Source organism: Populus alba, chromosome 19 (assembly GCF_005239225.2).
Source record: "Populus alba chromosome 19, ASM523922v2, whole genome shotgun sequence".
NCBI classification, from domain to species: domain Eukaryota; kingdom Viridiplantae; phylum Streptophyta; class Magnoliopsida; order Malpighiales; family Salicaceae; genus Populus; species Populus alba.
In genome coordinates this window covers 16,451,725-16,523,813 of record NC_133302.1, presented here as the reverse complement: position 1 = coordinate 16,523,813, position 72,089 = coordinate 16,451,725, and the positions used below count along the sequence as shown (strand labels likewise).

The following is a 72,089-nucleotide window of genomic DNA, read 5'->3' as shown; positions in this document are numbered from 1 at the left end:
TTTCATGGACCAGCTGTGACCGCCGGCAGGGTTGTCTTTGTTAATTTGCTAGAAAGACGCCGTAGGAATAAGTTGAAACTTTTGATTTATCCTATTTCTTCGCAACATAGATTTCCTCGAAGCTAAGGTCTTAGATTCAATGCCCCAGATGTTACCACTAATCAATTTTCTTATCCAAACAAATAAATAAACCCACACTCATGCATTGCTGATATTTTTTATTGTTTTTGGGTTTTTGTACTCAATGCACAAAATAAAAGCATGGATAGATTATATATCTCTAGTGAATTGTTTGGGTTAATGGTGCAGAGCTACTACAATGTGTATGGAGGGGCAACTGCTCAGTATCCCATGTATGGAACTGGGCATGGTGGGCTGATGAATGGTTCAGCTGCAGCCTTTTACCCGTATCTACAATTTGGAGAAGGAAGTGGAGGAGCCGCCACCAGCTACCCTACGTCCGGGCAGAGCTATGGTGTCCAGTACCCATACAACCTGTTTCAGTATTCAGCCATTAATTCAACCACCGGAGGATATCCACAGCATTATGGTGCACCTATGTCTCTTGCTCCCACCGCGGCCTTGCCATCAGGTTTGCCATCTTTACGGCTTCTTCTCTTATTTATGGCCTTCACTGCATCTGCAAAATTTAGACTTTGTAAAACGAGAACAAAACTTAATTAGGTCACCAATATATAGTATTATTTCCTCTTCTGCTTAGCTAAAGAAGACAAGTGATCACATTTTCCGATGTAAAATTTTAAATTATGCAACCCAACATCCCCTTGTATTACAAATAATTTTTTAAACAAAACCTATATAGATTAACGCGATTAAGTTCTTACAGCAAGGAATGGTCCAAACAATTATTTTTTAAACAATACTTAATTAATTATGCCTTTTTTACTGGAACGAGTACTGATATCTTTGACAGTGTGTTTTGCTGTGCCACAGGCGTGACCTTGGCTCTTCAAGCTCCTCCAATTCCTCATCGCTAGAGGGGGTGTCCCAGTTTAGCCACTTCTATCCTGTGAGCTTCCTCAGCTGTTTCATTCGAGGCCTCAAATTCCTTCGACCTAACCATGGTTCTCTTTCTTTCTCTTCCTAACACAAGCCCATGTCTGGATCTTGGGCTTCTTGCACACACAAAACCCCCCATAGGGGTTGAAATCTTCTCCAAGAATCGGAGAGTCATGCATCTGTTTTCATTGCATCTTTTTGAAAGAAGGGTTCCTCCTTGAAGAGAACCAATACATGTGTATGTAATCACCGACTCAAGCTATTGGATTAGCTTGGTTGGAAAAAAGTTTCTCAATCAGTAGCCCCGGAAAGGCTAAGTAAAACAACCATTTTGTAAATTTTAGCCTAGGCAAGGCTAATCAACTTAAAAATGGTTTGCCAAAAATGTACATTCAACAAGAAAGACAGCAAACCCTTCATTTTCAAGAACAGTTTTTAAATGGATAATCCCTCCAACATGGCTAATCACCTCGAGTTGAAGAGGCAGTTTTTAGCGAAATCATGGGCATGGTTGCCCACAGTTTTTTGTGCATTAACATCTAGCTAGCTAGTCTTAGGATTTTAGAACTAGGACAGTGCAGTCATGTTTAGATAAATGCTTTTACCAACTTTACTTTTAATTAATCTTAAATGTGTTTTAACAAAAGATCTTTCCTTCGGTGAGGGAAGAAAATCTTATCAGCTCTTGTTTTTCCTTTCTTGTAAATTCAATGGGGCTAAACTTTGGGAGTTTTAGCCCATTTTAGTAAGCAATAGGAGGGGTAGTGTTTGTTTACTTTGCATTTAGTTATCTTATTACAACATCATGCTAAGAACTCCATAAATGGATTTGGAGCTCGAAGCACCCTGCATGTAACCCAGGGAGATATTTTGGTTCCCTTGGGTTCTTTTCCTCTAACCCACCAACCATGGTTAGGACTTAGGCCAGCTTCACCGATCTCTGCCGTCCCTCCCTCCCTCCCTCCCTCCCTCTCTCCCTCTCTCCCTCTCTCCAAGGAACTTTTACCTGGAGATGGACAAGAATACTTTTTATATTATGTATAAGCCTATGGTTTGGATTGTAATTAGAATGCTACTTAGGATAACATTCATTCTTCAACAATGGTGGTTGAGAATGGATATATTACTTACTTCTATGCTTTAATTTGGGACTGATATGCTTCTTCGTTAATGCTTTGCCCATGCATTAATTTTTTCAAGTTCACAATTCTGCCATGGTAAATTTTCAATATTGGCTTTGAAAATTATTATGATTTCACGGATGAAAATCTACATTAGTTTTTTTTTTTTTTAATGATTTAACCAAACTTTTGGCAACTGCTTCATCGATCACTTGGCTTCTTACAAGTGGAAAACTTGTGCAAGCAAATCTTTTCTGTTCTTTCTTGTTCAGAATAAGTAAATCTTTTCACTTTGGCATAAAATTAAAGAAGTATACGACCAATTTACAGCCAAATTTGTTGATTGTAGAAAGTGAGGGACATAACTTGGGACTAAGAAAAGCTGTATACAGCAACTCATGTTTTTTTTTTTTTATATGAAAAACGATGAGCTTTTATTAGAGAAGAGAAGCAAGACAGAACAGATCATCAAGAGAATGGAAAACTAAAGAAAAAGGATTAAATAAAATAAACTGTACGAGGAACATAGAATTAGAAGCAGGCAATGAAATCCTCCCACCTATCCAAGCTTTGCTTTGCCAAGCAACTACATTTCCTTGTCTTATGGTGTAAATGAAGCTGACTTTCCTCAAATCTTTAACTTTCATGGCAACAGAGTTGAAAAGAATTTGCATCCTCCCGAACCATAGCTTTGTTGAGCCATCACACATCCAAGAAACTGCATAGACTGAATCAAACTCCACCACCCGCTCAAATGTCTGTCCTATCTGCTGAGATGATAATGAACCTACATCCCACTTGTTCTTTGAATGCGATATTGCCCAACACAGTAAAATCTATTTCAATAGTGGGGATTTTGTTGTATTGGGAAAAATAAATTGTCCGCAGGGGGGCGTTATATGTTAAGGGGGCAGGGGAGTAGACTAAACAGGAGATAAATAGAGAAGCATGTGATGGGAAGTTTAAATTCTCAATAATAATTCAACTATCCTTGTTATGGGTGTAGGATTTACAACCCTTATCACTAGGTAGGCCAGTGACAAAGAATGAGCCAACTCAAAAACCTAATGAGCCAAGAAGTGTTCTAGGTTTAAAGCTCGAATATAAATTATACTTCATACTTAAACCTAAAAAGAGGATGGTTGAACAATAAAAAACCTAATGAGCCAATTAATCCATAATGTATTAATTAGTTTGTAGATTAAGATAAGGGTGAAGGGACACAATACATGAAGACACAAGTCCAAACAAAACCACTAACTATTGCATACATACCTCAACCCTAAACTATTGCACCAACTTTTTATATAATTGTTATCAAGCATTAAATATTCTTGTATTCTCAGGTCATAATTGGATTTATTTTCACTTAATAATGAACCACTAACTATTTAGAGTTGTTACTCTAAATGATTTTTAATAAAACAAGTATTATAGCATTTTACTCACTCCACCTTTATCTTCATTCAAGTTGATGCAGTTCATGGCTATATAATTTCCTAGTGCATATTCTTCTTCTTAAGCTTTTGATTTTTTTTTTTAATTCTACAAACACAAACACACTACACTCATTTTAAGACTTTATTCCTCCTATATTTATGCTAACTAAAGCATTAAAAGGTCTCAAGCCCAATATATAACTTGTTTTGTAGGCGTTTATGAAGTCCAAATTTAGTAGTATATCTTCAACCTTTAGCCCATTCATCAATATTAAAAAGATCTTAATCTTATAAGGTTTACCTTAAACCTTATTAGTGGTATTGTTTGTGAGGAATTCTTGAATAAAAGATATTTCCATTTATTTTTTATGTTTTTCCATGGCTAACAAGCCAGAAATTCCAGTACATGGGCACCATAAGTGCTCCATCATCATCACCAAATGTTTAGTAATTAGCTCAATAAGTGAAATACTTAACAAACTCTTTTACCTATATAAGAGTAACTATAGGCATACCTCTTCCACAACAAGTAGCTCTTCCGTTAGCACCACTTACACCCTTAAATTATGAAAACAACTCTAATTTAAAGGGGAAGTATACTAAAATGAGTAAAAAAGGGTGCCACCTTTATCAAAGCCCTTATAAAAGCCGATATCACCATCAAATTATTCAACTCAATCCTTATTTCTTTGAATTCAATTATGAAAACGGTAAAGTTAATTCCATTGTGTCCTTAATATTTTGGTCTTAATCACTAACATATATGAAAAATTCAATAGGAAAAGATATCCATAGATATTGGAAAACCATAGATTTGTAATAAATCAATCAAAATAAGATATTGTTAAATTGAAAATAAAACAATCAAGATAAGCCAAATTACAAAATTTAATGAGTACAAACTGAGACATGAGTTTGATAAGAATTAAGGACTAAACTAAATTTAAAATAAAAAACAATAAAGAAAATGCTATGCATGCAACACATGGGTTGAGATGAGGCAAAATTACTAGTTACATATATGTGTCTACCTTCGAAGTTAGTTTAGTGATAGTCTAATGGTGTTGGAAGCAAAACAATCTTATAATGGTACGACATGTGTATGTTTGGGATGAGGAATGACCACTACCTCGACAATCTTTTCTTCTCTCATCTTTATTTTTATACCTTGGTATATATGTTTTTGTTTTTTATGATTTTTTGAATTTTCCTTTTCCTCTCCCGACGTGTGTGCCATGTGTCAAGGGTAGGTTTTTTATATATTGGGTATCAATGTTGTTGATTTTTATATTTTTATTTATCTTTTTTTCTTTTAAAGGAATAAAAATTGGATGATGAAAGTCATGACTAAAGATCAATGATTGATGATTTTTATAGTACTATTATGTTTGTTAATCTGCTAAGGAACTAACTTAGAGCGCACATTTATACATGTTTGTACCTATAAATATCTAAGAGAATTTATTTATAGATTTTGTTCTTAGGTTAACTTGTATAAGGAATATAATTTGTCTTTATTATTGTTGACAAGTTTTTGACTTATTTCATTTCTTGTAAAAAATCTTTAAATGAAGCTAATACTGCCAAACTATTTTTCAAAGAAGTTGTTACTTTCTTTTATTCCATTTAAAAAGATCTTAGATAGACAATAAATTCCTTAGTCATTATTGGAAGATTTTATAGGGAGAATATGACTCCTCTAAATTTAGTAAGAAGATGTATCAACATGTAGATAGATAAATTAAATTAGAGGTGAGTAAAAAAACTAAAAAATTAATTAAATCAAGAAAATCAGAAAAAAAATAACCGAAAAAAACGAGCCGTGAAAAAAAACCGATTGGTTCGGTTTTATAAACCTGAAACTGAAAAAACCAAATCAAACAAAAAAAAAAAAAAAAAAACAAGTCAAACCGGAAAAAATCGAGGCAAAACTGGAAAAACCGAGCCAAACCGGTTTGAACTGGATTTTTGTTCTAAAAAACCAAACCGAACCGAAACCCATCAAGTTTGAACTGTTTTTTTTTTTTAAATTTTGGTTTGGTTGCTTTTTTTTATATATATAAAAACCGAACCGAACTGAAAATAATCATATTTAAATTAAATCCCTAAATAAGAGTAGATAATTTGATTGGAAGTATATGTCTAGACAAGACCAATCCATAAAATCGATGTAATTTTGATGTAAGAAATGAAATATCTGAAATGAAAAATCAAAAATTAGAATGGCAGAATCGAAACAACATTTTAATTTCAATATTATGTTTGAAATGGTGACAAAGAATCAAAATAAAATTTTTATACCTTGGTATATATGTTTTTGTTTTTTTTTATGATTTTTTGAATTTTCTTTTTCCTCTCTCAACATGTGTGACATGTGTCAAGGGTAGGTTTTATATATATTGGGTACCAATGTAGGTGATTTTTGTCTTTTTATTTATCTTTTTTTTTCTTTTAAAGGAATAAAAATTGGATGATGAAAGTTATGACTAAAAATCGATGATTGATGATTTTTATAGTACTATTATGTTTGTTAAACTGCTAAGGAACTAGCTTAGAGTACCTAGAAATATCTAAAATGATTTATTTATGGATTTTGTTCTTAGGTTAACTTGTATAAAAAAATAAAATTTATCTTTATTGTTGTTGACGAGTTTTTTAAGATGACACATTTCATTTCTTGTAAAAAGTCTTCAAATGAAGCTAATATTGCTAAACTATTTTTCAAAGAAGTTGTTACTTGTTTTTATTCCATTTAAAACGACCTTAGATAGACAATAAATTCCTTAGTCATTATTGGAAGATTTTTTAGGGAGAATATGAGTCCTCTAAATTTAGTAAGAAGATGTATCAATATGTAGATAGATAGATAAATTAAATTAGAGATGAGTAAAAAAAATCAAAAAACCGATTAAACCGAGAAAATAAAAAACAAATAACAAAAAATACAAGCCGTGAAAAAAATCAATTAGAATTTTGAAAAAAACCAACCAGTTTGGTTTTATAAGCCTGGAACCGAAAAAACTGAACAAAACCAAAAAAAATTGAAAAAAATCAAGTCAAACCGGAAAAAATCAAGCCAAAACAAAAAAAACCGAACCAAACCGGTTTGAACTGAGTTTTTGTTCTAAAAAACCAAACCGAACCAAAACCTATCGGTTTGAACCGTTTTTTTTTTTGTTTTTAATTTTTTTTTGGTTTGGTTGTTTTTTTTTTATATAAAAATCAAACCGAACTGAATTGAAAATAATTACCTCTAAATTAAATCCATAAATAAGAGTAGATAATTTGATTAGAAGTATATGTCTAGACAAGACCAATCCATAAAATCGATGTCATTTTGATGTAAGAAATGAAATATCTGAAATGAGAATAGAAAAATCAAAATTAGAATAGCAGAATTGAAATAATATTTTAATTTCAATACCATGTTTGAAATGGTGACAAAGAATCCAAATAACATTTTAATTTCAATACTATGTTTGAAATGGTGACAAAGAACAATTTTAATTTTAATTCTTCAATGTTTTATTTTTAAAATAAAAAGGAATAATGACGAACAAAATAATTTTATTAACTGTGACACAGTTGTAAAAATAATAAAAGTGATAATGTTGGTGTGGTGATAATTGAGAAAAAGGAGTGATGATAATATAGTTTGGAAATCCGGTCTGATTTGCGGTGATTTGGAACTTGGCCGATCCAGGGTTGGAACCAGGCTGAGTTGAAGAAAAAATAGAGAAAAGAAAAACACGGTATGACCCGGCTGACCTGGTGAGTTGTCCCAACAACCCGGCAAGACCTGATAAAAGAACTGGTTGCAACCCGTTGACTTTTGTGTTTTTATTAAAATAATTATTTTTTGATTAAAAAAAATTGACCTTGACGATCCGGTCAAAACCCGATGACTCGATCAAAATCCAATGACACGATCAAAACTTATAATTTAGGTTTTGAACCGGGTAGCTTATCGAACCGAATTTAAGAACTATGGAAGGTAGGGTAGTAATAAAATATACTAGTAACTATATTGTTGACCGACCGAAGTCTTCTCTAGTTTATTTTATTTACGTTGCTAAGTCCATGGTTTTTTTATTTCGGTTGGTCAAGGTCTTCTCCAGTAACTTTTCTTTGACTGAAACGTACTCAAATCCCTTGAATTATCGGTCAAAGAGAATACTCTTATTATTAATTGTTTTCGTGATTTTCGCTTCGCTTTGTAATTAATTTATTCGCAGCAAATATTCGGTTAGTTCTTAGTTTTCATTCTTTCTTTTCTCTATCCTCAAACAGTTTATTTTCACGAAAAGGAAAAGGTCATTAATTTTAGGCTATTTTATACATTACTTTTCTGTAAATTTTTTTTTAAAAAATTAATATGGATATCTACATCAACTTACATATACCTTGATTAATTTCACAAGTTCTAAAATTTTTTTCCTACTAATATTAGTGTTAGTGGAAAAAAACTGAAATATAATAAATTTAGTATTTTAATAGTCAAAATAAAGCTCTAATATAAAACTATGCAGTTTATTAGTGATTTAAGCATGTAGATTTATGCCAAATAGTGTAAAAACAGGATTGACCTATATTTTTAGGATTCGTTTTCAAAAATAGCCTACTCTCTCACTAATTTCAAAATCTAAACAGATCTAATAAAGCAAAAGGCAAAGAATTCTCCAGTCTTGTTGCGCCAAGAAGATAAATCTCAAGCAACGAAAGCTCGACGAGATGAAGACTGAAGTTCATTGTGGCACGTGCCAGTGTCACAAGCGTGCATGATTCTTAGGACATGGAAATATTAAGCAAGAATGGCTGGAAACAAATTGTTGGAGGGAACAAAGTCAAGAAATTAATTCACCAGCAAAATTCATATTGACAAATAGCTACAGTATGGGTCCCCATGTTTTTGCCGAAACCTTTTCTTGGTCTTTAAAGAATGAGAAAGTCCCCATGTATACGCCTGCTAGACCTTTTCTTGGTCTTCAAACAATGAGGAAGTCCGAGGAGGATTAAGTTCTGTCCAAGAAAGTGGGAAGTTTTGCGTGAACAAAATATCTGAATCCCCCGTTGTATTTATACACAAGACTAGACTAACTAAGCCTTATCCATACTCTTTGTTTTCTCCCATTTAATCTTATGCATAGATTGACTATACTTTACCTGGAATCAACTTTCTCAAATGGCTTCCTCCTTTTCTGCTTCAGCTAGCATCCCTGCAAGAAAATATGATGTCTTTATCAGTTTCAGAGGGGAGGACACTCGTGATAATTTTACCAGCCACCTATATGCTGCTTTGTGTAGAAAAAAGGTCCTGACCTTCGTAGACAACAACCTCAGGAGAGGAGAAGAGATTTGTTCATCACTCTTGAAAGCAATTGAAGAATCCAAGCTTTCTGTGATTGTTTTCTCTGAAAACTATGCATCCTCCAAATGGTGCTTGGACGAGCTTGTAAAGATCCTGGAATGCAAGGAAATGAATGGACAGACGGTTATACCGGTGTTCTACCATGTCAATCCATCTCATGTAAGAAATCAAACTGGAACCGTTGGGGATTCAATCGGTGAACTTGAACTAGTAACAGAAAAGATGGAAAAGGTGAAGAGATGGAGAGCTGCCTTGAAGGAAGTGGCTACTCTAACTGGGTGGGATTCGCAGAACATTAGGTGAGCTTTTTCAAGATTTAGTCGTCAGAGTTTGACAAAGTCAACTTACACTATGTTTATTTTGAAATCCAACTTAGACATGGTCCTAGTTGAATTTGCTGAACTAAGCCATGTTTTACTATGATCAGTAACCAAGAAAACAAAATATATTTAAGTGATTTGTTCTAAAAAAAATATCAATAAGCTAGACCATTACTTCAGATTGTTCAAACATTCGTTCAGACCGAAAAGGTTCACGAAGCAAAATTCTAAAGTAAATAACATGTATTTCTTTAATGATGTGCGATGTCTTGTCCATACAAATATCAGAAAAAAGTTATTAAACAGACTTCGTGGACCCTTCAAGATCTTTATTTAAAATCATTTATTCTTATGTAGTAAATCAAATATATTATATGCTTAATATCTTTAAGAAATTTAGCAGCGTTATTAAATCCAGCTTCTGAAAATTAGATATGATATTTTTGTCAAAGAATCATCTCAACCCAATAGCTTAAGCTTTTAGGTGAGGTTCTAGAATATGATTTATATTATTCTCTAACATACCCCCTCAAGTGAAAGTTTTTTTAGGCTTAAAACTTACACAAATCCACATTATCTTGTGCTTAATTGTTATCAAATAAATGAGATGGTGATATTCGAACTCATGACCACTGGATCATGAAGGCTCTAATATTATGTCAAAAAACAATCTCAATCCAATAGCTTAAGCTTTTAGGTGAGATCCTAGGATATAATTTATATTATTGTCTAACAACTTTGTGTTATTTTCTGTAATTTCTCAAGAACTTACAAGATGTATTCTTTACGTTTGCTAGATCAGAGTCTGAACTTATTGAGGCGATTGCTGGAGATATCTTGAACAAGTTGTATAAAATGTCTCCTGGTCACTCTATGAATCTGGTTGGAATTGAGGAACACATCAAGAGAACTGAATCTTTGTTGTGCATGGAGTCACAGGAGGTTCGGATCATAGGAATATGGGGAATGGGTGGTATAGGCAAGACCACCATTGCAAGAGCTGTATTCGATCGAATCTGTAATCAATTCGAAGGATTCCACTTTCTTGCAAATGTCAGGGAAAATCTAAGAAGGTATACTGCAGTTGATTTACGAAACAAACTTCTTTCTAAAATATTAGATGAAGATAATCTACTTGAGCAGCCTCCAAGTTTGGCAGTTGCTTTTACAAAGGATTGTCTCCGCCGCAAAAAGGTTCTTATCGTCCTGGATGATGTGGATAACTCGAGGCAATTGCAGGAGTTGTCACTTGGGGTGCATGATTTGTTTGGTCCAGGAAGCAAAATCCTTGTAACAAGCAGGGATAAGCAAGTGCTTATAAAAAATGAAGTCGATGCCATATACAAGGTGCAAGGACTGAACAACCATGACGCCCTTCGACTCCTGAGTTTGAATGCCTTCAAGAAGAACTGTCCCAGGAGGGATCACATAGAGTTGTTAGAGAGGATGGTAGATTATGCAAAAGGTAATCCGTTGGCTCTGATAGTCTTGGGTTCCTCTCTTTATGATAGAAGCAAAGAGAAATGGTACAGTGCATTGAATAAGTTGGGGAAAGTTCCAAACCCTGAAATTCAAAGGGTGTTGAGGATTAGTTACGATGGATTAGATGAGGAACAGCAGCAAATATTTCTTGATATTGCATTCTTTTTCAATGGCGCAGAATGGAACCATGCTGTGAAAGTTTTAGACAGTTGTTATTCCTCTCTGCAGTTTGACTTAAGCATTCTCATTGACAAGTCTCTAATCACCATTTCTCAGAACACACTAGAGATGCATGATATACTACAAGAAATGGCTTACAGCATCGTTCGTGAAGAATCTAAGAATCCTGGAAAACGCAGCAGGTTGTGTGATCATGAAGATATCTATCACGTACTGAAGAAAAAGAAGGTAAATTCTATATAGTTTGTGAATATATTTTTTCTCTCTCGCAGCAGGTCGTTATGTATTTTGAACACAGTTGATTTTCCAAGTAGATCAAAATATATCTATCACATGCTCTAAATTATGTATTGCAAACTTATTCTCTGCCCTTCGTTATCAGGGAACTGAAGCAGTTGAAGGCATGTGTTTGGATATATCTAAAATGCCGGAGATGCACTTGGAATCCGACACATTTGCAAGGATGAATAGTCTCAGGTTTCTTAAATTCTACCATCCCTTTTACTTCATGGATTCCAAAGACAAAGTGCACCTTCCTCTGAGTGGCCTCAAATATCTATCTGATGAACTGAGATATCTCCACTGGCATAGATTCCCTGCAAAATCTTTGCCACAAAATTTTTGTGCCGAAAACATTGTTGACCTTACACTACATTCTAGCAGGGTTGAGAAACTTTGGACGGGGGTACAGGTACGATTTGTTTTTTTTTTTTTTTGCTATGGATATATGAGAATTATGAACTTCAAGACTCTTAATCTCTATTTAAGCCTTTGTTCTTTTGTTTGTCCTGCTTTGCTTTTGACAGGATCTTCTGAATTTAAGATGGATTGACCTCAGTAGGTCGACACATTTGTTAGAAATTCCAGATCTGTCGAGGGCCAAAAATTTGAAGTATATAGATCTTAGTTTCTGTGAGAGTTTGCTTGAGGTGCACTCATCCATTCAACATCTTGAAAAGCTGGAAATCCTCATTCTCAGTGGTTGTAAGAATCTAGGGATTGTTCCAAAAACGATTGAATCGAAGTTTCTGAGAATTCTTGATCTATCACATTGCAAAAATGTCAGAAAATGCCCTGAAATTTCAGGATATTTGGAAGAATTGATGTTACAAGGGACTGCAATAGAAGAACTTCCCCAATCGATTAGCAAAGTGAAAGAGATAAGAATTCTTGATCTATCAGGCTGCTCAAATATCACCAAGTTTCCCCAGATATCAGGAAATATAAAGCAGTTAAGGTTGCTTTGGACAGTTATAGAAGAGGTTCCCTCATCGATCGAGTTTCTTGCAACTCTCTGTGTATTGGAGATGAATTTCTGTGAACAGCTCTCTAGTCTCCCAACCTGCATCTGTAAATTGAAGTGCCTTGAACGACTTGAGCTAAGCTACTGCCCAAAACTTGAGAGCTTCCCAGAAATCTTGGAGCCAATGGAATCTTTGAAATGTCTTGATTTGAGTGGAACGGCTATTAAAGAGCTGCCCTCATCCATTAAATTTTTAAGCTGCCTTTACATGCTGCAACTCAATAGATGCGATAACCTTGTCAGCCTTCCAAGGTTCATCGAAAAACTTCCATTGCTGAAATATCTTAAATTGAATTATTGCAAAAGTATTCTTTCTCTACCAGAGCTTCCACTGTCACTAGAATTCTTGGAGGCAGTTGGTTGTGAATCACTGGAAACCTTATCAATCGGCAAAGAAAGCAATTTCTGGTACTTGAATTTTGCAAATTGCTTCAGATTGGATCAGAAGCCACTCTTGGCAGATACACAATTGAAAATTCAGGTCACTTCCTCTTCCTCTTCCTCATCGTGTTTCTCTCTCTCTCTCTTTACACACACACACACACACACACACATAAAAGGTGACTTCTGATTTCTGTGTTGCAGTCTGGAAAGATGAGACGCGAAGTCACGATTATTTTACCAGGGAGTGAAATTCCAGGATGGTTCTGTGATCAAAGTATGGGATCTTCGGTAGCCATAAAGTTGCCCACAAATTGTCATCAACACAATGGTTTTGCCTTCGGGATGGTCTTTGTATTCCCAGATCCTCCAACAGAATTGCAATGCAACAGGATATTTATATGTGAATGCCATGCTAGAGGTGAAAATGATGAACATCATGATGTCCTTTTCAATTTGAGTACTTGTGCTTATGAACTCCGATCAGTTGAGTCAGATCAGATGTTACTCTTGTACAATCCCTGCGAGTTCGTAAAACGAGATTGCATCAGCCAATATTCTGGAAAAGAAATTTCATTTGAATTTTACCTGGATGAGCCCTCAAGGATTCAGAATCGTTGCAAGGTGAAAAGGTGTGGAGTTTACCTCATGGATGAGTGATTTCCACCCAGCAGTGAGGTTTTTGTGTTTTCGTAATAAAGAATTCAAGATTTTTGCAAATCAATCAGAGTATAATATTATGGGAGCTTGCGATGATTGCTGCCTCCTGCTATAATGCTGGCATCGAAACAGAGGAAGTGAAGAACTGATAAGCTGGAAGAGGAACCACGCCATATCTGGTTTAACACCATGAATGATCGAAATTCCAGCAGGACAGACCAAGTAGAGTTTTTTTTGTGAGATGATTGTGTAAGATAATGTTTAGTTTCCTCAAATGAACATGGAACTAAAATTCCTACTTTGTTAAACTTAACGTTGTATAATAGCTTAAAGACAAAATAAGTATACCTGTAAATTATGTATGATTTATTTTGGAAATAAAATGTATACTAAAACTTAGTTTAAACAAAATATTTAGTATAATTACTTGTTGAAATATTTAAAATGTATATAAATAAATGCATATCACATTGGGATTATATCTCTTGTTCTTAAGACTTTTGTTCATCATTTGGTATAAATATATCATCAACACCTTTTGATTGGTTGTACAGTGAATGTGAAAAAATAAAAAACTTTCAAAATGTCTACACTAAATACCAAAATTTAAGCTAAAAAATAGAAGAAAACGTAATTAATTCTTGTCATTTATTACCTTAATTATGCCATAATTATGCCATGAAATAAAATAAAATCTAATATATTTTTTCCTTAAAAAACACACATTTTCTGTTCAGGCAAATAAAAGTTATTATTCAAACAATTTATTCATAGATTACCTAAAAATTAATATTTTATGTCAAAAACTTATTTTATATTAAATGTATACCCAAGCTCAAGCTCGAGTTGATAATGTGTGTGCATGACTTACAACCAAAGCTTACTTGACTTAAGGTCTCTCCCTTCTAAAAGCTAGCTTTTATACCTTGCTATTTATATCTAAAATATATTTATCTAACGTAAAGGATAATGATTGTTCACCACAAAAAATAGGAAGAAAGTTGAAATTGATCATTAATCAACATAATTAATCGTAAAACAAAACTCATGTTTGACTAGAGAATTGACCAAACAATCAAAAGTCATGATTGATAAAAAAAAAAAAGTGATTGATTAACAAATTTTGAATGCACACTGAAATAAAAAGATATAGTCTTATTAGGAACGAAATCCTCAACATAATAACTAATTAGAAGTCAAGAATTAGCCTAGGATTCATACATGTATCAATAGAAGATAAATTTATCTTATATTAGAATTGAATAAATTTCTTTATCTTATATCAATATCTATATAGGATTAGAATTGTATATGTAAGTAAGATTCAAACTCTATAATAGTATAAATAGAGTCAAATACTATATAAATGATGGTTAACCCCATCAATTCAAATTCATGCAATCTACATTATTTTCCCCTCAAAGGGGTTTTTTTTTTCTTTTACTACTGTATTTGTTGCTTTATTTATTTTCTATACTTAAATTTCTTACAAACCCCGTCTCTTTTGAAACTCATGTATTTTTTTATACAATGGTTCTTTTACAACAAATTACCTTTGTTAAGGGTCTGAGATCAAGAATCCTTATTTTTTTTAGAGGAAGTTGTCATCTCGTCACAGGTTTAGTTCTAAATAAAATTAACCGGCAACATAACAATTCGACACACCTAGTGGGATAAAAATTCAAAATTTATTCCATAAGCAATTAAAATATACCTCCAAGAAAAAATATAAGTGGATTTATCCTTGCTGAATTGGATGAACAATAAATACAAACAATAAAGGAATGCCATTTTCTTGGTTGTGAAGAGCTTGAAAGTCCACCATCCTTAGATTCTAGTGCCCAACCGATGGTAAGCACTTTTAAAGATGGGTCTTTATCATTTAAACTTATCTCTAGTGGCCCTTTGCAATCCTTTACTTTCTTATTGGTTGTAATGAGATCATCATTACTAACCATAGATAAACAAATTGATAAATCAATGCCCTACCCTATACATAGTTATACACAATCCATTATATGGGTCAGGTGGTGTCATAATGATATGAAAAATTTCAGCCAACCAATTATGGTTGCTCTTGAAGGATCATCTTATTAACAATATATAAATATCTCTAATGCTAACATAAGGGCTCTCTAAATGGAGATGAAGAACATGGTTAACATGACCTATCAAGATAACAAAAATGGTCAATTGAACCATGCAAGTTATATATGATTAATTGAATCAAATATAGAATAAAATTTATAAGAATAGGCTTAGTAACACCTACATGTACATATCTCAAGGATAGATCCTAGAGAATTCTATAATAATGAGTTTTCTAATAGGGATGTTCGGAATGAGCATGCCTATTACGAAGGTATTTCTCAGCATATCAAACACAAGAATAAACATAGCCTAACTTGAAGGTGATAGCTCCTAACATGCTAACCACTCGTTACGTAGACAAACAACCATAGGCCAACTACTTAGCCGTATGTAATTTTTATCCCACACCACAATTTGTTACTAAGCAATTTTATGTCCTGTAAGTTGTGTTATAATAAGGGAACCTCAACTCCTTTGCACAACAATTTCTTGCAGTTGATTAGTAATAAAGAAGAGGGATAAACATAGTTGAACTAACCCGACACTTAAGAGAGACGACGATAGAAGTAGGATGGATAAAAAGACCTATTTATAATCAATCCATACCCTAAATGGGTTTATAGATTGCACATGATCCCTATAAGAATAAAGATTGTTGATTTCAAGTAATTGTTTTAAAGAGGATAACCAATTAACAAGGAAACATATTATAAAATTCATAGATCAATGTGTCAATAGTGCAACCAACCCTTTCGTAAAGCTAAGATGTTTGGTTCTTTATTGACTAAAATAGTTTTTCATTGATTCTCCATACTACTATCAAACTCAATCAATAGTTACAAAAGATAGAAACTCATTTCCATGAGTGCTTCTAAAAGAAACAACTAAATAACATATTGGTTGATCTAGCCAAAATAGTCCAAACCCTAAAAAGGCTATAGAAAGTTATGCTTTATGATTTAGAAAATTAAAAACTAAGTGCATTGTAACTATAATTGATAATAAAAGCATAAAATTACTACTATAAAGAATATAATAGAACATAAGAAAAAGTGTTCGTAGGAACTAATTATTTAGACATATACACCTTTATAGATAATGATGCTCGTTATGAGATGTCTACAAAACAAGCAAAAATAAAGCCAATAAGATGGACATTTATTGTTGGCTATTCATATAATATTGTGAGTTCTCACTCACTAACTGATTTAAACTCTAATAAGGAGTTTGAGGCTGTTCAATAATAACTCATATATTTCCTTTAAATCAAGGATAAAAGACTATTTGAGATCGTAACATTAAACAAGTCTAAAAAAGTTATTAAACCTAACATCAAATAAGTAAACACTACCAAAATAGATAAAGATTATGAGTACTCTTGAGTACTCTTTTGATACTAAAAGAGTTAAAGAGATATTCAACATGTATGAGGGGAATTAAGCTATTTGGAAATCATATAACCCTTACTGTTAATAAAAATAAGGAGAAACAATATTATAAATAGCATGACTATTGGAAGCACATCACTAATGAGTGTGTGGTCTTCCAGAACCAAATTTTAAAAACTCTAGAGTTTGAACGCATCCATTTTCTAGACAATAAGATAAGGGTGGTTAATGATCCATTCCTCAAATCACTATAGTAGCGGCTACCCCTAATCTTGATGGGCTTCATGGAAATGGAGAACTCTAAAAGACAAAGGTTGATCAACAATATAACTTCAACTTTGACATATTAATCTAATTGTTTTAGATCAATATATGATTGTTAAAACTACTAATTCAATAATTTAATACATTCGTTTATTGCTTAAAAAATAAAAAATCTAAAACAAACTACAATTTCCAAGTTTGAAATATTTCCATCTTTATAACCATAATGAATAAAGAAGAAGTTCAAATGCTCCTTATGTTACTCATCATTTCAGCCTGATTTGAGTGTAAATGTTTTGTAAATGTTTTGATTAGTTTTGGAAAAAATAATTAAATGAAATTGTAATTATAAAAGTTACATTACATATATGATACCAAGTCATACTATAGTGGAAGATCTTATAAAGAGGAAGAGCAATCATATCTTAAGATATAACCTTTCATAGTTCATAATTTAAAACTCAAGCTAAGCAAGAAGTCAAGTCGAGATTTTAAAAGGTTAATTCGTTAGGTTTAGTTTAATGACACAGTCAAATAGATTTTTCATGGCTTTGACATTTTGTTTTTTAGAAAAAGTTATTTGTTTTCTTAGTTTTTGTTTTCCTACCTAGTTTGGTAAATTCAATACCATGCTTAGTAATCTTTTTTTTTTTTCCTAATTTGTTTATGAATTTTATTGATTTTCCTTCATATTTAATTACAAACATCTTAAAAGAAGCACATTACCTGAACAAAAAATATTTAGTAATAAAATTTTAAATTAGAGATTTTGTATGATCTATTTTTAGTATAATTTTATATTTTTATGCTTGCTATCTTTCTTGTGTTGTTCTTGTGTGTGTTAGTTGGTATTAAAGCTCGTGTTAGTTGTTAATAAGAATGGTGTTTATAATGGAAAGACTAAGCATGTAAATAATTATAAATTCTTGATTAGAAATTTATGAGATCGAAGCAACAAGAATTTGAACTTGAAGGCAATTTCTTTTTAACTTAGAGAGACTGATGCATGAGGATTTTTATGAAAAAAATATTTGTTTTATTAATTATTTTTTATCTTTTTTCCTATCTATTTTAAGAGATTAAATATTATGCTTAAAAATTTTATTTTCCTAACTTGTTTAGGACATTTATTGTATTTATATTATTTTTCAAGTTTTCTAATTTGTTTAGGGTAGTTTTTGAGTTTATTTAAAGAGTTGTAAATCTCTTAGACACAAACTACTTGAATAAAAAATAATAAGTAATAAAATTTTTAATCAGGATTGTTGTGTCATTTTTTTTTAGTATAATTCTATGTTCTTGTGCTTTCTATTTTTTATTATTTCTATCTATGTTATAATTTTTCCTTTGGATTGATATCAATCCTTGAAAAAAAATGTTTCTTCATTTTGTGGCTTTTGTTTTATGATATATTCATTTTGGAGTAGATTTTAGTTATTTGAATCATAATTATCAAGTTTGGCTTGGCCTAACATATCAATCCAATAATCCGTTGATCTAGAGCCTAGCCTAGTATTAATTATTTTGTAATAAAAATGAATCTTAATCCAGTTAAATTTATATGATTTGATAGGTCAACTTATATATTAGTAGATCTAATTAAATTTAGATGAGACCTGACTTAGTCGATTCTATAATTTTATTTTTTCAATTTACATTGTTTCCACTTTTTAAAATTTTTGTTCAAAACAATCTAACTTCAGTTATATATATATAAAACTTATCAAAACAGTATTATTTTAGGATTGATATGACCAAACGACGACCCTAGCTTTAAACCAAATGCGACAACTATGCTTCGAAACTAACCATATTTTAGCCCAAACAAAAATCCATTAAAGAAACCTGAAATGTCGAAGGAGTGCATTTTCTGATTCTTTTATTTATACTCCACTTAATCTTAGTGATCATTTATATTGGGACACCTGTTAGTATTGTACTAATTTGTTTTTTTTTTTTTTTGTTCGGAATGAGACCCTTTTCTTTTCCAAATACATCTTTCAAATTGCAAGGAAAAAACCCCCAAGTGAGGTTTTTTTTGTGGTCAATGGAAGTTTCGAAGGTGATGATGCCCTAAAACGCGGTTCAAAGCAAGCCCCATTTCCATTCTTTCTTCGTCCATAGACTCTAATCTGCTGAATCACAAGGAAGTGTATTTTTTTTTTTTTTTTTTTCACATGGCTTCGACTTCTTCTTCAACAACCACTCCTCAAGAAAAATACGACGTGTTCCTTAGTTTCAGAGGAGAGGACACTCGTGTTTGTTTTGTCAGCCACCTCTATGCTGCTTTGAAGCGGAAACAAATCTCAACCTTCATCGATTACAAACTTAACAGAGGGGAAGAAATTTCTCCATCCCTTTTGAAAGCAATCGAAGATTCCAAGCTTTCTGTCGTTGTTTTCTCTGAAAACTATGCGTCTTCCAAATGGTGCTTGGAGGAACTTGCAAAAATTCTTGAATGCAAGAAAGTTAAAGGGCAGATGGTTATACCCGTCTTCTATCGGGTTGATCCATCTCATGTTAGGAATCAAACTGGAAGTTTTGCCGATGCATTTTCTAGGCATGACCAGTTATTGAAGGAGAAGATGGAAAAAGTGCTCAACTGGAGAGCGGCCATGAGGGAGGCAGCCAATCTATCTGGGTGGGATTCACATAACATTAAGTAAGCTTCTGCTTTCTTGAATTTCAACTTGGGCTTTCATTTTTTGAAACTCTATTGTTTTTGGCAATTGCATGTTTGATTTAATTAAAGCAAATCATTTTTAATCTGATTTGTAGTAGTTTGAGAGTGTTTATTTTCATTAATTTATGTTGCAGTATCAGTTATCGATAACAATGTACTCAGTCTTTTGGGAAATGATGATCTTTTTAAAGGTGTTTGCATTGATTTTGCTATAGAGTGCCTATTGTTCTGTTCTGGTTCTCTCCAACTAACAAATATGTGTTTTGTGTTTATTAGATCTGAGTCTGAATTTGTTGATGACATTGTTAGAGATATATTGAACAAATTGCATCAAACATCTTTGAGTACTCATCATACGAGCCTGATTGGAATTGATGCACGTATTAAGAAGGTTGAATCTTTGTTGAAAATGGAGTCCCAAGATGTTCGGATTGTAGGGATATGGGGAATGGGTGGTATAGGTAAGACAGCTATTGCTGAAGCGGTATATGACAATGTCTCTGCTTAATTTGAAGGGTTCCTCTTTGTTGCAAATGTTAGGGAAGAACTAAAAAGACATGCAGTGGTTGGTTTGCAGAAAAATATCCTTCCAGAATTACTAGACCAAGACATTCTGAACACTGGCCCTTTGAGCTTCGGAAATGCTTTTGTAATGGATAGACTTCGCCGTAAAAAGGTTCTTATTGTTCTCGATGATGTGGATAGTTCAAGGCAGCTAGAGGAATTGTTACCAGAGCCACATGTTTCATTCGGTCCAGGAAGTAAAATTCTTTTAACAAGTAGGGATAAGCAAGTGCTTAGGAATGTGGTCGATGAAATCTATGATGTTGAGAGATTGAACCACCATGAAGCTCTTCAACTCTTTAACATGAAAGCCTTCAAGAATTACAATCCCACAATTGATCATAGTAAGTTGGTAGAAAAGATCGTAGATTATGCACAAGGCAATCCTTTGGCTCTTATAGTTTTAGGTTCTGCTCTCTATGGTAGAAGCAAAGAGGAATGGTGTAGTGTTTTGAATAAGTTAGGGAAAGTTTCTAACCGTGAAATTCAGAATGTGTTGAGAATTAGTTATGATGGGCTTGATGATGAACAGCAAGAGATGTATCTTGATCTTGCATTCTTTTTCAATGGGGCAAATAGGGACCGTGTTACAAAAATTTTGGATGGTTGTTATTCAGCTGCTTGTTCGGATATAAGTGTTCTTTTTGACAAGTCTCTCATCACCACACCTGGCTGCATTGTCAACATGCATGATTCACTACGAGAGATGGCTTTTAGCATTGTTCGTGAAGAATCTAAAATTCCAGGCAAACGTAGTAGGTTATGTGATCCTGAGGATGTATATCAAGCGTTGGTGAAAAAGAAGGTTAAAGCTAAAGTCACTAACTATTCTTATTTTCCCGCCTGTGATATTTTTACCGTGTTGTTACATGTTTTCAAGTAGTCGGAGATGAGTATATTGTTTGCTTATTCTCTACCCTTGATTTTAGGGAACGGAGGCAGTTGAAGGCATATGCTTGGATATCTCTGAATCACGTGAAATGCACTTAAAATCTGATGCCTTTTCAAGGATGGATCGGCTAAGAATTCTCAAATTTTTTAATCATTTTTCCTTGGATGAAATTTTCATAATGGACAACAAAGATAAAGTGCACCTTCCTCATTCTGGCCTCGATTATCTTTCTGATGAGCTGAGATATCTCCATTGGGATGGGTTCCCTTTGAAAACCTTGCCACAAAGTTTTTGTGCTGAAAACATTGTTGAGCTTATTTTCCCTGATAGCAAGATTGAAAAGCTTTGGACAGGTGTACAGGTATGATCATGTCTATACATGAATTATAAATTTAAAAATAGTCAATCTTTTGTTATACTTTTCCCCCTTGTTTTGTTATGACAGGACCTTGTGCATTTAAGACGTATGGATCTCAGTGGCTCCCCATATTTGCTTGAAATCCCAGATCTCTCCATGGCTGAAAACATAGAGAGTATAAATCTTAAATTTTGTAAAAGTTTAATAGAGGTGAACCCCTCTATTCAATATCTCACCAAGCTGGAGGTCCTTCAGCTCAGTTATTGTGACAATCTTAGAAGTCTTCCAAGCAGGATTGGTTCGAAAGTTTTGAGAATTCTTGATCTATATCATTGCATTAATGTCAGAATATGCCCTGCAATTTCAGGAAATTCACCAGTTCTTAGAAAGGTTGATCTACGATTCTGCGCATATATTACAAAGTTTCCAGAGATTTCCGGGAACATAAGATATCTATATTTGCAAGGGACGGCAATCGAAGAGGTGCCTTCATCAATTGAGTTTCTCACAGCACTTGTTAGATTGTATATGACTAACTGCAAACAGCTCTCAAGTATTCCCAGCAGCATCTGTAAACTGAAATCCCTTGAAGTTCTCGGGCTTTCAGGTTGCTCAAAACTTGAGAGCTTCCCAGAAATCATGGAGCCCATGGAATCTTTGAGACGTCTCGAGTTAGATGCAACAGCTATTAAAGATCTACCTTCATCAATTAAATATCTGAAATTCTTGACACAGGTTAAGCTAGGTGTAACAGCTATTGAAGAGCTATCCTCATCAATTGTACAACTGAAATCTTTGACACATCTTGATTTAGGCGGAACAGCTATTAAAGAGCTACCCTCTTCAATTGAACATCTGAAATGTTTGAAACATCTGGATTTAAGCGGAACAGGTATCAAAGAGTTACCGGAGCTGCCATCGTCACTTACAGCTCTAGATGTAAATGACTGTAAATCACTTCAAACCTTATCGAGGTTCAATCTAAGAAATTTCCAGGAGTTGAACTTTGCAAACTGCTTCAAATTGGATCAAAAGAAACTAATGGCAGATGTGCAATGTAAAATTCAGGTGAATCTTCATAAGTTCTCCCTGCTTCTCATGATCATCAATTATATTTTGAATCTCTAATTTCTCCATGTTTTCTGTGTCACTCAGTCTGGAGAGATCAAAGGTGAGATTTTTCAAATCGTTTTACCAGAGAGTGAAATTCCACCATGGTTTCGCGATCAAAATATGGGATCTTCAGTTACCAAAAAGTTGCCCTTAAACTGTCATCAGCTCAAGGGAATTGCTTTCTGCATAGTCTTTGCATCTCCCACACCACTTCTGTCTGATTGTGAGAATTTTAGTTGCAAATGCGATGCCAGAAGTGATAATGGTGAACATGATCATGTCAAGTTATTATGTTATGGTTTGGATCCACAGCCAAAAGCTGCTGTACTCAAGTTAGATGATTCGGATCACATGTTATTGTGGTATGAGAGCACAAGAACAGGTCTTCCTAGTGAATATTCTGGCAGTGAAGTTACATTCGAATTCTACAACAAAATGGAGCATTCCAAGATCAAAAGGTGTGGGGTCTATTTTCTATTTGATAAGAATCGATCCAGCAGTTGTGATGAGGATTCGAGCCACCAGGATGACAACTGACGAGATTTCAGATTTTATCATGGATGATTTGAAACTCCCACCATTACTGGTGAGGGAATTCAATCTTCTTGGTTTAACTGCTACTGAAATATTCAAATTACTTCAAGACTGGGCTGGAAAAGTCTACATCCAACCTGTCAGATTATCTTGATGTCCTCCTTTGCTTCTTGAGTTTTGCGCATTTCGTTCTCCTACAGGGCATCACATCTTCAATCTCTAACTCGATTCACCCGGTAATTCACCCTTTCTATTCTTATTTTTTATTTTTTCTTCTTGAAAGTATTCTAATTTTTATTGTCAGTACTGTTGTCTCTAAAACACTAATTAATATTGGCGGAGCAAGCATGTAACGACCCCAATTTTATTTACACAACATTCTATGCATGCCTCTACCTCTTTTATTATTATTGAAAATCCAGGGTTTTTTTTTTTTTTTTTTTTTTTTGTGCTTAACTAAAAATCCGACAGAATTTCCTTTATTTTTAGTATTAAGTTATCAATTCCAAAATATTTATAACTTGCAAACAGTAATTCCAATGTTTGTTCCACTATTTGAGACTTCCTTTAATCTAACCATAAGAACTTTTCATTTTCTTCATTATTCACTCAAATAAAACAAGTATTACAAAAAATGTGAGAAGTAAATTGGTTACAACTGAAGACACATGTTCTTTTGAAAACAAATTGAAGGTAGACATGCTTCAACAACAATTATTTTAAATGCATTATCCATAATTAATTTAGATATGTAAATTTTTGGATACAAAATGATATTACAAAGCAAAATATGTCTTCTCCCAGTTATATCATTTGATTAAACAAAAAGATACAAATTCATGAATCTACTACTTATTGTGGTGTTGAGAGGTATTTTAAAATTTATTTAATACCGAGAATATAATCTGATTTATACTTAATAATAATTTAATATTATCTCCTGGGCAAGAACATTTATCAAACAATTAATTTCTTAATATGTCCTTATCCTTGCAATTCAATGTTATTAGCACAATTTTTAGCACAATTTTGAAGACTTGCCAACATTATTTACATTATTTCTAACCTAAACCTAGCTTTTATTCTATTACTAAATCAATTGGTTTTTTAATCGCCTATTAATCAAGACATTAATCCTATTAACCAAAACAATAATCTTAATGTTGTGTTTCTCTAATTGATCATTATCCAGGATACTAATCCTATTAACAAAAGAATTAATAATTACTTTTCTCCAATTACCCATAAATCAAGGCATTGATTCCATTAATGAGGAACGAGTCTTTTCAATTATTTATTAACTAGAGCACTAATCCTATTAACTAGAAAATTAGTTTTTCTTATCTTTCATTATCTAGGATACTAATACCATTAACTAGAAAATTAATTTCTTTAATTTTCATTAATCAAAACACTAATCTTATTAACTAGAAAATTAATTTCTCTAATTTTCATTAATCAAAACACTAATCTTATTAACTAAAAAATTAATTTCTCCTATTGCCTAGTAACCATGATACTAATCCCATTTACAGGGAATGAGTTTCTCTAGTTGTTTAATATTTTTCAAATAAAAATCAAGATACAATTAAAAAAAAATTGCAATTACAATTTAATTAATATTGTAGTTGTAAGGTGCCGAGCACCCATCTAATATCTGAGTGTATATAATGGTTCCCTGCTATTGAATAGGTTTCATGACCTCTCTTATACTATTATAATCAATGTCATTTGTCATTGATCATCATAAAGATCAATTTTATTTTCCATATAGATTTTAAATTTTTTTTATTTAATTGAATTGACAATTCTAAATTTTTATCATGTATAAATGTGTTTTTTTTTTTTTGCAATTTGATCATTAGTCCCACGTTAAGTGTTCAAGTCATCATCATTAAACATACATATTATGCTAAATTAAATCAAACAATTCTCATCTCCCTTAAACAAACTCAAAAGAACAAAAAATAAATAATAATTAAGAAAAAACTAAAACACAAAATCAGACCAAAACTAGACATTAGCCAAAACGGTCTGACCATCAAACGGTCTGACAGTTTCGAGAAATGGTCTGACTATTTCTTAAATCAATCTAGTTGTTTCCCAAAATAACAAGATCGTGTTTGGTTCTTGGAAATTTCTCTCTTCTGTTTCTTTCTAGTTGAATGCACCATTATGGAAATAATTTCCTGCTTACTTGATCTTTATTCATGTTTATAAATAATATTCTAACATAATACTCCAAATTAAATCAATAAATTTCTCTAATTCAAATTCTATAATCATATATAACATCATTCAAGCTCTCATTCATGGAATTATCCAAATCAAACATAATAAAAGTCATACTTACCTTGAAATAACAAAGATTCAAAAAGAGATTTAAGGATGAAAATCAACTCTTTATCCTTCTCTTTCTTTCTTCTCTCACCAACCCTTGTTTATTTTTGTGTTTTAAAAGAGTTTTTTGAAAAAAAATAATTTTATTTTTATTTTTTTCTTTGCTTTAAATTAATATATTTTTTTTATGTTTTCAGATTATTTTGATATGTTAATGTCAAAATTAATTTTTATAAAATAAAAAAAATATTATTTTAATACTTTTCATTCTAAAAATTATTTTAAAAAATAACTGTAATGACACTCTTAGCCACTCCAATCCAAAATGAAACTGCATTGAGATGAAGAAATACGGAGGTTGGGTTTCAACTTTCAAGGGCTTCTTATGCTTTGAAATCGAATTGCCTTGAAGAAGGAAGGCCACTTAAAAAGGCAAATAATTTGTTTTTATTTATTTATTTATACTTTCTATATTCTAAAGAACACTTTGCTGTAATCAAGACTGGAGTCCAATCAACTTGCTACGAGTTAGCCAAATAACCCACAAGATGCCAGTAGATAACATACAGATAGCCTTCCTCTGAAATTTTCCTTCACCCAGAAAATGCCATTTTTGTAACGTTTGTTCAACAGTCCTAGCCAGTTAATGAACCGGTTCCATAATTTCCAAGATTCATAGCATGCACCATGTTATAAATAACTACCATTTATCTTTCTTATGTTCTTTATTTCAGCAGTACTTATTTGAGATAATTATTGGTACTAAGGGATTTTTCTTCTTTAAGTTTGCCTTAATTTTGTGTCAAAGTTGGCTTATATTTAGTAAGATAGAAAGAAGCAATTTAGATTATTACTAGCCCTTGTGCCAGCACTATCTTAGGGCCAAATTATTTTTTTTATACAAAAACTGTTGTTCAGATACCGCAAACATATTTTAAAACTGAAAATAAAATATAAGACTTCGGTTATAGAGCCAATTGGATCGAATAAGTTGATTTTATTTTAATAATGTTTTTTATTAATGTTTTTCATTGAATTGCAAATAACAACAATAACAATAATAATAATTTTTATTAATATCTTAAATACTTTTTTATATTTTTTTACTGCTTGTTATAAATACCATTTATCTTTCTTATGTTCTTTATAAATTAATAAGTTGATTTTATTTCAATTATATATATATATAAAGGAAACAACAGTGTATGGATCAAATTAAAAAAGAAAAGTGATTAGGATACCATGAGAAAAATATATTTTCAAAAAAAAGGGTAAATGATGTATCTCAATTTACAACTTATTAAATATAGAAAAACAAAATAGGATAAATAAAGGACATAAAAAAAATTTGTTCTTATTAATCTGAGTTAACATGACAAACTTGTAACCCCAGTAATTAGGGTCAAGCCAACACATGATATTCTACCAAACCTGCAATCCAAATCACAAGATTAAATTACCTTAATAAAAAATAAAGAGAGTATAACTTTTCAAGCCCTTAACCCTGGGAATTAAATTGGAAATACCCTATCTGGGAAAAAAAAAAAACATAAAACTCAATCCCAACCAATTAAATGTTGAAAGATTAACTTGGAAAAAGAATATTAATTACACAAAAGGATAAAAAAAAAATGATAGTTAAAAGAATGAGAATCAAAATTGATATACAAAATAAATTTTATTTTTGATTGAAGGGTGAAATTAAAAAAAAAATTAATTGAATAAAAGGACTAAAAAAATTTAAAAGAATGAGGATCAAAATTGAAATAAAAAAATTATAGATTGAAGGGTGAAATTCAATATAAAAATTAATTCAATAAAAGGCCTAAAAATATAATCAAAAGAATGAGGATCAAATTAGAAAAAAAAATACCAAATTGGGATGAAAGGATGAAATTGAAAATAAAAAAAAAAACTTCTATAAAAAAGCCAAGAACAAAAATTATAATAAAAAGAATAAGAACTGAAGTTGAAAAACCTACAACAAAATAGACCAAATTATAATTTTTTAAAGAGGAGAGATAAAATAAAAAGAAAAGAAAAGAGAAAAGGTGTACTACTAACAAGCTAAATCATCATCATTGACACGTGTCATTCTATCAAGGGGGGAAAACATGGTGATGGTTAAAATGACACAATGGAACATCATTTTTAGACGTGGGAAGGTGCCTTCCACATGTTAGGGAGTGAGCTTCGTGTGCCCCATTTTGTTATTTTTTTATATATATTTACGTATCAAATTTCTCCTAAGATGACTTAATAATAATAAAAAAAACCATTGTAAAAAAAACGAAAAACTCTTTGACTTCAAATTTTATATTTTATATTTTAAGAAAAATTTCCTCATTTCATTATGCTTTTTCAATTTAATTTTTTTTTATATATTTGATAAAATGTCAAATTGCTCCTCACTTGACACTATAATAACTAAAAAAATCATTGTGGAAACACAAAAATGTCAATTAAGGCTAGTTTTATGATATTTTGGTATTTGTTCCCATTCAATTTAATAATAAAAAATAGAGCATGTAAAAAGATATCAATGCCTTTGATGTCTAGTATTTATTGTTTTAGGTGGAAAAATAAATTATCATTATATTATTTCAATAAAGAATATTTTTTAGTCTATAAATACAGTATTTTTCCAAGTTCATTTAGCTTTTTTGATAATTTTACTTAACATTTATCAAGGGTTTGATAACTACTTAAGCCAAAGATAATTGTTCATTGTTGCTTTCAGTAACTGCAAAATTCAATTAAAAAAATTATAACTTTTTTTATTGGACCTACTATAGTGTGAATAGTAATATAGTCTACTCAATCCGAGTTCAAACTTTGAAAAATTGATTTTTTTGGTTTGACGGCCAAATAAGTATACTTGGTTCTTTTAACCTTGAATTTTAAATTGAAAATATTCTTTAATATTAAATTTAGCGATAGATATCAATAACTTAATAACATTCTTCAAGATAGAGATCAATTTAGAGATCAAAGGAGTGTTTTTGGTTCACTCATTTAGATTTATAGGGTGCTTGATCTTCAGCCACTAGCTAACTTTGTATATTTTGGACCAGATGATACCTACAATCAATTGAATATTTTGGACCCGATGATACCTACAATCAATTGAATATTTTGGACCCATGATACCTACAATATTTTGGACCCATGATACCTAAAATCAATTGAATATTTTGGACCCATGATACCTACAATATTTTGGACCCATGATACCTAAAATCAATTGAATATTTTGGACCCGATGATACCTACAATCAATTGAATATTTTGGACCAGATGATACCTACAATCAATTGAATATTTTGGACCCGATGATACCTACAATCAATTGAATATTTTGGACCCGATGCAAAGTCATGCATGCCATCTGCTTTAATTAACGTCGACACTAAATACTTAACCAAATTTATCAATTTCAAAATGACAATTTATGTTGCAAGAGAATGGTGAAGATCAACAGGATTAACTTTTACCTATTAAGAACTTATGCTAGTCGAAGACAAACACGAAACTGTTCTTTTCCTCGCTTTTTGGACAAAGGCTATTACATGCTGCGTTACCATCTCTTGATCGTGTCGTACCTGGTGATTGAAAGAGACATGATAGCTGTTTTGGTATGGGATAACTGACAAGTCCATCGGAGGAAAACGTACAATTTCACACACAAAACAAATCGCTATTAATAGGACACCAATTTGGAGCAGATGGGAAGGCCGTTGCGCCAACTTCCTCTTAAGTTTCAAGAATTAATGTTCTTGAAGCTCAGAGGAATCGAGCATGAGTGTTGCACAAACGATGTGGCTGATGGAGCACTGTTCCTTGGTTCTTTTGAAAGATACTGAATATTTCAGAACCTCTTTTTCTGGCAAAATATGTGCTTTGACTGAAGTTGTACAGAGAAACGGGACGACAACGGGGAATGGGAACGCAAATGGAGGTGGAGATGGGAGTGGGGATAAGGATGTTTACGGCGGCCTTGACAGGGAATGGGGTGGGAACAAAGGGTGTTTGAAGCCATCTAGGAGAACGTAGAGGCAGATAAAAACCACTCCCGACCTGTCCGGTTGCCATTTTTACCTTCGAAGAATCCACGCCCTTGGCATATTCTCTGAGCAAATACTTCTGAATCTTCCCAGTTGATGTCTTTGGAAGCTCATCTTTGAACACCACGGTTTTTGGTACCATATAATGCGCCATCTTTTCCCTGCAATAATCAATTATATCTTTCTCACCAGGTTTGTTAGCCAAACCATTTTTCAAACTCACAAATGCGCATGGTGTCTCGCCCCAAAACTCATCAGGCCTAGCCACCACAGCTGCCTCGTTAACAGCAGGATGTGTATACAACACAGACTCGATCTCTACACTGCTAATATTCTCTCCACCACTAATGATCACGTCTTTGGACCTATCTTTGACCTCTAAATATCCATCTGAGTGTATAACACCCACATCTCCCGTGTAAAACCAACCATCTTTCATGCACATCGACGTGCCTAATGGATCTTTAAAGTAACCTAACATTACGCTCCCACCTCTCAAAACAACTTCACCAAGTGATACCCCATCTCTTTCCACACTCTTTCCTGTATTGGGATCCACAGCGCCCATCTCAGTGAAGCCAACAATCGGAACTCCTTGTCTTGACTTTAGTCTAGCTCTCTCACTTGCTGGAAATGTATTCCACTTTGGTTTCCACGCACACGAAGTGACCAGCCCTGCTGTTTCAGTTAAACCGTATCCATGACTCACCACAAAACCAAGTGACTCTGCCCGGAAAAGCACGGCGGATGGCGGTGGAGCTCCCGCGGTTAAAATTTGAACTGGGTTTTGTAGGCGTTCCGCGTTGGGAGAGTTTGTTAGCATGTTTAGCACCACAGGTGCGCCACACATGTGAGTGACCCCGTGCATTTTGATCAAGCTGTAGATCGTAGGGGCTTCCACTCTACGAAGACAGATGTTGGTCCCGCCAACAGCTGCCATGCCCCACGGATAACTCCACCCATTGGCGTGAAATATCGGCAGGGTCCACAGATACACTGCTTGTTTTGGTAGGCTCCAATCAATCAAGGATCCAATGGTTACGGTGAAAATTCCTCTGTGGGATAGTACCACACCTTTAGGAGCTGAGGTAGTACCTGATGTGTAGTTTAAAACCACAGGGTCCCACTCACTTTGTGGCTGGACCCACTTGAACTCAGGATCTCCTTTCTCCACCATGCTTTCATAAGTACACAAATCTACGGATAGTGATGGTGGTGGTGGTGCTTCTTCCTCATCGTCCGTAATGAGGACGAGGGTAGGGCGTGGAGTCTCAGGTGGAAACAAAGAGAGGGCTTCAAGAATAACATGAAGTGACAAATAATCAACGAAGACGAGCTTTGACTCACTGTGACGCAGGAGTATGGAAATGGTCCTAGCGTCAAGACGGGTGTTGATGTTGTTGAGGATGGCACCAGACATGGGCACGGCAAATTGAAGCTCATACATGGCAGGAATGTTAGGGGCCACAACGGAAACCACTTGACCCGGCTTGATGCCATTGGATGATAGCGAAGATGCAACCTTGAGACATCGACGGTAGGTTTGAGACCATGTGTAAGTGGTGCTGTTGTAGATGATCGATGGGCAATCACCATAAACAGTGGCAGCTCTTTCCAGGAAGCCTATGGGTGTAAAAGGGCATGAGCTAGGTGGCAATGGCTTTAGTTCTTCCATCTTGCTCTTGGCTATTAGTTTGTTGGAATGCTAGATAAAAGGTGAGCTCAGGGCTAGGGGATGGCTGTAACTTATAGAGGAGGAGTGTTATTGCAAACCGTCGGCAATTTAAAGCAGTTGGTATGGCAATCCATTCAATGATGGAAAATTATAAGCTACACGATTTGTCAGAACGGAAATTGTTTTCATAACAACTATCCCTATATATCATGATATTTTGTATATATATATGAAAGAATTTGGACAGTGTATGTTATCCAAAGATGATAGGTTCGCTCATTTATTTTTGGAGAGTGTATTTGTCTCACACTAATCTTTATTTGTAGCCTTCTTTAATGCTTGTGGATTCGTTTTATTGAGCTTTTTCTAATGATTTAAGAGATATCGTATCAAAACTTTGATCTCATTTTTCTTATTTTTCTTTCATTCTTTTCTTTCCTGTCTTCTTTTGTAGGTTCTGCAAATTTATTTCTCGATTTTCTTCTACTACCATTGGATCTACATGTTCTTTTTCCTTGATGGATGCGATTAGTACTTTTGTGCAACCTTGACCCTGCAATCTTTTTCTTCTTCTTTTTTTTTTTGTATTTTTGGGAGGGTTGTTTATACATTTTAACAATTTATTATATTTAAAAAAAACTTGCAATTGGGAAACTGTAGTATTTCCAAGTTATGCTATTTTTAAATAATAATAAAAAAAAAACTAAACTAAATAAGGAAGCTCGTATAGTATTGTGTTACTTATACAATGTGTTACTTATATTGACTATTTTGAGCCTCATTTGAGAATAAGAATAAATCGCGTTCCAAGATATGATGATGGTGAACTACCTTCGAGTGAGAACTTGTCAATATTCTTCAATTCTAGACAACCTGTACCAAAAAATAATGCCATTAGAAGATATTTGTTTAAACTAGAATTCAAACAAACACATAATTATTTGTTATTTAACTGTGATTAGTTATGACCTTTTATTTAGTAAGTATATATACTATTTAAACTTCATTATAAATGGACTATTTATCTCTTGTAATATCACAAACTCATACATTGTTGAATACCTAGATCGTAGGTAATATTGCTAATATCTACTATCTAATAACTCATAGCTGACCGAATCATAAATCTTTTTATTACAAGATGAATAACTTACCACGTGATTTAGAACACATGTAAATACTATCAAAAACTTATTATATATCAAGATACTTAATGTCATTACAAAATTCTCATTTATTGTTCATTGTTGTACTTGATGACAAGATTTATCAATTGGAAATGAATGTTAATGCTACATTGTCTTTACCGAGTCTGGTCTTGAAAGAAATATGAAGTGCTACAATGGATATTTTATCAATGAATACGAGTTTTATATTGAAAAATATAAGCAGGGTAGAAAGACATATAAGAGTGAGGTTTGTATTAAGGGATTGACTTCTAATGAGTTTGAAGTTGACTATTATGGAAATTAAAAGATGTATTCGAATTGCAATATCATAAGAAGCATAATAAAGTCTTTTTATTCAAATGTTATTGGTATGACACCATTGACAGAGGAATCAGAGTAGATCTTCATCATGGTTTGGTAGAAATTAACTAAAAAGCTAAACTCTGCAACATCAACAATGTCTTTGTTTTTGCTAAGCAATACCAGCAAATTTATTACATATACACCATTTTCTTTAGAAAGGATCGTTCAAGAATTGATTGGTTATCCATATTGAAAACCAAACTCATGGGTCGTGTTGAGGTTGTTTAAGATAAGAACGATGACTCAAATATGGAAGATGATGTTTTTCAACTTAGTGAGTTGGTTGAACCATATCAAGTTGTTGTATTGATTGGCTTAGAAGAAAATTCAAATTTTTGCTTCTTCGATAATATTTCTATTTATGTTGACGCTGCGAAGTTGAATGTTGTTTTGAGCTGCAACGGACAAGCACCAGTCAATGAAGATTATGATAGCATTGATATCAACGTAGAAGATTGTGATGGAGCTGATGATGAGTTAATTAAAAAAGAAGAAGAAGAAGAAGAAATTCTGACTAACTATCAAAAAATAAAAGTGTAATGCCATAAACTATAATGTAATAGTTATTGACAAAACAAAAAAAATATTTATTTTATTATTATTAGGTGAACTTGTGCTATTGTGTTGTGTGTGCAGCTTTCAAGTTAGGTATTTGTAGGATGAATAAATAAGGAATACAAATACAATCTGACGTCATTCATTGTGCAAAACATCAATGGAAATACCGACGATTCGTGTCCATCAGTGTATTCAAGAGGTAATGAGAAATGTTCCCCTCCCCCTAACACTATTCACTATGTAAAACACCGATGAAAATACAAACAGTTTGTGTCCGTTGGTGTATTTCAGAGGCAAAGGGAATTGTTCCCCTCCCTTTAGCATTGTTCATTGTGCAAAACACCGATGGAAATACTAACGGACTGAAAATTATTGATGTATTCCACAAGCGAAGGGAACTATTCCCCTTCTCATGTCGATGATGGCAATTAAAGTTCACTAAGTTAGTGGCACGTTTCTCGAGGAAATTACCGACGGATTGCGAATTCTAATGCGTTGGTAATTAATTTATCTCTTACTATGTACTATTTAAAGTTTTATTTATGGAATCACAGATAGACCTCAAAAAATCTAGAGGGTTTTTTTAAAAATCTTAGTGAAAAAAAGAAAATTTTAAAGTGAAGTTATCGAGGAAATTGTCTACGAAATAATTTAAAATAATGATATTTAATAGTCCGTCAATGATCCCCATTGTAAAATGTAGTATAACACTCAATGAGGGCACCAGAAGTTCATATTTTGTTTTCTCAATCTCACAATCGCTCTCCTCTCTCTCTCTCTCTCCAATCCTCTCCTCAAATTTGTAATAAACGTAGTGGAAATCAAGTTTTTTCTCTCAACATAATTAAAAGGTTTGTGTGGTGAATCTTTTGACAAATTTTTTTCTTAGTTTTCTTCTTTTCTTTAATTTATTAATGTTTTTTTGTTTTTTTTAATATCACATGTAGATAAACTTTAAAAGTAAGCATGTCATTAAAGTAAGAGTTTTTCATTCCTATGGCCTATATTTGTTTTCGTATTTTTTTTATCTATTTTTTTTTTTGTCTACATTGCAATAATTTTTTATTCTTTTTTTTTTAATTTTAATTGTTATTGTCAAATTTGTAGTATAAATGTCAATTGAATATATAGGATTAAATTTAATTACAAAAAAATTCTTGTCAATTTAAGATTAAAAACATTATCATGTTGAAAATGAGATGAAATTGAATAATCCAAAATTGTTAGTAAAAATAAAATAAAATAAACTAGTTTGTGGCATATGTGTTGTATATTTGCAGGATTGAAAATTATGGGTAGTTTCCAGTATAAGGGAGGTGTTGCTGGATTTATTTTTTTAAAAAAAATCAAAATTGATTATCAAATATTCATCAAATTTGTGTAGTTGCATAAGGGAAAATCAATTGCACGTCGTAAGCATATAATCGTAGCTAGTTCTTCTAGCAGCAATGATGACAATAATGTGTTATTAGGTACCGACCAATAAGAGGCACATGAGTCAAATCATGAAGCTTCCTCTTCGAGTGCAGTTCCACAATATAGAGGTGGTGTCCCTTTACAGTGGGATCCATTCACCCACAAGTACGAGACACATTAGAAGGACGATCTTTCAATATAAGTTTGTTTTGCTTTGAATTGGTTTATGTTTAACAATTTATGAACAAATAATACTTCATTAAATTTATTGATTTTACAGTAGTACAAACATTGAGGTTGCCCGAGTAATAATATTGACATTTAAATCATCAATGAAAATTCCAATTTTTTAATATAGCAAGTTTCCAAACATCCTAATATGAAACCTCATGTTGATGCATGGTTTACAAAATTTAAGGTTAGTGTTAACTTAAAATTCATACTATTTTTTATGTTAATTCCTTTACTTTATTGAAATTATTGATTTATTTTTTACAATTTTTTTAATGCAAGAGTAAATTTGAATGGGATAGAGCAAATAATAATGTTGCAAGGATGCTTTAAGAGAATCACATTACAAGTAGGTAACTTCAAAAATAATACAATAATTTTTTAACAAATGTTAAATATTAAAATTTCATTTGTCATTAACTCATATGGGAATATGTTTGTATCATGTAGGTTCCGTGATTTTTCGTATGAGTAAAAAAAAATCTAAAAACTTTGCCAGATAAAATGCTTTACCACTCTGGAATAACGTGACATTTTGGAAGGATTTCAGACCATCATACATCTCGGAGAATATTTGGGAAGAATATATATAGCATAGGACATCCGAGCATTTCACAAGACACTCACAATCCGGTGTGGGGAACTAGAGCTAGCAAATTCATGGTTTGGTTACCACGTACACCGGTGGCTCCATTTCGTTTATTTCGCATACGAAGCGGGTGATAAGATTAATTTTAACCCCATCTATCTTTAATTAATTTGTTATTATTTATAAATATATTTCACTTGCAACATTTTTTTTCTTATAGGTTACGGATCTTGAACGTGAATCAAGCCTAATGGAGCTTTTTATGGAGATGCACGTACAGAATGAAGACCGCCAAAAAAAGGTGCAACAGTTCATCAAACGCTTAAGACTTTGTGGTATGTTTGTTTAACCATTTTATTTCATAAGTTATTATTTTCTTGAATTGAATTTGATGATTTCATTTTTTTTTATTTTCAAGAGACATATAACAGTCGGTTAAGGAAGAGATAGGAGGAAGATCCTTCGACTCACTTGGATTTCAATCTAGATTTGTGGATGGAGGTTGGATCATCTTGTGGACCCGATAGAAATCGGGTGTACGGACTCTCCAACACTACGACCAAGAACTTGTAGACGACCTATAGTGTCTTAACCATTGGGAGCTTGCAATTGATATCGAGCACCAGTCTCAAGAGTACGCGACCTTGTAAGAACATACGGTCCATCTCATTGAAAATTATGAACAACTCCTTGTAGATTATAAAGAACTCTGTTGAATGGTCATTGATATGAAATCACAGATGAGTGGTACGTGTGCACCCATTTTTTGGCCATATGGTACCGGAAACAACTATCCTCCTCCTCCTCCAGCGTCATCTTTGTTCTAGTTTAATTTTATTTGAACATATAAATTTGTAATGAATATTTGGCTTTTATATTAAGATAATTTATTTTTACATACTTGAATTTTATACAATTTTATTTTTTAATTATGTTTTCAATGGAGTTTTTTAAAAAACATATTTTTTTATTATTACATACGTAGTTATCAATGGACTCAATATGTCGGTATATTTCAGAGAGTTGAAATTTTTTTACTACATATGCCATTTCAACTGTTACATCACCGGTGAAATTATTTCGTCGGTATTTTATAGAGGGTTGGAATAAAATTACTCCAAATGATATTGCCAATCACAGATGAAATTATTCCGTCAATATATTTCAGTAGGTAATTTATTTTTTTTGCGAGCATTTTATGTCTATAAAACCATCGGGTTTCTCTTTTTTTACCAACAGAAAAGAAATTACCAACAAAAGATTTATTGACATATATTTTTCATCCGTGAATCAATCAGTAAAAAGCATGCTGATAAAATAATAAAATAAATACCAATAAAATATTCCATCAATAAAATTGTTAATTGTAGTAGTCTTTAAATTGTATGACCTCTCGGATTAGCTTGCACGTTATGTACTCCTCAAGCCAAGTCAAATGGCAGCCGCCTTTGCTGAGTGTCTAGCTAGCTAAAGGACTTATCTTTCGTTTTCTACGTTTTCTTTTACTTGCAATGTTTCCTGGAAATTGATCTATATATGAATCCAAAAGGATCTGTATGAAGATTTCATACATTTTTATAAACAATACTTAAATTTCATTCTCTTTAAAGCTGAAATCATCCCCGTTCTAAACAAATCCCTATTTTTGAGCCATTACGAAAATGGACCTTGTGTTCACAAACTTCGAGATAAGCTCACCATGAGTCCGTAACTCACAATTTATATATTCATATAGAAGATGAAAGTTGGACACAAACAAAATAAAGTTGACTAGATCATTTATTAGCGGTATGCTACGGGCTTTATCAATTTAAAAGAAAAATTCAGACATTGCTAAAATGTTACAAAAAAATAAAAATAAATAAACCATGTAGTAATTAACTTGATATGACCTGATCGATTTAGTAAATCCTAAAACAACATGGACAATTAGAAAATAATAGTTTGAATAAAGAAAATTTCAAGATAACATCGTTTTTTTTTAAAATAAAAAAAAATTAAGATGATAATATATTAGATGAACTAGGTCAATCCAGATTAGCATGTAAAATTCATGACCTGAATCATGAAACTGTAGTAACCTCATTTAAAGCAAATAAAATATATATATGCATTGTAGCCTAATTCTTAATAAACTCATTGTTGAAGAATGAAATTGAAAAAAAAATCGATTAAAAAATAAAAAGAAATGGACTCGAGTCAATTCAGGTTAATTTGTCAAACTTGAATCATGAGATCGAAATAAATCAATAGACAATAAATCAAAAAAAATTATGAAACTCAAATCCCAATAAATTAATCCAATGTTAAAGGATAAATTTTTCAAAAAAAAATCAATTAAGAAAAAAACAAAAAAAAAAACTCGAGTTAATATAGGTTAAACCACCAAACCCTATACTAATTCCTAATTAATCCAAATATTGAAGGATAAAATTAAAAATAAAATTAATTATAAAAAAGAACAAAAAAACCCAAACCCTAATTAACCAGATTAATCCATAAAACTCATGATCCGGGGTCATGAAAATATGATAACCTCTTATAAAATAAATCAATATAAATTATGAAGTTTAATCTCCCAATAAATTTAATGTTAAAAGATAAGATTGAAAAAAAAAACTAAATTTAAAATAAATAAAATGAAAAAACTACTATTCTAATGAATAGTAATTTGTGAGGAGAGGAACAATAATTTTTTATCCTTGATTAGTTTTTGTTAATTAAAACTTAGTTCTTAGATGTTATGGAAACAAATCAATCAATTCATGTACTTTAGATAATTAATTAAATAGTGTTAACTATGTATGATTTAAAATTTATTTTTCTTACCATTTCATTTTGTTTTTTTTTCATTTCAGATTTAATCTTTGATATATTTTTTTATCTTGGTACTTTTTGGAATTGATAATTTTTTTTTTCAATTTGATTCTTTAACATTGAGTTAGTTGGAAATTAAACTTCTCATTGATATCAGATATAGGATTTCATGGATTGTGAGTTTGAGAGATTAATACATGTTTAGGAGGTTTACTCCAGCTTTTTTTTTAAAAAAGAAAAGATCATGTTTTTTAATTTCATCATTCAATATTTACTCAATTAGAGATTAGACTAAGTTATTTTATTTCTATAGAATTTTTCACTAGTTTTAAAAATAACATAGGTTATCTCAGATATTTTTATTCGTTATTCTCTATTAAATTTTACTATCTTAAAAAAAGTTATTTTTGAATTAAATTAAATTAATTGACTGAGTATAAACATGTGATTTTCACTTCAAGATATTTGTTTGGTTTGATTTATGGGTAATTGTTTTGACACCGCATGTAATCTTTTTCGATGTTGATGTTGTTATGGGGACGATCATAATGGTGTTAAAACTATCTCAATGAGTTTTTTTTATGGTAGAGTAATAGTTATTATGGAGTAACAGTGAGTCTCTAACGAGTTTTTTTTCTTCTCCTAAATATTATTTTGACAAGTTATTTTTAATAGTTAATTATTGCTATATTTTCTTTATTAACTTTATTAATGTAAATTTTTTTTAATTATGTTAATAAATTAATCAAGTCCAGCCAAAGCAATTTAAAACGATTGAATCTTAGTTTTTATTTTACTTTTTAGAATATGTAGGAGACTATCCTTATATAGACATGCTAACCAATTTTTTTCATCCATTAACGGAGAGAAGTAACCTCAAAACAAAAATAAAAGAAAAGGAGATGGCTGCTGGTATTAAAATGGCAACGATTTGCAGAGTTAGGGTGAAATGTCATGTCAATGCGAGCAAACAATCAAATCGATCAAACTAATTTAGAATCTCTCTGTACCATGGGATTTGGTCCCACGACACCAAATGTACAAATATACTGAAAATAGTGAATTAAAATGACAGCTGTTGGCAATTAACTTGAGGTTTTTTTTATAAATAAAATAATGGGAAAATTATTTTAAAAAAATAAGTCACCTAAATAATAAGTGTGACATATTGTCTCAATTAAATTTTAAAGGTTGTGGTAATTACAATGGCACAATTAATTAATATATTTAATTAGTTGTTAGTTTGCTAAATATCTGTATTTATTTACTTCAAAGTAAAAAATGTAATATAATAGTTAAAAATATGAATCTTGATATTTATTTATACTAATTTCAGGAATATCAATTATAATATTTACTAACACCATAGTCATAAATATTATAAACAAATTATTAATAACATAATACAATATAACCTTACTAATTTAAAACAAAACAATTAATGCAATCTATTTTAGATAAAACTTTTTTAAAAGTAATAATATCTTTTTTCTTGTATAATTTGTCTCGTACTATATAATTTTTGTTAATTAATTAAAGTTTCTAATGATTAGAATATTATATGATGACTCTTTAAATAAGACATTTTCTTTTAAAAAACCAAGATGTTAGATATCTATTTTTTTTTCTTAATTCTTAAAGATTATTATAATGTGAGGTGCGACAATTACAATGACAATTAATATATTTAAATAATTTCTTGTTTTATAAACCTTCTGCATAGCATGTGCAAATGTGATGGATTTACTTTATTATGAGTTTGTTTGGGGTAATGGTGCAATTTTTGTTTGAAATTTTGAAATGTTTTTATATTTAAAATTAATTTTTTTTTATATTTTCGAATGGTTTTGATGTAAAAACATAATCTCAGTCAAAAAAGTAAAAAATATTAATTAGATGAATTTCTTAGTCAAAAACAGTTTTTTTTAAAAAATTAATTAATTGTGGATAGGCACATGCTCAAGTTAAATGCCAACACCCCCACACACCCGTATCAAAGTTAAATGTCCTCTGTGAAATCATGTGATGGCCAGCCCTTGCATCTCCGGCCTCCTGGTACTTACTTGGGAATTATCCGCATGTTTCCACCGACAAATTCCAAAATTATTTATCTATCAAATCAAAATATATTGTCGAGATAAAGTGTGCGATTGTTTTTTTACTATTACATAATTTATCCATAAATATATATTACATATTTAAATAAAGCTGAGCATTTTACTATTTTTGGAAAAAAATGACATACTTATTCTACAAATAAATTTGAAGTTATATTCATTGAATCGATGAATTATTTTGCACAAAAATTTACATGTTAGATCTGAAAATTTGAGCACCTCAATTAACGTATTTTCCTCATAATATTTTTATACATTATTTTTAAATATTAATTTCAATTTGAGTATAACTTTGCAAGTATTTTTTCATTAAGAGAGAAAAATGAAATAGTTTTAGAAGTATATTTTAAGAGTTAAAAAAATAATAGAATGAAGTAATAGAAAATGGAATTAAGATATATGTGAAGATGTAACCATGTTACAGTTACGGTGGGTTTGTGATTGTGATAGGTGATGATTTAAAATGTTTTTTATTTAAAAATATATTAAAATAATTTTTTTTATTTTTAAAAAATTATTTTTAATATTACTATATTAAAATGATGTAAATATATATATATATAAATTAAAATTTTAAAAACATGTAATTTGTTCTGTGTTTACGGACACACTTTTTAAACACATCAGATGTTTCAACGGAGAGATTATCCTTTTGGCATCTTCTTGATGCCATTTTACTTCCTGGAATAGTGCCCACCTTTTTATTAGTAGGAATTTCATACAAGAGAGAGATGAATTAAAATAAAATAAAATATAATACATTTTCTTCTCAATTCGACCTCGTCACGTTCAACAATCTGCCAACAGAAAATCTTATGGTGATTACATCAATTAAAATGAATTCATCAGATCTACGTGATTAAAGAATTGTAAAATTCAGATCTAAAAAAAAAAGAAGAAGATGTGGAGAGAGATGTGATGGTGGAGATTTGAGAACGATTAAATTAAATAATATTAAAAGAGATCGGGATTTTATTCTACATATAGTTTCATTTCTTAGTCTATTGAAATAGTTAAACAAAAAAAAGAAGTTGTCATTCCAAAAGAAAATCATTCGACTAACTATCAAGTTAATTAAATGAAAATTTGCTATTTTAACAAGTATAAAATATAAAATTCAAAAGTAATAGGACAACTAAATTTTCACTTTAACCGCTATATTAGAAGTGTCTCGGTGTGATCTTCTTAGTGGTTAAACATGTGTACATGGTTGCGTAGCTATTAAGCTTCGGTGAATTTTTTTTCTTCTTCTCTTTTTCTCTTTTTCTTTTCCTTGTCAAAATAAAAAAAAAAAGTAGAATGTCATTTTTTTTTATCTAATTTTGTTTTTTTATATTTTTGTTTTTTTTTTTTATCTTTTTTAAATTGATTTTTGTCTTCAAATTCATATCTCATATTTTAGTTTCGTTTATTTTTTATATCAAATTTGATCTTTATTCTTTTGATTACTGTTTGTTTTTTAATCATTTTTCTAATTAAATTTTATTTTCAATTTCATCCCTTAAATTTTGATTTTAAATTATTTTTATGTCAAATTTGGTACTCGTATTTTTTTTTACTATTTGTTTTGTTTTGGATCTTTTTTAATTGTATTATTTTATTTTTCAATTTTATTCCTCAATATTTTATTAATTAAGGATTTTGCTTTGTTATTTTGTAGGGTTTATCTTCTATGAGGTTAGCCCGAGGCTCATGATCATGATTATGAGTTTTGAAGGTTATCACATGTAGACTCTTTTTTTAAAGTTTTTTTTTTTTAATATTTGATTTATTAGGAATTAGTCTTCGAACTTTTATTTTCACTTTTCTTTTTATGGAATTTTCTCAATCATATGTCCATAGTCACAAGATCAGGGTCAACCTAAATATTTTGTTTTGTTGCTTAAAAAAAAATTGTTTTTACTTTCACATTTCAACATTGGGTTTTTAATTATTGAGTTTCATAGTTTTATTATTTGTTTATGGAGTTAGTTTAGTATCACAACCAGATCATAAATTTTATATGCTAACCTGAGTGGGCTCGAGTCAGGTTTTTTAGACTATTTTTTCTTCAATTTAGTCTTTGAATATTTTATTTTCTTTAATATGAGTTTCAAATTTTTTCATATTACTTTTTATGACTACAAGTTTATCATATTCTCATGTAATTTTAGCCTTATTATAAAATAAAATTCTTTAACATTTGATTGATTAGGAATTCTTCATGCTTTTTTTTGTGCTTTCCTTCCTATGAAGGTTAGTGGGTTAATCCGACTTTACTCGGGTTTTTTTTCTTCTTCATTTTTTTTTAATTGTGTTTTTTTTTCAGTTTCACATTTTAATTTTGGGTTGTTTGACAATTGAACCTTAAAGTTTTATTGAGTTTTCTTTTGATGGGATTACCCCAAGGTTGTTAAAATCGCGAGTCAACTCGTACGTTTTTACGAGTCAATATAGACTTTACGTGCTAAATCGTTCATAAAACTCGAAAATGAGTAAAATCGGGTTTTGAACAGTTAAAATCGTTAAAATCGGGTGAAATCGCATAAAATCGCGATTTCATACCCGATTGTACGAGTTTGCCCGCAGGATATAAAATTCCACTGTTTCGGCCACGTGTCTTCCGCCTGTTGGATGGCACAGATCGAAGGCAATTGAATTCACGCCTTCACAGTCTTCTCTCGCTCAGTCTTCTACTGAGTCTACTCTTCTCTTTGAAAATCCCAAATTGAAAATCCCAAATTAACATCCCGAATCAGTCACAGCCCTCGTCAACCATCAAGGCATCAACAATCAACCCACCGTCACAGCCCTCGTTCGTCAGTCGTCCCTCATCTGCATTATTTTTCAGTCTCAGTCTCACTGTCTCAGTTCTTTCCACCGGCCACTGTGAGAATCACAGCCCACAGTCCACGCTCCACACAACAACAACGGTCAACGGCGTCTCTCCAGTCTTCACGAGGTAAGTTACACTGTCCGTTTATCTTGTTTCTCTAGTCTTCAAGTGGGTTTATTTTTTTTTCCTGTCCGTTTATTAGTCTGAATCTGATCACTGATGTTAATGTTAGTTTGATTGAGAACTGCTCACTGCTCACGGCGTCTCTCAGCCTCGGTGCTCACTGCTCACTGCTCAGAACAGAGGTAAGCTTCTTAGTTTCTTACCATTTCGTTTCTTTATAGTTTAATGATTTCTAGTCTATTATTGAGAGTTTGAGACATGTTAATATTCAAAACAAAGTGGCCACTGGTCACTGCTCACAGTCACCGTGTTTTAGTGTGTGACTGTGTGACTGTGTGTGTGTGTAATGATAATGATAATGCTCAGTCTGTGTGTGTGTGAATTGTGATGGATGATAATGCTCAGTATGTGTGTGTGTGAATTGTGAATTGTGATGATGGATGATAATGCTCTCAAATTGTAATTTAGAATGATAATGCTGCGGCTGAGTTGTGATAATGGATTGATTGTAATTTATTTTAGAGTGCTGCTGCTGCTGAGTTGTGATAATGGATTGATTGTAATTTATTTTAGAGTGCTACTGCCGCTGCTGATGGTATTGATGAATGCTCGAGGAATGATAAGGGAGATGAAGGGAATGAAGCTGATTTTAGTTTACATGACACACAGCAGATTGTTTCTTTTAAGTTTGTTAATTATTAGTTAATGACAAGTTATTTTAAATTATATTTTAAGGTGCTTGAACTATATATAAATTTTTATTTGAAGCATGAATTTTTTTTTAATGTATTTTAAAATTCCTTACGATTTTACGATCCGATTTTGTGAGCGGCTTTCCGTGCCGTGTTAAAATCGCGATTTTAACAACCTTGGATTACCCCAATATCATGATCAGTCGATTTTTTTTACCTTTGTTTTTCAATGTTTTATCAGTTTATTTATTATCATTGCATTTTTTATTTGTATTATTTAAATTAACTAAGCTTATTAAACACAGTTACATTAATGACCAAAGTCTCGATTTTTTTTTTTTATGAACATTTGCATCGTCTTAACATCTTTTTCTCTTTTTTTACGCTTGAGAACATTTAGGTTGGCCTGCGGCGTCACACACCTTTCTAGTTCAGTTAATTAAAATTGGAGCAAGGGAGTGTTATGTGAGAGAAATGGTGTCTTTGTTGATATGAAATTTTTTACTGAGCATGTAAAATAACTAGTGAAATCTTAGTAATTACTTTCTAGAAATCACTTTAAAAAAGATATAGATACAACGAGAAGAGAGAAAATAAAATTTATGGCCCATAAAAAATGATAAAAATATTTCCACCTAAGATTTCTTCCTTCTTTTTATGTTTGTCTATGTTCTTCAAAGTAAACACCAAAAACTAATTAATAAGTTATCAATGGTTATTTCATGTGCATAATAAAAGTTTCCATCTTAATTTCTCTTCCACAACACTCTTTGCTTGAATTTCAGATAACTAAATTTCACATCTCTCTCAAAAACAAATATTGTTGTCTATTTAGATATGAATTTTGCAAATACTTTAATCACATATATTAGATGAACCGAAGTTTTAATTCATTTAAATTGACAATTACTTTTTTTTATATATAGTTAACCTAATTGGATTTTTACTTGCAAAACAAATGAAAACTAGATTATTTTATTTTCTGTAAAATCAAGATTTGAAATGCAAATATATGTTGGGCCTAGTAAAAAAAATAAAATTAATTAACTAATCAAATAATTTTTTCTTTAATTGGACAAAAAATAAAAGTTATTAAAATACCGAACAATGCACAAGTTACATTGGGAGAAGGTAAGTGATCAGTTTTTGGGACATGTGCCCTTTTTTCAAAACTAACAATTTATTTTCTTTTCTTTTCTATACAAATTAATCAATGGACCCCAAAAATATTTATTATATGTTTTTTTTTATGATTTAATTTAAACTTTGATTTTAAATTTGTCAAATACAATTATTACAAATAATTTAAATCATTTTTATATGTTTTTAATACCTTTATCTTTAAATGTGTAACTTTTAAGTTTTAATAAAAAACATTTTAAAATAATAGGGTAAAATAGTATATATGGATAGCTAGTCCAGAAACTTTATAGTGCTCACGTGATAATTAATGATATTATATAATTTACAACTTGATCTCAATAAATAATGTCACATCATCTTCTAGTTTTAATACAGATGATTAGAAAGGCATGCTTGCTTTATATGGTAGACAAATCTTAATTTAAAAGAAGATCCAGATAATTAAAGGAGAAAAAAAAGGAGTTACGAAGATCATGGAATAAGAATTTATTATGCTTTCCAAATAATGTAATATTTATTAGTAAGAAATCAAAATCACCTACATAAAAAATCTCAATTTCCAAAGAAAAAAATTTACAATAAAAAATAAAATTAAAAGCCTTATAGATCATATTCTTAAGCTTTCATCTAATTTTACCACTTGATCCATTGCTTATTGGATTGAAAAGCTTGGTGTTTGATGAAGGTGAGGCTTGTGGGGTTTGTTGAGAAGATGAAATACTGTTTGTTTTTAAAAATATTTTTGAAAAAATTTATTTATTTTTTATTTTTTTCAGATTAATATTTTTTTGGTGTTTTCAAATTATTTTAATGTGCTAATATAAAAATTAATTTTTAAAAAGTAAAAATATATTATTTTGATATATTTATGATTAAAAAATATTTTAAAAAACAATCACAACTACACTTCCAAACAAACCCGAATTTAGGTTATGAAATATATGCATAAATTCCATTCTTTTTGTATTTAAAACGAGTTAAAAAAATGAAAACAAGAATCTTGTCTTTTGTGCATATTTATAAGGCTTTAAAATTCTATATTTTTTTTCCATGGTAATCTTGATTTTTTTGCTGATCACAATTAAACTCTTTAAAAAGCATGATAAAGTTTTATTCAATGATTCTCTTTACTTTTTTTCTCTTATTCTAACTTAAGTTTTGACTATCCATATTACGTCTACTTTTTTATGACCTTCCATTCAAAACTAAAAGATTATATGAAATGTTAGTTAATAAAAATAAAATTGTAAATTAGAAGATTTGTGGTAGCTTGCACCATAAACAAGATTAAGATGCAACATCACCCATCCATGAATCAATCAGTATCAAAAACATAGAAAAAAGAAATCAAATTGCACCGAAGCTTTATCACTTGACATGTGTTATTGACTTCGTGAGGAAACTTCCAAACTTTGCTTTTGTCTTTTTTTTTTGTCATAGAATCTTATCTCAATCTATTTTTTTTTATTATTATCTTTAATTACTTGACCAAATCCTATCAGTATTTGGCATTAAGCCTCATTCCAAAGCTTCCCAGAACTCGTAACAAAAGCTAGAAGTTCATCTGGTAGCAAAAATGGAGGAACTGAAGCCAACACCAGCAAGCTTATCTCCTCTCACACCATTAGCTTTCTTGGAAAGAACTGCTACTGTATATGGTGATTGCCCATCTGTCGTCTACAACAACATTACTTATACGTGGTCTCAAACCCACCGTCGATGTCTCCAAGTGGCATCGTCTCTGTCATCGTACGGCATCAAGCCTGGCCACGTGGTCTCCGTTGTCGCCCCCAACATCCCTGCGATGTACGAGCTTCAGTTTGCCGTGCCCATGTCTGGTGCCATCCTCAACAACATCAACACACGCCTCGATGCACGTACTATGTCCATACTCCTGCGTCACAGCGAATCAAAGCTCGTTTTCGTTGATTGCCTCTCACGTGACGTCATCCTGGACGCCATGTCTCTGCTACCTCCGAATACCAAGCGCCCTACTCTCGTCCTCATCGCGGATGAGGCTGAGGCAGCAGAATCATCTGTAACCGTTGATTTTTGCTGCGCTTATGAAAGCATGGTGGAGAAAGGTGATCCTGGGTTCAAGTGGGTCCGTCCTCATAGTGAGTGGGACCCGATGGTGCTAAACTACACGTCGGGTACAACATCATCTCCTAAAGGAGTGGTCCATTGCCATAGAAGTGTTTTCACCATCACCGTTGGATCCTTGATTGATTGGGGAGTTCCAAAACAAGCCGTATATTTGTGGACCCTACCGATATTCCACGCCAACGGATGGAGCTATCCCTGGGGCATCGCAGCCGTTGGTGGGACCAACATCTGTCTCCGTAAATTTGATGGCCCGACGATCTACAGCTTGATCAAACGACACGGCGTCACTCACATGTGTGGTGCTCCTGTGGTGCTGACCATGCTAACAAACTCTACAAATAAAGAACCACTTAAAAACCCAGTTCAGATTTTAACCGCCGGAGCTCCACCACCATCCGCCGTGCTATTCAGGACAGAGTCGTTGGGTTTCGTAGTGAGCCATGGATACGGGTTAACTGAAACAGCAGGGCTTGTGGTGTCTTGTGCATGGAAACCAAAGTGGAATTCATTTCCAGCAAGCGAAAGAGCTAGACTCAAGGCAAGACAAGGAGTTAAGATTGTTGGGTTCACCGAGATTGATGTTGTGGAACCCGAATCAGGAAAGAGTGTGAAACGCGACGGGGCAGCACTCGGTGAAGTTGTTTTAAAGGGTGGGTGTGTTATGTTGGGTTATTTAAAAGACCCAACCGGCACATCAAAGTGCATGAAAGATGGCTGGTTTTACACCGGAGATGTGGGTGTTATGCACCTAGATGGTTATTTAGAAATCAAAGATAGGTCCAAAGATGTGATCATCAGCGGTGGAGAGAATATTAGCAGTGTAGAGATTGAGTCTGTGTTGTATACACATCCTGCAGTTAACGAGGCGGCTGTGGTGGCTCGACCTGATGAGTTCTGGGGTGAGACACCATGCGCATTCGTGGGCTTGAAGGATGGGTTGACTCAAAAGCCTGGTGAGAAGGATATAATTGATTTTTGCAGGGAAAAAATGCCACGCTATATGGTGCCTAAAACTGTGGTCTTTAAAGATGAGCTCCCCAAGACATCAACTGGGAAGATTCAAAAGTTTGTGCTAAGAGGGATTGCTAAGGGCACGGGGTCCTCAAAAGGGAGTCGAATGTAGAGTCGAATCGAAAGAGTTTATGGTGGGAATTCTGATGATTACTGTTCCTCTTGAATAGTCTCTTCCAATTGGATTAGTTGTGATATATCATATTGAAGGATTGTATGAATGTTTCTTATCAATTCATTTCATGCATAGTTATGGCACCATACTTCCAAGCATAATCTTAATGGACTTGTCTGAGATGTCTGAATACATGTGCTCCTCTTCTGTGTTCTTTGTCTAAGAGAATTTTTCATCTCTTGTGTTGTCTATATCCCATGGAAGCATGTGCTCATCTTTCCAACCAAAAGGTTCAGAGACCTGTTCTAGATCCACTGTTTGTTGAAAAAAATTGAAAATTGTTAAAAAATAAACAAGTCTTACATTGTTAATGTAAGAGCTTCAAAGCTGCTGACTAGAAGCAAGGAGAACTATCTTGGGAACACCAAACTGTTGCACCTTACAAAAGGAGGGGAATGATTGTCTGAAGAACTCCATTCAATGGTAAGTACAGGATGGCTGCAAGCTCTCTGTCTCTCTCTCTCACACGCACACGCACACGCACACGCACACGCACACGCACACGCGCACGCACACGCGCAAATTAAAGAACACAGGGATGATATTTAAAAGCCAGATGCAACAGCATACAGGCAACCTCACATATAAGTTACTTTAATTATCACCTTGCCACATTGAAACCAAAATGCTTGGATATAGAAGCAACACAAATATGTTTTACCTACAAAACAATCGAGAAAAACTTACCTGGTAACTCTGCCACTGATGTACTACAAGCTAACTTTTTCTGCAGCTCTAATGCCAATGCATCAGCTTCCATCAAGAGTGTTTCTATGCCCGAAACTTTGGCAAGTTTTTGTTTCTATGTCCGAATTGGTTGGTTGAAACAGGTTTTAGTTTTTATTTAAATTTTGTTTTTATAAAAACTAAATCAAACTAAAATCCATCTCACTTAAAAATTATAATTTACCACAAATATAATAAAGAAAATATACATGTAAAACCAATCAAAAATAAGATAACAACGCTACAATATTTCTTCCTTGTGAAAATAAATGTAAATTTTATTAAACAAATGAAAAGAAAATCATAAATATAAAAACAGAACCTCGGGCTTCATATTTACCCAAAGCTTGTTCCTTGATATGTAAATAATTCTTTAGACATTTTATTCATTTACAAATATGAGAAGATGTCTTGAGTCTTGACTGATCACATTCACTCCCTGTCAATTATTTTATTACATACGAGCCATAACACTAGAAAAGAAAACAGCAGATGCATATGCTTTCAGTTCGACTTGGCAATTTTGGACAATCTATATTTTTTTTATTTTTTATTTTTTGGATTTAACCTACACCTATTTTCATGGTTTTAAGACCCGGCCCGGTCCAAGACCAGGGTTCCAGGTTTTGACTGGGTCGCCGGGTTGGCTAGGTTATTTTTTTAAAAAAAAAATTAAAACGACGTCGTTTTAGTAAAAAAACAAAAAATAAATAAAAGTCAACGGGTTTGCGGCCGAGTCTTGACTGGGTCTTGCCGGGTCGGTTGGGTCGCTGGGTCAACTCGTCGGGTCAGCTGGATCACACCAGGTTTTTTCTTCCTTTATTTTTTCTTCAACCTGGCTTGGTTCCAGCCCCGGGTTGGCCGGGTCCTGCGTCGACCTGCCGAGCTGGGTCGGGTTTCAAAACCATGCCTATTTTAATCAAATCTCTGATGGCTAGTTCATCAGGTTTTAAGAGTGTGTTTGGTATTGCGGTAGCTGTTGTTGTTATGGTTTGAAAAAAGTTGTTTTATAAAAAGTACTTTTAGTTGAGGTTGGTTTGAAAAAATAAGTGTTTGGTTAAAACTGTGATTGAAATTGATGTTGAAGAAAAAGTAGTTTTAATATGTTTGGTTAAGAATGCTTTTGAAATTGAGGTTATAAAATAATTTTTAAAAATATTGATTAATATTGATGGTTTTTAATTTAAATATTGTGAATTTAACTATTGCTATTACATCATGAAATAAATCACACTTTATATAAAAAAAATTACTTTAACAAAAAACTATCTACAATTCCATTACGTACAAAATTCATCCAACAAGAACTACAAAATTAGGTAAAATATTATCAAGAATAAAATTAAGATTACAGTACAAGTAAATTTAATTCACCTTAAACTAATTTTTTAAAAAATATTGTTCATATTCACGTGAACAGTGCGAGTAAAATCAATTAAGTGCATTGATTTTTTTTTGAAAAACAAACAGTGGATAAATACCTCCATTGTTTTTTTTAAAAAAAAATTGTTCATGCTTCACTATTCAGTGAATTATAGCATAAATCAGAGTTTGACCGCGCAGAAAGTAGGTAGGAGCAACCTTTTCTTTTCTTGCGTTTTAAATGCTGCAGCATGTGGGATCCAGTGAACAATAATACATGTTTTTTAATTAACTAAACAGCATGTTGCATGAAATATTTAATAGGAAACATGGACGCTGCCACGTTGTCAAATGGTTTCTTCATCTCGATTTTTTTGAATTGGGGGATGTCTGGTGAGCTTAACTTTGGGCCGAAATTTCGAAATGAATAACCTGTTGTAAGTGGTGCTCTTAATTTGGGCCTGTAGGCCTATATTCCTTAATTTGTAAATAAGAAAAGTCAAAAATATATTCATACAGTAACAATTAAGAAAAACAAGATCCATGAAAGTGGGGATTTAGTTCTCATTAAACAGCTTTAGAAGAAAATTACTTGGAGAAAAAGAAATTAACCAAAAAAAGTCAGGGAACTTGCATCATATTTGAGAGAAATAATTAATTTTTTTTATACATGATGAAAATTTGGGGTGAAATGTTACATAAGTAAATATGAAAGATTTGTGTTGATGGTTTTTATCTTCAAATTTATTTTCAAAAACTTTTTCATAGTTTAATTTTGTCAAACTATCCAACATTGGTAATTTAATGGGAAAACATACCTTCTTCTTTTATTTATATCCCGGTGTGAACTCATTTGTAAGAAAACATTACAGAACATGTGTTGATGAATAAAAATGAGAATTCATAATATGATCTAGTTAACTCTAAATGATAGATATGATATCTTTTTTTTTTCTAAGTTCAAATCTAAAACCAACATTCAAAGAAATTTAATCAATTCATCTAATGTATTAGATCAATATAAGAGTTAAAATCTTTTGAATATAAAATTTAATTTTGTTTGATACACAGGCTAACCTAAAATTATTATACATATACTAAAAAAATGATATAATTGTAAATTTTGTCATTTTATTTTACTGTAGGGATGTCAATCTTTTTTTTTTATTAGAAATGTTTTTTCATATATATATTTTTTTCTCTTTATACTTGATATTTTTATCATTTTATAATTGATCTATTTATCATCAAATTTTTTTCTTCTCTTTATTTTTTGATATTTTTTTCTTTACACTTTTTTTTGGAAATAAAATATTTTTTTTCTTGCACTTTGGATATTTACAACTCTATACTTGGTCTCTGTATACCTTTTTTTTTTTAATTTTTTTTATTCTTATCTTTATTCTTTTATAATTTGTTTTTTTAATTTTTTTTCTTTACATTTTCTTTTGAAAAATTACTCTACAAAGACTAAAAAAATAGTGTTTTATTGTATCAATTGCAACATTATTCTATTTTGTTTTGCCACATTTAAAATTAGCATGAGTTTTTACATATTTTTATTAACGCATATGATCTTTACTCTATTTTATTATATATTAGCATTAACTTTTTTATTCACGATTATATTTTTATTTAATATTAAAAAATAAATTAATAATATCTACATATTAATTGTTTTGCATAAGAAAAAAAATTATACAATCTATAGCAAGACGAGTTAATAGACATTTCAACACTTTATTTTTTTATATTTATTGACACAAATTATTCTTGATTATATGATTAAATGCATGTATAAGCCTTTTGATTCATAATTAGATTTGTTTAAGAAAAAACAATTGAAAAACTTACCTAATTGTTCTGTTTTAAAAAACAATTATTTAACCCATGTGAATCGCGGGTCAAATAATTAACTACTACTATCTATTCTTCGAAATCTACACAGAAACTGATGAAACCAAAATTATTAAGTTAATGCTACTGAATTAGAGCATGGGTGGATTTGAAGTTTGTTTATTTCACTAGCAGGCCCTTGAAAGGATCTGATTACGATTAAAACACAGCTAAAAGATCCTAAACTTGCTAAGTTATGTAAACAACGATCGAGTGCTAAGCTCTCAAAATTAACAAGAATACAAACCTTTGTTCTTATGGGCATTTATTACATGGAGTATTTTTCTTAAATACTTTCTTACACATCAGTAGATGAGGGTCATTTGCTGGACGTTAATTGGGTAACAATCCCTTTGTGAGCCATTAAAGGCTCGCTGGGCTAGAATGGCATTGACGGCCTCCGTTGGATGGAAGGCATCCCAGAAGACGTACGTATTTCTGTTCGAGCAAGGAACCACCCACGGAAGACATGTTATCTGGCCTTGGTTCCTACCAATCCCACAGCAACCTTTATCCACAACACTGAATCCTGAAATTATCAACATCCTCCTTGATTCAGCGTAAGAAAAACCTTGTAACTTGAAACCATGGCCAGCTAGCGCTTTGTTTCAAATTGCAGGAAACGAAAAGAAATTAAATTCTGAAGCATGTAGCATTTCTTACCGTAAGTACCAGGGTTATTTAGGATGTCACCAACGGAACCGTAACTATTTCCATATACGAACATTGCACCAGGATGTCTGTTCAGCTGATCAACGAGTGATCTCAGACCTTCATTGAAGGTTCCAAGTATTTGATTTACATAATCAACACATCTATCTGGGGGAGCAGAGGCTCTTTGGTTAGGGATGCAACCAAGAGGCCCGATTCCTGGTAGCAGGAATTTCCTTAGTCCTAGATTATATAGTGCCTGCAACAGTACAAAATTCTCGACTAAGAAAATAGAAATTAAATTGGTTTCTGAAAGCTACTGTCTAAAAGCTAGCCCTTTGGCCACTAAGCGTATGTATTTGTGAGTATGTGTGAGCCATGCAACCAAATTATCAGAAATCTCAAGTACCAGAAGCTGACGCGTGTAGTGATTGAGCAGAAGATTTGCAAAATCTGGGGGACTATAGTAGAAGCTGGACGAGTAGACAGAAGGCATGAGGTAATTGTTGATGTAGTCATTGCTTCCGAACACTAAAACAGCAATGGATTTTCCCAGGTACTCGGTCAGATTCCTTCCACTCATCAATGTTCTTATTTGATTCAGTGTTGTCTCAAAATTCAGGACTTGTTGGCTCAGGCTATACCTTTGTCCCTGTATCCACAATCAGGATCAAACATACGTATCATAAAATCATGTAAAATCAAATTTCAAGTCACTAGTTAGTAGTTCAATTTGTTTCAAACAGTGTCAAAACGCTTATGCACATGTGTGGGTGAATTACGTAGTGTTGCCCTGTCTCATCAAGGATGCCAGCAGCTGCTGAAGCATAATTCACTCCACCAAGTATAATGGGCCCAGCTGTGTTAGGATCTGCAAAGGCTGGAGGATACGGCACTCCCAGAATGTCTCCTGCGAACAGGGATATACCAAGTATATCACGTAAGTCTTATTGACAATACAAGTACTATACTACAATGAAGAAAACATTAATGGACAGGCGATAAATATTCTCTTGACGAATCTAATGCACTGTGATAGCGCCATAGTAACTTACCAAGTATATCAACAAAGGTTTTCCCATTGGAAAATCTCCCAGTAGGGCCAAATTTGACAAAATCAACACCGTAAGGGAAGTAATTGGCTTTCGCGATGCTGCTGAGATAATTGTTGTTGCCAACATCAACCAACGAATCTCCAAACACGAACAGTGCTGGAACTCTCTCAGACTCAACAGCAATCCCATTTGAGCAGTGTAGGAAAAAAATGATCAAGTTCATAAACCAAGACCACTTAATGGCATTAGCCTTCATCGTCATTAATTTTACCAGCCACCTTCAGTCTGGTATATCTTCAAAGCAATATAAATAAGAGAGATTAAAGTTAAGGGACACACATTGATTTTTTTTGAGGATGAAACGTGTTCTACACAGTATAAAGGTGGTAGGGGCGGAGGATGCAGCGGAGATGAGGAGCACGCATAAGAGCTTGCTCATATTGAAACGGTTACGAATGTAATGTCAGCAAAAGTAGTAGATCACATGAAAATGCAATTTTAGTCCTGGATTTGAGTTCCCTTTTCAACGTCTGTTGCCTTTTTCTTCAACTTTAGTCTGTCGTTAATATGAAACGTCATTATTGGCTGACAAATTGACCGACGGTATTTCCTGTCAAAAAATTCCATAGTATGAAAAGTTTCAGATTGCTTGAACACCATAGTATGAAACTTTTACTATGCTATCTCTACATTGACATGGAATCCACAATTATCGATTGAATGATGTTACCATGAAAATGACGAGTTTTGCTGTAGATAACATGTGAAAAAGGAGTTGGATTCGGGGAGCATATATAGTTGGATTGTATTTTCTCGTCACGATGTTGCAAGTTGCATGAAAACCATGAAAATTGGCCACCATGGTGCAAGTTGCCTATAATTCAAAGAAGCGGTGGATTATCAAATATTTTAGGAATTAATCACTTATTGGTGCAGAAAATAAGTGTAACATGACTAAGCTTAAGTAGATTTGGGAATTGGAGAAGGTTAGTTAATTAATCCCAATTTTGAAGTCAAGTCCCATTGAACCAAAATGTAAAAAGAACAAAAAATACAAAGAAAATGTTCTAAAAATACTTGACCAATATCTACTTCCACCATTTCATGTTTTTTTTTTTTCCTTTTTTCGAAAGGGAAAATGATTTCTTTAATTTGGAAGGCTAAGCTCTTTTTTTCTACGAAGGTCATCCATTTGTTGTTAGTATATGGGTTACTTATATATGATATTGATTTTATTAATGTAAATATATTTAATTTTAATAAAAATTATTTAATTTTAATATTAATCAAATATTTAATTAATGAATTCAATATTTGATTTTTGAGTCTAGAGTAAAGATAAAGTTTTTAAAACAAAAATGTTTTGTAAAGAAAATTATAAAGTTATTATAATTATGAGATTAATATTGCATTAATGCATTATTTCTAAATGTTTTTAGTCAAGTAGGTATTATGAATTGTAAAATTTAACAGTTGCAGGCTGCCTTAGGCTGGTGTCATGGCCGCTATGGTGTCTTTTGGTAAAAAAAGGATAATTCTAGAGCGTAGTCAGATATCAAGTGATCATTTTCATGTAATTTTTGTTAAATTTAATGAAGAAATGAAGCATTAAATGTTCTTGAAAAGTAGCACCATGAGCAATCTTTTCGGTGGAAATTATGAAGAAGATGAATAGTAATCAAAACATCGTCATTTTGGTAAAGTTCATTTTAGTCCTTTTATTTATGATTTCTCTCAATTAGACCCCTGATTGGCTTTAAACTTTTAATTTTATGCATTTTTTCCCCTAACGAATTTCAATTTTAGCACCATTTTCACATTACTTGGTTTTTAGATTTATGCAAATTGACCTTTAATTGATTTTTTTAATTTCACCCCTGATTCCAACCAATTAAGCTCCTATATTTTGATGCATTTTGCATATTGGTCCTTGATTGTGAATCTTTTTTAATTTAGTCCTTTATTGATCCCAAAACTTTAATTTTCTTGTGATTTTGCCCATGATTTCAATCAATTGACTTGATGAAAATTAAATTTGGTATCCTAAAATTTTAATTTTCTCAATTAAGCTCAAATTGGGCTCCCGAACTTAAGTTTTTACCAATTAAAGCCCTACTAAAATTAATGTAACCAATTTAAATTATAATTAAGTCCTTACACCTAATTAAATCCTTTAATTGGACCCAAGTTAATAGTTAAACATAATTTAACCTTTAATTTGGCCCATGATTAAATGAAATTGACATATTAAAAATTTAACCATCTCATTAGACTTAATTTTTATTCAAATTCATCCAATAATAATTTAATTTGACCTTGAATCTGCATTATTTCTTTAGTTTCACGTACCATGCAGTACAATTAGGCTCCTGATTCCATCTAAAATTATAGATTGATTTTTTTATATATTTATAATCCTCCTCAGCCTGTTTTTGCCACATTGTCGGTCTTCTTAGTATCATTATTTATTTTTGATTTTTTATGGGGAAGAAAAAAAAGATAAAATTTGGAGAATAACCAAAAAATAGGTTATGACATTATGAAAAAAAAAAAAACAGACACTTGCAGAATCTAGGATCAACATAATATTGATATGTTTTATAAATTGCAAGTGTCGTTTCCTAAACAAAGTCTTATGTGAAGATGGAAAAATTAAATAAAATTTATTTATAATAGATTTAAATAAAAATTCATAAAAAAAATTAAAAAAGAAAAAAAAAAAGAAAAAAAAGAAAGGCCAAACACGTGGGCCTGATTTAGGTGGCCCAACATGCTTAAGCCTCTAAGAAACAAATCCCAGGAGGCTTGTTTTTATATAAAGTAAATAAATTAGAGACATATGTGATAAATGACCTTTCATCTTCTTTTTAGAATTCTGCCACCACGAGGTGGCTGAAAAATTAGGAAAGATGATTTTTGGATCCAAAAATCCATTTTGAACCATTTTCTATTTATGGCATCAAATAACACAAATATGGGTTGCAAAACTAAGAAACAAACTAAATTGATAAAACTTGTTGCACCTTAGTGGACGTTGCAGCGAGGACACAAATATAGAATGAAAAATTAGGAGTCGTCATCTAGTAATTAGAGAAAACTAGAGATAATAGAAATTAGCACTAGTTCCAAAGATTTGGGTAGGGGTTTGTTATACTTAAAGGAAGAAGACATCACCTTTACTGCATCCTTTCTTAATTTCTTACAAAATATTACCTTTATTATGTGTTTTCTTCTAAATTTATCTTTTTTATTTCCATTAATTATCCTAATTACTTTTAGATTATTCTCGATTTATTCTTGATTATTTAAAAAGATGAATGATGTTGGTCCCTAAATCGAAGACTCGTTGAAGATGTTAACATTAAGTCATAAAAAAAATTATTTCAAATCCAAGATCCTTATTATAAAGGTATTATTTTAAATTTTCATTCAATTTTCATTTTATGTCTAAGGAATTTCGTAATTTTTCATATTCATGTCAAAAAAGTTAATCTTGTCACCTTTCAAGTTGCATCACAATTATTTTCAAGTAACTCCAAAATTCCATTTACTCTCATTAATTTGTAATGACCATAAATTATTTCATCCAAGGTTTAATTAGTCCTAATATAATATTTTTTTATCTTTTCATGAAATTTTTCTTCTAGTTTCATTTCATGACACACTATTTCATTTATCTTATTTCACTTCCTCCCATTACTTAAACTTACTTTACCTCTTCATTTCTTTTTTTTTTTTTGGCCGAACATCACATTACAGAACTATAGATTTCTAATTGATTTTTTTTTTTTGAAATAGTCACCATTAACTGTTAGTTACAAAGGTCGACCGATTATTACTAATTTCATTAGTGTCCCTAACGGTCAAACAAACAGTTGACCGGTTTGATCAACCAATTTAGACAGTAACCAATTGCATTGTTCCTCCTATTAATTAATCAATTGGATTGTTTGTTAATCCTAAACACTTGACTAGTTGTGTAGTATATGAGATATCAGTTCAATTTTTAGTATTTTCACACAATACCAAATGTTTTTTCATGCTTAGTAACCTTATTCTATCATAAGAATATCCATTTTGTTATCCATTTATTCAAACAAAAATCTACATACATTTTCATAGGTAAAACACACAAATTTACATTAACTAATTCAAACTTCAAATCAAGGTTACTTACTTCTTAATCACAATAAATTAAAGAAATAAGAACAACAAAGAACAATGCTTACTTCTTTTCTTCCTCTTCTTCTCTTTTAAAAATGGCCCCTTTTTGTCAAAATAACCCTTGACATTCTTAAATTTCTTGCTTAAATCCCTTTCTTATCTCTCTTTAATCTTTTAATTTATCAATTTTTGGTATTTCCAACAATAATTTTCCATGGATTTAGTTCAATTTCCCTGTTTTGTTTTCTACAACATGGCCAACCATTTGGCTTATTTAGGAAGCCAAGTTTTCTATTTATATTTCCTTTATACCTAATATTTATGATCATGCCTTCATTCTTTAATCCAACTTTTTTTGTTGTTTTACCGGGTATCTCATCTCATGCCATTTTTAAAACTTACCGTAACTCAAGATTTAAATTCATGAATATTTATCTCTAGTAATTTAGTTTATATGCTTTATTAGTTTTATTATTCATTTTTGTTTATCATCAGGTTAAAATTTTAGGATTTTATTAATATCACAATATTTTAAATATGGTTTTACATTCTCCCTTTCTAAACAAAAATTTCATCATCGAAATTAAAACCCATACCTATATTCATAAATAATTTGGGATATTTTTATCTCATTTTTTATTCATCTTTCCAAGTTTCTTCTTCGATTTGGGAGCTTCTCCACAACACCTTTATCATAGGGATCCTTTTGTTTCTAAGTTCCTTTTCACTTTGATCTAGAATTTTTATGGGTCTTACTTCCAAAGTCAAGTCCTCTTTAATCTCTAGGGGAACTTGTGGAAATATTCGAGTGGGATCTATTTTTGCTTTTTGAAGCAATAATATATGGAACATGTCGTGTATCTTTTCTAGATGCATGGGCAACATTAGCTTATAAACAATTAAACCTATCCTTTAAATAATTTTAAAAGGTCTTATGTATCTCGACATTAGCTTCCCCTTCATGTCAATTTGCATGATGTTCTTCTAAGGCACGACCTTTAAAAACATGTGATTCCCTACTTCAAACTCAAGAGGCCTTCTCCTGTTATCGACATAAATCTTCTGCCTATCTTGAGTTGCCTTCATTTTTTCTTTGATAACCTTCACCTTTTCAATTGTGATCTGCACTAATTTTGGCCCCATCAACTTCATATCTCCTACCTCTTCCCAATATATCGAAGTCCGACACCTCCGTCCATATAATGCTTCAAAAAGAGCCATCTTGATCATTACCTGATAGCCATTTTTATGTGAGTGAACTTCATTAGAGGTAAATTGTCTTTCAAGTTTCATCTAAATTCCAATACATATGATCTCAATAACATCCTTTAGAATCTAAATTGTCTTCTTAAACTTTCCATCCATCTGAGGACAAAAAGCAGTGCTCAAGTTTAACTTTATCCCTAAGGTATTTTGGATGTCAGGTCAAAGACGGGAAGTAAACCTAAGGTCACGATCAGATAGAACTAATATGGGTACTCCATGTAATTTGACCAGTTCATTTGCTTATAATCTTGCCAACTTATCAGTTGGATCCATCATTTTTATAGGTAGAAACAAAACAAACTTAGTTGGTTCACTAACACCAATATAGCATCATTGCCTCTCTTTCTTCTAGGTAATCCAAATATAAAATCTATAGTAATATCTTCCCACTTCCATTCCAGTATCAAAAGGGATTATAAAGTACCTTTAGGCTTTTGATGTTTTACCTTTACTTGTTGACATATCCCATACTAAGCCACATACTTTGCTATCTTTTTATATATGTATATATAGGGCTACCAATAAAATTCTTTCAAATCTTTATATCTTTTTGAGCTGACTAGATGCACAAAAAACCTAGATTCATGCGTCTCTTTTAAAATTTCCTTCGTAAAGGCCTTATTATTAGGTAGACACATCCTTCTACCATTGTTATCATTCTACCTTCTAGAATATGGAAATGAGTTTTAACTCTTGATTTTCATTTCATTCATTACTTTCTCCACTTCTCCATCATTTTTTAAGCTTTTAACACTTTATCTCTAAAAATCAATCACGTTTTAAGTTGTGCCATAAAGGACCCTTTATATCCAATGCTTAATTGTAGATCAAACTTCTTTATGCCTTGTTTGTTTCAAGGAAACCAGATTCCAGGAATTGACTTTCCTCACTTTCCAACGTTTGGCAATCACCCGGAAAGTTGGTCAAAGGAAAGTCTTTTACAGTCAAAGGAAAAAAGCCTCTTGTGCCGCAGGAAAGTGTTTTCCTTTCCTTATCAAAAGGAAAACACTTTCCATCTTTTACAAAAACACATTTATGGTCTCTCTTTCTCTGGTCTCTCTCCGAAACCAACAGAAGCAAGAAGAATTGATCACTGAAATCAGATCCCTGGACAATTTTTTTCAGGTATTTTTCCCCTCTCTATTTCTCTATATTATTTTGTTTATTATATGTTTTTATTTTTTTCATTCATAGATTTGTTCTCTATTTCTGTATATTATTTCCTTTATATGTTTTTAATTTTTTCATTCATAGATCTGTAAGAATTATAGCAAGAAATCCTTTGATCTGTTTAATTTATTGTGTCTGTTACCAAAAAAATCCATGGTTTATCTTCTGCCTAAAACATTTTCCCATACCCAACACAAATACAGAGACGCAAACACCAGTTTTCTTCCTCATCTTACCTCGTCATGTTCAAACAAAATCAGAGTAAAAACCAAGCAAATTCATCACAAGCAAGCCATAAAAATTATAGTTTATTTTCTTGCACATTCGGCAGCTTCTTTTAGACAAACCAAACTTCCCCATCCCAAAAAAACGGAGCCTTAGACAAACCAAACTTCCCTATCCCAGACCCAACCCTGTTTCCCCGTCCCCCGATCCAACGCAAACAGAGAGACGCAAAGTTAGGGGGGATTAGTGAATCTGTTGTGTTGCCCTGCCTGCCTGCCCTTGCCCCTTGCATCTATGATGTTGCCTGCTTCTTGAGAACAGGAAATGGCGAGAGATAGGCAGGGGAACTTAAGGACCGAGAGAGAACAACTGATAGAGAAAGTTGAGGCGAGAGAGAACAGAGAAAATAATTGGGGAAACCAAATACCACTTACCCAGGGGATTAGAGATTGAGGGGAAACTGACAGGGGAAACCGGGGGAGAAACCAGATGAGAGAAAAACAGTGAAATCATGGGAAATCAACAGAGGGGAAACATGGGAAACCAGGGGACCCGACGGGGGGAAACAGGGGAAACCAGGGGACACCGACGGGGGGAAACAGGGGAGGGGGAGGGGAAACCAACAAGGGAATTATAGAAATGAAGAGAAAGCGATGATGTTGGCTTTTAATTTATGGGAGAGCGTTGGGGAACGGTTGGGATTGCAATGCAGGAGCCGGGGGTGGGTTTTGTTTATATATATATATATAATTATAGTTTATGTTTGTAATTTCAATTATAAATTATGTGTTTAATAACATAATGAAATCTAATGTAATACAACTCTAGGTAGGTATTGTTCCTCTAAAAATAGAGATTAACAATAAAATCTTTCTAATTTGTAACTGATGATTGGGTAGATTAGTTTGTTTATCATCCAAATATTATGGACCGCCTTGCCAAATCAAAATAGTATAGAATTGAACCTAGCCATGAACTCGATCGTGTGTTGTGTTGCTGCATGCGGGATGATTTTCGAAACTTATTTGTATTTAATTATTCGATAATCAGATTAATTTTAAGAATTAAAATGATTGATCTTGATCGTTGTGAACTTATGAATTGTATATTGTCAGCTTCTTTGAGCATAATTTATTATATTGATTGTGTTAGTATTTTATATGTCTTTTTTAATATTTATTTCCCTAAATTTTTAGGTTTTGTTATTAGAAAACTTCACTTTCATGTTATGGATAGTAAGATAATTCATGCAGCATGTATGGGAGCAGCTGTAACTGTGATAGCTACGGGGGTAGCTATTATTGAACAAGAAAAAAATAGAATTTATATACCAAGAGAACCACATATAAATGCAATTGCTCAACGAGAATTCTATATTGACAACATTTTGAATCAAGGTGATCGACATTGCGTTAAACAAATTCGTATGAAACCTGTTGTATTATATAGATTGTGTGATGTTCTCACAAGTCGTAACCTATTACGATCAACTTAAAATGTGTTTATTAGAGAGCAAGTAATTGTGTTCTTACAAATTGTAGGCTAAAACCAAAGATTTCGGGTTATTAGTGGTATATATTATAGGTCTGTTGAAACTATCCATCGTTACTTTAGAATTGTTTTAAAAGCAGTTCTTAAGTTATACAAACACCTTATTAAAGATCCAGAGGATACAGTTCCAACAGAGATAATGAATAATAGAAGATTCTATCCTTATTTTAAGGTATGAAAACAATACCACTATTTTTATGAATTAATTAATTACATTCATAAGAAAATGTTATAAATTATTTTTTCATGTTTATATAGGATTGTGTGGGAGCAATTGATGGTACCCATGTTCTTGCAAATGTTCCTGTTGAGATTCAAGGAAAGTTTCGAGGACGAAAAGAAGGAACAACACAAAATGTTTTAGTAGCTATAACTTTTGATTTGAAGTTCATATATGTTTTAGCTGGTTGGGAAGGAAGTGCACATGATTCACGAGTTTTAGGTGATGCATTATCAAGACCTAGTGGTCTAAAAATTCCAGAAGGTATATAATAAATTATTTTATTATATGCAATAAACATATAAAATGTGTTATTAGATAAAGATAGTAATAGGTTTTATTTTTTTTTAATTTGTAGGGAAATATTATCTTGGTGATGCTGGTTACTGTCGCACGTGTGCGGCGTCGCGGCGAAAATAACATAGTTTTTCCATTTTCTTAATCTATAATGTAAATCTATCTATATCTATGGGGATACAACAAAAATATTGTCTTTTATTGGTAGAAAATGGAATGGGAGTCGCCACCTAGTATTTTGGTCACTAGGAACCCTAACTGGTCTCAGAGATCGGGTACGGGGACTGGTTGCGTAAAGGGAAGGTATTAGCACCCCAAATACGCCCTACCTAAGGTAAGCTGCATTGTTTTATTGTCTGATAAAAACTAAGGTATTTTCGTGTTTTCCTAGTTGTTGGTCTGTCTATGGTTCAAGAAAAATCCTCCTCGGTAAGAAAGGCTTTATCTTATCGGGTAAAATCCTAACCGTTCTAACGTCCATACCAAAATTTCATTAATAATATTTAGGAATACGTTTTACGTATAAATTCGTAATCCCAAATACTAAAAGAAAACAAAAAAAAAAAAAATTGAAGTTTTTGAAATATTGGCCTAGTTCTCATGGCTTAAATAAACTGGTTATTAAAGCCAAAATGCATGCTAATACATATATTGTTTTGAAAATTTTCTTTGTTGTGTGAAAATATGATGTTATAATATTTATATATATATATATATATTGGAGAGACTAGGCCGTATGCATGAAAACAAAACCCTTTTTTGGAAAATATTTATTTTTTGATGCTTTAACGAAAATCGGGTATTTTAATACTGGGTTTGTATTCTTACGGTATAAAAATACAACCCAATATTAATCCACTTTGATAAAAATATGCAGAAAAATCAACAACATTTTTAGGGACTTTTTAGAATTTTTTTGAAAGCAAAAACATTTTTTATTCTGAAAATCATTGATATTTTGACGAAAACCGGGTATTTTTAACACTGGTTTTGTATCTTTACGGTATAAAAATACAAACCAACATTAAACCACTTTGACAAAAACATGCAGAAAAATCAACAATATGTTTTAAGATTTTTCAAAATATATTTTTTTAAAGAAAAAATATACATATATAATATAATATATTATAATATATAATATAATAATACACACACACACATATATATATATAATTCACGTCCTGCGTGAACAGTAGGACGTGAATTATATTTCACGCCTACTGTTCATGCAGTGAACAGTAGACAGGGAGGAAGAAGAAGAAAAGGAGGAAGAAGAAGAAGAAAAAGGAGGAAAGGAAAAGGAAGGAGGAGGAAAGGAAGAGGGGCTCACTTGGCCGAAGAGGTTGTGGATGCTGCGATGAGGTGGTTCTGCCGGTGGTTGCAGCGGTGGAGTTGGAGGAAGACGGCGTCGGTTTCCTGTTGCAGAGGAAGAAAGAAGAAGAAGAAAAATCTGCAGAAATTGGGCGAAAATGCTGGTTTTTGGCTGACTTTGGACCTGAATTTTTCAACCCTCAGATCATCAAATCCGACTCTATTTATAGGCTGTGGAAGAGGGCAATCTTGTCTACGTTGGGGAAAAATTTCAGCCCTTGATTCAGTTGGGAAGCATCTCAACCGTTGGCTTAAAGTGTGCACCTCGAGCTGCCAAATTTGGCAGCTCAAGGCTGTGAACTGCCCGAGGTGGCCACTTTGAGCCACTCAACGGAGCTATTTTGGTGTTTATAGGCTCGAGCGGACAATGCTAGGGGATAGAGGGGTTTTAGGTGGACATGTTGGTGCACGGTTTGTCGGATTTGGGGGCCACACGAGCCGGAAAATGCGCCTGGAAAGCAGCCACTCAGGCAGTTTTTTCGGGGAAGAAGATGAACAGTAACCAGCCGATTTTTATTTTATTTTATTTTTTTTTTTAAATTGATTTATTATTTTTGTGGGGACCCAAAAATGGGTTACAACAGATGCCCCCTCTTTATAATGCTTACGGAGCAGGGGTTCTGCGCAGTAAGTTTTATAAAGATAAACCAAAACTGAACTCCCGAAACTGATATGGTCGAAGCTTGATCGAAGCTGGATCAACCTGAAACTTTGTCTTTACAGCAATCCTCTTCGGCCCAAAAACAACTATGATCAAAATTTAGTCATCTTGAGATCCCTCCTAGCGATCTCTTTAACCCAAAAACTTGGAATCCCATCTGGCGATTCTTCTTAACCAAGGCTAAAATATGAAGTCCCTTCTGGCGACCTCCTTTGACCAATATCGAAATGCGAGATCCCTTCTGGAGATCTCAATCAACTTGGAATCTCATCTGGCGAATCCTTTACCCATAACCAAATACAAAAACGCGTGTGTGGTCTCATTATGATGGGTGACCTGCCCGAGTGGAAAAGGGAAAGAGTGGTCTCATTATTATGGGTGACCTACCCAGGGGGAAGAATGGCCTCATTGTTATGGGTGACTTACCCAGGTAAAAAAGAAAAATAATGGTCTCATTGTATGGGTGACCTACCCAGAAAAATGATGGTCTCATTGTATGGGTGACCTACCCAAGAAAAATGATGGTCTCATTGTATGGGTGACCTACCCAAAAAAAAAAAAATGATGATGGTCTCATTGTATGGGTGACCTACCCGAGAAAAATGATGGTCTCATTGTATGGGTGACCTACCCAAGAAAAATGATGGTCTCATTGTATGGGTGACCTACCCAGGAAAAAATAATGGTCTCATTGTATGGGTGACCTACCCAAGAAAAATGATGGTCTCATTGTATGGGTGACCTACCCAGGAAAAAATAATGGTCTCATTGTATGGGTGACCTACCCAAGAAAAATGATGGTCTTATTGTATGGGTGACCTACCCAGAAAAATGATGGTCTCATTGTATGGGTGACCTACCCAAGAAAAATGATGGTCTCATTGTATGGGTGACCTACCCGAGAAAAAATGATGGTCTCATTGTATGGGTGACCTACCCGAGAAAAATAATGGTCTCATTGTATGGGTGACCTACCCAGGGGGAATAATGGTCTCATTGTATGGGTGACCTACCCAGGAAAAATGATGGTCTCCTTGTATGGGTGACCGACCCGAGAAGAATTCTTAGTAAACTCCATGCTTCTCTAAGAAATGGTTTCAATATGAGGTCTCTTCTGGCGACCTTCCTTGATGAATGTCGAAGTACGAGATCCCTTCCGGCGATCTCAAATAACTTGGAATCCCATCTGGCGATTCCTTTTATTCAAAGCTGAAATATTAGGTCCCAGACCTTCATCGAAATATGAGATCCCTTCTGGCGATCTCCTTTAGCCAAACAACTTGGAATCCCATCTGGCGATTCCTTTTATACCAAAGCTAAAATTTGAGGTCCCTTCTGGCGACCTCCATTGAAATACGAGATCCCTTCCGGCGATCTCAACAACTTGGAATCACATCTGGCGATTCCTTTTTACCGAATGCTATCGATGTCGTTCTTCCTGCTGGCAGGGTTTGAAAACCATTATCTTCTCTTCTTGTTGTTCTAGAATAAACTCAATGATTCTTTTCTTCGTCCATAATCTTGTTGGAATGCGCTAAGATCTCCTCCTGTAACGATCCAAAAAAAAACATATATGCAATGATTTATGATTAGATGCAATGCATGCATTCGTACCTGGTTTTGAAACATAGGCCCCATCCTCTTCTTCTAGTTCATGGGACTCCCTCTTAACATGAACTTGCTTTTGAAGTCGTATGCTGGATTCATCTCTCGTGTTGCCTATCATATTCTTGGAGAAAAAGTCTTTGACTTTCTTCAAGTAGTCCTTTTCTCAAAATGTATGACTTGTATTTTCCTCTTTGTCATGCTTTTGTCAAATGCTTTAGCTTGGTTTTCAAATCGTAAAACTTTTCATAAAACATCCCGTCTTGCCCCCTAGTACAGGGGTGCGATATTAGTCTGGGTTTTTATATAGAGAAGCAATTCATTCAGCCGGTGATAAACTTTTTTAGTGAGTGAATAGATAATGATTTTTTTTATTTCAAAATGCCATTGTTATGGTTGATAAACTCTATTCTTTAAAAGACAATTACAAAGTGACCACTTAAACATTTATCCATGCTATCAGAGATAGGGTTGTACTTTTAGGGTTAGCTTTTCTTAAATTTCATATTAAACCATTTTATTGATACTTTATTTGTAACCACTCAAATTTGTTAAAAAAAATGCATAAACTCATCATTTATTTAAAGAAAAAGTAAGCTCAAAGACAAACATAAAAATCTGGCTGACAATATGAGCTCTGAATGCTCACTAGAGAAAATAAAAGCAAAGACAAAAGCAAATGACAAAAACATGCTAAGGCAAATAAAGTTGTTTTACATTTTGAAAACTACGAGAAGTTCTTGGGTCAACCCGTTCTGAAACTTCTTCTAGTGTGTGGAAAGTCAACCGAGGCAATGCTTCATCTTCCTTCCCCACTTGCATTTCCTTGTCTTCTCCTTCGATCTCGCCTTCTTCATTATTGACGACTCTTGACCAAGGTTTTCCAACCTTTATCCCCTATCACTTTTGTCATGACCAGGCAATGGATTTAAACTGATATTGGGTGCATCTTCAAATGACACCCATCCTATCTTGATGAGCTTCAACAACTTGTTCTTGAAACCATAGCACGTTTCAAGACAATGCCCGGGAATACCAGCATGGTACTCGCAAGTCAACTCGGGCTTATACCAGATGGGGAATGGTGGCTGTAGTGGTAATGTAGGGATAGGAGCTATTTGTCCAATGCTTAGTAGTTTGGCATATATATCCTTCAGAGGCATGGGTAATGGCGGTAGTTGTTCTGAAATGTATCTTGTGTTTGGTCGTTGGTGGTTGTTTTGGGTGTTTGACTGGCCATTTGCTCGATTAGGGGAAAAAGGTTTGTTAAAGTTTATGTGGGCCACATGAGAGGTAGGTATTTGTGGGTTATATGAATCCGTTATCTTGTCATTGGACCCACCTTCGAAGTTGTTAACGGGACCTTTCAATTTTCTTCCAAAAAAACCCTTTGTCTCTGATGGCTCAATTATGCGTCCAGCTTTAATCCCTTGCTCTATTCTTTCCGCTATGCGTACAGCGTCATAGAAATGTTGAGATGAGCTACCCATTAAATGCTCATAGTAGGGTGCCTTGAATGTGTTGGCGAACAAAGTCACCATCTCCGTTTCTATCAAAGGGGGTTGCACATGCATGGCCTCGTCCCTCCATCTTTGCGCATAAGCCCTTACTGATTCTTGGCTTCTCTTTTCCATTGACATAAGGCTCATTCGATCTGGAGCAATTTCCAAATTGAACTTGTATTGCTTAAGGAAAGCCTCAACTAAATCCTTCCATTTCTTGATCTTGGCATTATCCAACCTCATGTACCAACTTAGCGCCGACCCCGATAGACTATCTTGGAAAAAGTAGATCAGTAACTTATCGTCATGAATCACCTCAGCCATCTTATTGCAATAAGATCGAAGGTGAGTGTTTGGGCATTCCAACCCAGTGTACTTTATAAACTCCGGAATCCTAAATTTTTTTGGTACCGTGATGTTTGGTACCAAGCATATTTCAGACGCTCGCATGGGGTCAAACCAGTCATTTCCCTCGACTGCTCTTAACCTTTCTTCCAAGGCTGATATCTTGTCATCGTTCATAAATCTGGTGGACCTATTATCGGGAGGCCCTTCCACAGTGATGTGAGCTTGAGGGGGCTGAATGGGAATGGTAGGTGCAAAGTGCTGCCCCGTCACTGAATCTGCCCCCAAGTTCTGAGATGCCCCCGGAACATGAACTGATGGTGCTCCTATATGTGGTTGGGTAGATGTTCCCTCCCCATTCTTGGCTCTTAAAAATTGCTCAAGTAGACTGGTCAGTCGAGAAACTTCATTTTTCACAGATTCCAACTCGGTCTGGTAGTGCGACTCTAATTGAGCTCTTTCTTCATTTTCCATTCTTGATCTGGACCGGGTTTGGTGGACTCTGGATGTAGGACCTATGTTTCACGATCTGTAATGCATATGATAACAAAATGCGTGATGAAAATGTGATGCACAAGTGATGTGCGATGAGTATAACATTATTAATCTTGATGCAAATAAGATACATAACCTAAGGACAAACTCTATTTATTAAGTGATAGTGGGTAAGTTTTCTATCTGGTCTCGAAGGGTCTCATATCTGCCCAGTGACGTTCTTCGTAAAGACAGTATGGGGGCGTTGCAAGGAACAGTTAAGACACGTATGTCCACCATTACCAAGCAGGCACTCAGATATGAGTTGGGTGTTTCACGCATTTAAACCCTGACCAATAGTCTTAGGGTAAATCGCTAATTCCCCACTTAACTTAAGGCTTGTGTGTGCTTCTCAAAATAAAAGCAAGTGATGCATGAGACAATTTTATACAATGCATAAATAATACGCGTAAAATAAAAAACCAATATGTAAATAAACGGAAAGGCATATTAACAATAAACACACGAAAACACAAACCAATCAGACAAAAACAAAGCTTAGTCTACAAGGTCCCCAGTGGAGTCGCCATTCTGTCGCACGTGTGCGGCGTCGCGGCGAAAATAACATAGTTTTTCCATTTTCTTAATCTATAATGTAAATCTATCTATATCTATGGGGATACAACAAAAATATTGTCTTTTATTGGTAGAAAATGGAATGGGAGTCGCCACCTAGTATTTTGGTCACTAGGAACCCTAACTGGTCTCAGAGATCGGGTACGGGGACTGGTTGCGTAAAGGGAAGGTATTAGCACCCCAAATACGCCCTACCTAAGGTAAGCTGCATTGTTTTATTGTCTGATAAAAACTAAGGTATTTTCGTGTTTTCCTAGTTGTTGGTCTGTCTATGGTTCAAGAAAAATCCTCCTCGGTAAGAAAGGCTTTATCTTATCGGGTAAAATCCTAACCGTTCTAACGTCCATACCAAAATTTCATTAATAATATTTAGGAATACGTTTTACGTATAAATTCGTAATCCCAAATACTAAAAGAAAACAAAAAAAAAAAAAAATTGAATTTTTGAAATATTGGCCTAGTTCTCATGGCTTAAATAAACTGGTTATTAAAGCCAAAATGCATGCTAATACATATATTGTTTTGAAAATTTTCTTTGTTGTGTGAAAATATGATGTTATAATATTTATATATATATATATATATTGGAGAGACTAGGCCGTATGCATGAAAACAAAACCCTTTTTTGGAAAAATATTTATTTTTTGATGCTTTAACGAAAATCGGGTATTTTAATACTGGGTTTGTATTCTTCCGGTATAAAAAATACAACCCAATATTAATCCACTTTGATAAAAATATGCAGAAAAATCAACAACATTTTTAGGGACTTTTTAGAATTTTTTTGAAAGCAAAAACATTTTTTATTCTGAAAATCATTGATATTTTGACGAAAACCGGGTATTTTTAACACTGGTTTTGTATCTTTACGGTATAAAAATACAAACCAACATTAAACCACTTTGACAAAAACATGCAGAAAAATCAACAATATGTTTTAAGATTTTTCAAAATATATTTTTTTAAAGAAAAAATATACATATATAATATAATATATTATAATATATAATATAATAATACACACACACACATATATATATATAATTCACGTCCTGCGTGAACAGTAGGACGTGAATTATATTTCACGCCTACTGTTCATGCAGTGAACAGTAGACAGGGAGGAAGAAGAAGAAAAGGAGGAAGAAGAAGAAGAAAAAGGAGGAAAGGAAAAGGAAGGAGGAGGAAAGGAAGAGGGGCTCACTTGGCCGAAGAGGTTGTGGATGCTGCGATGAGGTGGTTCTGCCGGTGGTTGCAGCGGTGGAGTTGGAGGAAGACGGCGTCGGTTTCCTGTTGCAGAGGAAGAAAGAAGAAGAAGAAAAATCTGCAGAAATTGGGCGAAAATGCTGGTTTTTGGCTGACTTTGGACCTGAATTTTTCAACCCTCAGATCATCAAATCCGACTCTATTTATAGGCTGTGGAAGAGGGCAATCTTGTCTACGTTGGGGAAAAATTTCAGCCCTTGATTCAGTTGGGAAGCATCTCAACCGTTGGCTTAAAGTGTGCACCTCGAGCTGCCAAATTTGGCAGCTCAAGGCTGTGAACTGCCCGAGGTGGCCACTTTGAGCCACTCAACGGAGCTATTTTGGTGTTTATAGGCTCGAGCGGACAATGCTAGGGGATAGAGGGGTTTTAGGTGGACATGTTGGTGCACGGTTTGTCGGATTTGGGGGCCACACGAGCCGGAAAATGCGCCTGGAAAGCAGCCACTCAGGCAGTTTTTTCGGGGAAGAAGATGAACAGTAACCAGCCGATTTTTATTTTTTTTATTTTTTTTTTTAAATTGATTTATTATTTTTGTGGGGACCCAAAAATGGGTTACAACAGTTACGGTATTCGAAAAGGAATCATTTCTCCTTTTCGTGGAGTTCGATATCACTTGAACGAGTTTATAGAACGTGCACCAGAAAATGAAAAGGAGCTATTTAATCTTCGACACTCTTCATTGAGAACCGTTATTGAGCGAGGGTTTGGTATTTTGAAGAGTCGTTTTAGATCAATTGATGGAAAATCTTTTTGGTCCTATGAAACACAAGTAGATGTTGTGCTTGCATGTTGTATTATTCATAATCATATAATGGAGGTTGATCCTTATGACTTTATTATGGAAGAAATATGTTCGGATAGCGAACCAATTAGACGAACAATCAACTTAAGTCAACGGGAGGAAAGGGAAGAGAATAGGGAGTGGATAACAAAAAGAGAAATGATTGCATCAACCATGTGGAATGACTATAACACTCAAAGAAACAATTAATTGAGTGTTAATTATGTGTTTGTTTTTATTATGTATTGCTTAAGTTTGTATTATCTTTGTTATGTATTTAGAGTAGATATTGACTTTAT

General features: G+C 32.8%; 6 protein-coding genes and 1 long non-coding RNA gene across 9 annotated transcripts in view; 5 read left to right on the top strand and 2 right to left on the bottom strand.

The window, feature by feature from the left end:
- The window catches only part of LOC118044103 (uncharacterized), a 6,343-nt gene extending 4,124 nt beyond the window's left edge, over nt 1-2,219 (top strand). The window contains exons 5-6 of one of the 2 annotated variants that reach the window (XM_035052264.2): nt 310-592; nt 955-2,219. In XM_035052264.2, coding sequence (XP_034908155.1) covers nt 310-592; nt 955-998 — 327 coding nt within the window. In that variant the 3' untranslated portion in view covers nt 999-2,219. Of the gene's footprint in view, nt 1-309; nt 593-934 lie in introns of both variants that reach the window. The other variant, XM_035052268.2, reaches the window with a different exon arrangement.
- A 6,543-nt stretch (nt 2,220-8,762) lies between these two features.
- On the top strand, nt 8,763-13,274 carry LOC118044383 (disease resistance-like protein DSC1). The gene is made up of 5 exons (XM_073406596.1): nt 8,763-9,247; nt 10,066-11,158; nt 11,313-11,621; nt 11,737-12,714; nt 12,819-13,274. The coding sequence occupies exons 1-5, from the start codon at nt 8,763-8,765 to the stop codon at nt 13,272-13,274; spliced, it is 3,321 nt and encodes a 1,106-aa protein (XP_073262697.1).
- Nucleotides 13,275-18,912: 5,638 nt separating this feature from the next.
- LOC118044128 (disease resistance protein RPV1) lies at nt 18,913-23,595 on the top strand. Its single transcript, XM_073406595.1, is given in 5 exon segments — nt 18,913-19,679; nt 19,806-21,069; nt 21,194-21,517; nt 21,602-22,582; nt 22,670-23,595. Coding segments are annotated over 5 exon segments (3,549 nt in total). The 5' UTR covers nt 18,913-19,194; the 3' UTR covers nt 23,165-23,595.
- Nucleotides 23,596-28,962: 5,367 nt separating this feature from the next.
- LOC118044166 (2-methylpropanoate--CoA ligase CCL4) lies at nt 28,963-31,520 on the bottom strand. The gene has a single exon (XM_035052358.2). It carries the CDS (start codon nt 31,238-31,240, stop codon nt 29,285-29,287), a length of 1,956 nt encoding a protein of 651 aa, XP_034908249.1. The 5' UTR covers nt 31,241-31,520; the 3' UTR covers nt 28,963-29,284.
- An 11,633-nt stretch (nt 31,521-43,153) lies between these two features.
- LOC118044138 (uncharacterized) lies at nt 43,154-44,346 on the top strand. 2 transcript variants are annotated; one of them, XR_012168937.1, is made up of 3 exons: nt 43,154-43,441; nt 43,548-43,620; nt 44,012-44,346. It is a non-coding gene; the product is annotated as an uncharacterized lncRNA (long non-coding RNA). The 2 variants fall into 2 exon arrangements; XR_004686736.2 differs by having other exon boundaries at nt 43,961-44,346.
- A 2,424-nt stretch (nt 44,347-46,770) lies between these two features.
- Nucleotides 46,771-48,733, top strand: LOC118044293 (2-methylpropanoate--CoA ligase CCL4). Its single transcript, XM_035052534.2, has one exon. It carries the CDS (start codon nt 46,850-46,852, stop codon nt 48,500-48,502), a length of 1,653 nt encoding a protein of 550 aa, XP_034908425.1. The 5' UTR covers nt 46,771-46,849; the 3' UTR covers nt 48,503-48,733.
- A 4,121-nt stretch (nt 48,734-52,854) lies between these two features.
- LOC118044299 (GDSL esterase/lipase At1g71250) lies at nt 52,855-54,517 on the bottom strand. Its single transcript, XM_035052545.1, has 5 exons — nt 54,256-54,517; nt 53,983-54,110; nt 53,610-53,852; nt 53,213-53,459; nt 52,855-53,078 (listed from the first exon to the last, which is right to left on the bottom strand). Exons 1-5 carry the CDS (start codon nt 54,515-54,517, stop codon nt 52,855-52,857), a joined length of 1,104 nt encoding a protein of 367 aa, XP_034908436.1.
- Between the last annotated feature and the right edge of the window lie 17,572 nt (nt 54,518-72,089).

Excerpts from the sequence above, each read along its gene's own strand:
- LOC118044383 (XM_073406596.1), top strand. The coding sequence starts at position 8,763 with ATGGCTTCCTCCTTTTCTGCTTCAGCTAGCATCCCTGCAAGAAAATAT. Across the intron at positions 11,159-11,312 it reads ACGTACTGAAGAAAAAGAAG|GGAACTGAAGCAGTTGAAGG; the intron begins GTAAATTCTATA and ends CTTCGTTATCAG. Across the intron at positions 12,715-12,818 it reads ATACACAATTGAAAATTCAG|TCTGGAAAGATGAGACGCGA; the intron begins GTCACTTCCTCT and ends TCTGTGTTGCAG.
- LOC118044299 (XM_035052545.1), bottom strand. The coding sequence starts at position 54,517 with ATGACGATGAAGGCTAATGCCATTAAGTGGTCTTGGTTTATGAACTTG. Across the intron at positions 54,111-54,255 it reads AACCTTTGTTGATATACTTG|GAGACATTCTGGGAGTGCCG; the intron begins GTAAGTTACTAT and ends CCCTGTTCGCAG. Across the intron at positions 53,853-53,982 it reads ATGAGACAGGGCAACACTAC|GGACAAAGGTATAGCCTGAG; the intron begins GTAATTCACCCA and ends TTGTGGATACAG.
- LOC118044293 (XM_035052534.2), top strand. The coding sequence starts at position 46,850 with ATGGAGGAACTGAAGCCAACACCAGCAAGCTTATCTCCTCTCACACCA.
- LOC118044166 (XM_035052358.2), bottom strand. The coding sequence starts at position 31,240 with ATGGAAGAACTAAAGCCATTGCCACCTAGCTCATGCCCTTTTACACCC.